The following is a 72,089-nucleotide window of genomic DNA, read 5'->3' as shown; positions in this document are numbered from 1 at the left end:
GTTTGTATATGTGTGTATATTTGTGCTATGTATTTGTGAGTATGTTTGTATGTATGTGGGTGTTTGTGTATGTTTTCTTTGTGTATGTATGTATGTGAGTGTGTTTGTATGTGTGTATGTATTCATACACCTTCAGCTGTCTAGGACCTAAGCTCTGGAATTCCCTCTCTACACCTCTCTGCCCCTCTACATCTCATTCCTCATTTATGAAGCTCCTTAAAACCTTTCTCTTTGACCAAGCTTTTGGACATTTGCCCTAATTTCTCCTTATGTGGCTCAGTGTCAAATTGTGTCTGATTACACTCCTGTGAAGCACCTTGAGACGTTTTATTCAGTTAAAGGCGCTATATAAATACAAGTTTATGTTGTAGTGTGTGTGTAAATGTGTGTGGGTGTTTGTTTGTGTGTATATGTTCGTGTTTGGTTTGGAATAAACTTAAAACGGGGTTCAGGCTTATTGCTACCTTGGGTGCACTGTGAGCTCAGATGGTTATTCAAATGTCCATTCCCTTCTATCCACTTTTTCAGATTTCCTTCTCCATCTCTGACCTTGTCTTGCACACACACCCCTTGAGATATAGGTGTGCAGCTGTGTCAAGGAAGTGGCTTTTTTATGCAGATGCTGGTGTGACCTGTCTCTCGGTGACCATCGAGATCAGAGAGAGCTCTGGAATAAAATAACAACAGATAACGAAACGCCGCAAGGCACTGTGTTTACAGGTCCGGAGATCGGGCGAGTTTGTACAGAGATTTTGTTTGTGGATTGCCAAGCTTTTGGTCACCTGTTCTAATATCTGCTTCTATGCCTTGGCTCGGTGTCAAGTTGTGTCTGATTTGTCCCTGTGAAACATCTTGGGACATTTTACTACGTTAAACCAGGTGTATAAATGTACATTGCTGTTAACTGTCACTGGGGAATTACCAGAATTACAGAAAGTGGGCTGACAGTGTTGCATCCAATTGATATATTTGGATCTCAAAAACAGGACTCGTGCTTTTTAAACAGTGATAAATATTTGTATAAGTTTGCAGAAAAAAGGTTCATTGCTGAAGTGTCGAGGAAATTTCTAAGTTAAATTAACTCAGGCGGAGGCTTTCAGAGCCGTGCTTCGAGAGAATTTTATTTTAAAAAGCGAGATATCTCGGAGAGCCTGCTTGGACCGTACCAAGGCAGAAAACTCTGACCTTTACAGGAAAACTCGCTCTATCTTTATACAGTTGAAACAGGAATCTAAAACACACCACACAAGTACATTAATCATACATTCTTGTAAATGCAATCAAAGCAAGAACTTTATCTAAAACACCTCATATGAGCATTAATCATACATCCTGTAAATACAAAGGTAATTTCAGGAGGCAGACTTTTATCTTGTCCTTCCATAGTTTCTCCCTGTCCGTTTTCTGATAAGCAGGGTATCTGGAAACTCATGTAAACACTAGACAGTCATGTATTTACAACATTCTTTGTTCCAAGATCTGAGAGGTTTGGGTGTTTTCTTTTCTAGCTCCACTAATTTAATTAACTCAGCAAGAAGTGAACTTAACCCATTCTTTAAAAATAGGGCTTAGATCATTTTTTTCCACAATTCCCTCCTTGTTGATCTTTTACTAGATCAACACAGTTTCTTATATATTCTTTTCTTGTTCAAAAGGGGGTTCATACCCCTCAGGGTAGGGTCGCATTTTAAGACATTCCTCTTCATTGTAATCATCTACTTTTCCCTCTATGCGATTTAACCTTCCTTTTATGGACGCACTTTTCCTTTCTACTTTGGATACCAGGCTCATTACTTGACTAATTAATTTTTCAACTTTATCCATATTCCACAAATGATTATTAATAATGTAAGCATCACTACACCCATGATTATTATGTGGTGTATAGCTAGCTTCAGTACTGCGGAAGCTTTTGGGGACCATTCGAAAAACACATCCCACCAGTGGTGTACCGTCAAAAGGTAACTTCATCTGCGATTCTTACCAGCTGCCCCTTCTTGTAACTCATTTTGACTCTAAATTGGTGGAAGTCTCTGCCTCTTTTTGACAGAGCTTCCTCAATTTGCTTGACATTACGTATCAAATTGTGCAGTCTGGTCAAATTAATTACAGGGGGTAAGGGTTCAATCTTGTGCACAGACAGATATTTTTCTACATTTTGCCATTGCCCAAAGGTATAAGTTCTTTTTTCTTCAGGGTCATACAATGTTCCATTGGTCTCCCGACTCTCACCCTGGTCCGTGCTGGTCAGGCAAGTCATGTCCACCTTCCAGTTCAGGGATATATTAAATCCTTCCTCACTGGTCACTTTCACTTCTCCTGATCGCTGATCTATTCCTACTCCGCAAGCTTTACACATCACTGTGAAATTCCCTATCTTACAATTTTTTCCCTCTGGGCATGTAAAGTTACCTTGCTGCGTTGCCTTATCAGTTTTCTCCCACTTTACATCACTCTTCCATACTTTTCCTTCTTCAAGTAATTCTTCCACCTGTCTGACTCTCCTTACTGCTAAAATGATCAGAACGCCCAATGTCCATTTATAGTTTTTCCAAAAGTCCCACCTCATCTTCTCTTTTCTGTTTTCTTCTATAACACTCTTGAACTAATTCGTTACAATAACAATACGCAAGCACGATGGTAACCGTAACCAAAATAATAAATGCCCAGGCTGGCGCACAAATGAGTTCTGACATTCGTCCCTGGATTTTTGAGTAACTATAGATACTTTTAAGTCCACAATACACAATTGGGAGTGAACACAAAATAAGGGCAGGTACAGTTCTTTAGCGAGAAGATGGCTGGTTTTCTTAGTCGGGCGACCATAGTACGTCCTGGTTCAATGCCTTTTCTTTCGGCTGTGATTCGTCGGGGAAATAATATTTACAGCGGGTTGCATGCACCCAGTTCGGGTGTTTTTCCAACTTCAAAGTGGTTCGTGTTGTGAGAATTATCTGATACAGTCCTTTCCACCTAGGAGAAAAGGATTCTTTATTTAATGTTTTTACTAACACTTGATCTCCAGGCCTGAAAGGGTGCATATTTCCTTCTGACGGGGGCACCTGTGTCTGCTTTATTTGTTCGTGCAGACTCCTCGCTATTTCACACATGGCTTGAGCATACTTTAGTGATTTTTCATCATTCCAAATTAATGCTATTTCTTCAGCCACCAATGGTGGTTTTACGCCGTTAGGCATTGGTCTTCCCAACAAAGCTTCATGTGGTGTCAAACCAGTGTTTCGTTTTTTTTTGGTTTCTCATTGTATACAATATCAATGGTAAGGCATCTGGCCATTTTAGTCTTGTCTCCTGACATACCTTGGTGAGGGTAGATTTTATTATCCCATTTACTCTCTCTACAATTCCAGAGGACTGTGGTTGATATGGTACATGTAACTTCCACTGGAATCCTAATGCTTCTGCAAGATTTTGCACTATTTTTCCTGTGAAGTGCGTTCCCCTGTCACTGTTGATTCCCATAGGTATCCCATATCTTGGTACTATTTCTTTAAATAGAATTTTTACTACTGTTCGGGCATCGTCTCTCCTAGTGGCGTACGCTTCTACCCATCTTGTGAACATATCTACTATAACTAATAGATACTTGAGACCTGATACTGGAGGCATGTGGACAAAATCAATTTGCAAATTTTCAAAGGGCATACTTGGCTGGGGTAGATAATCATATTCAGCAGGTGTTTTACCTCTGTTATTTTGTTGACAAATTTGGCATGTTCTAGCAATTTTTTCAATTACTACTGTTATTCCTGGTGCATACCACTGTGCATTAATAGCATGTATCATCCCTCCTTTGCCCATGTGAGCCTGACCGTGTGCTAGGCGAGACAGGGGCAAAAATAGAGATCTAGGGCAAACAGTTCGCCCATCAGGGTGATACCAAATGTCGTTTTTGAGAAAACAACCCTGGTTTTCCCAAGTCCTTCTTTCTTGTATAGTAACTTGTTGTTGGGCTGTTTTAAGTTGTTGGATGTCAAGCATCTGTGGAGGGGAGACTGAGACTGCTTGAAGGCAGTCTGCCTGTGCCGAAGCGGCCTGTTTGGCTGCCTCGTCAGCCCTCCTATTTCCTACTGATACTTCATCCTCACCGGTTGTGTGAGCTGCACATTTGATAACGGCTACCTTACTTGGCAACTGAATGGCGTCTAATAGATTAAGCACCAGTTGAGAGTGCTTAATATGCTTTCCACCAGAGGTGATAAAGCCTCTGTTTTTCCACAGTTGTCCAAAATCATGGACCACACTGAATGCATATCTGGAATCAGTATAGATATTAGCAGTTTGATCTTTAGCTATTATACAAGCTCTAGTGAGGGCAAACAATTCAACAGCCTGAGCCGAGGTTCCGGGAGGCAGGGCAAATGCTTCAACAGTTTCGTGGGGGTTTACAATAGCATAGCCTGCCAAAAGCAAATCATCCGACGGCCCATGTGATAATCAATCCGTATAGAGAATAAGATCAGGATTGTCCATGGGCTCTGTGAGCAAATCTGGTCTTGGTAAGGTGTCTATTTCCACCGTTAACAGACAATCATGCTGGTCTGGATCCTCTACTTCTTTAGTAGGGAGAAAGGTGGCTGGGTTCACTACCAGTGCACATCGAAAGGTATAGTTAGGGTGTGACAGCAGTAATACTTCATAACCTGTTCTTCTAGACGCTGTAAAGTGTTGTGTGGCAGCTGAATTCAAAAGTAACACAGCATGGGCTGTAATGACAGTACATGGATAGTCCAAAACAATAGATACCAACTTCTTCACCATGACTGCAGTAGCAGCTACAGCACATAGACATGCTGGCATTCCCCTTACTACTGGAGGCAGCAAAACCGAATAATGAGCAACTGGTCTATTTCCCCCACCATATTCTTGGGTTAGCACTGCGGTTGCAAATCTTTCTTTCTCATTCACAAACATCTGAAAAGGTTTACCATAATTCGGAAGTTCCAATGCCGGAGCATTAGTAATGGCTTTCTTTAACTGTTTAAATGCCTCCTCTCTCTCTGGGGTCCACTCCACCTTGGGTGGGGCATCATTCAGGGCAGCTGATCTTAGGACCGCATCCCATTCTCGATAATCAGGGATCCATTGTCTACAGTACCCAACCATCCCCAAAAATGACAAGATATCCTTCGTTGTCTTTGGTATGGTGGCACTTTGAATTGTCTGAATTCTTTCTGGTCCTAGCTGCCTCTGCCCTTGAGATATGTGAAAACCCAGGTACTGGACTTGAGTCTGACAAAATTGTAACTTTGATAACGACACTCGGTGCCCTCTTTCACATAGGTGCTGTAACAGTTTCAGGGAATCTTGCATGCACCTGTATCCGTGGCTAGAAGCCACAAGCAAATCGTCCGCATACTGCAACAGCACAGACTGGTCTGATAATGAACAGTCTTCAAGTCTCTTTTTACTGCTGCTGCATATACTGCGGGGCTTTCGGTGTATCCTTGGGGCAATCTGGTCCATGTGTACTGCTGCTTCTTGTGGGTGAAAGCAAACAGATACTGACTTTCTTGATTACTGCCCAAGGTTGATAGCCTTGTTGCTGTTTTTCTTTTTCTATTCCTACAATCATCGGACCCATATCTTTAGGTTTCGCTGGCGGTTTTGTAGCCAATGTCAGATGGGGTGTCGAGTTCGTTTCTCTATACCGCTGCTGCTGTAAGGGTGTCAAATCAATGGCTACCCCCAACCTTCTGGTCCAAAATAAATGCGGGGCGTAGCTTCTACTATTTCTTCTTTTTTTTAAAAAAAGGATTGTACCAGACACTGGTAAGTTTCAGCTTTTTGTCGAGTGTACCAGGCTGTACAATGAAGCTGAACTGCCTCAAAGCTTGTCAAAATTATATACATCAATTCTTCAGTATTAGGGTAAATAAAAGGTAATTTCAGGAGGCAGACTTTTATCTTGTCCTTCCATAGTTTCTCCCTGTCCGTTTTCTGATAAGCAGGGTATCTGGAAACTCATGTAAATACTAGACAGTCATGTATTTACAACATTCTTTGTTCCAAGATCTGAGAAGTTTGGGTGTTTTCTTTTCTAGCTCCACTAATTTAATTAACTCAGCAAGAAGTGAACTTAACCCTTTCCTTAAAAATAGGGCTTAGATCATTTTCTTCCACATAATGACTCATAACCACATCCGTCTGCAGATAGCAAAATAGAGAAAGACAATTACTGGCAACACAGCAAAAGATTTGTCAGTATCATAATCTCCTTAAAACACAAAGTGAAAATATTGACAATTTCACTGAAACATTTAACAACAACTATCAATTACCGACAGGTACATTACCAGTTACCTCTGATGTTTTATAATTATTATTTCTACTAATTGGTAATCTGGTGATTTAAGGGCTCCCAACTCAACTAGCAATTTTTGTAGCCTCAACAAAAACAAATAAGAGTATGTAAGAACATGCATAAGAACATAAGAAATAGGAGCAGGAGCAAGCCACTTGGGCCCTCGAGCCTGCTGCGTCATCCAATAAGATCATAGCTGATCTGATCTTGGCCTCAACTCCACTTCTCCGTCCACTCCCCACAACCCTTGACTCCCCCCTTATCATTCAAAAATCTGTCTATCTCCACCTTAAATATATTCAATGTCCCAGCCTCCACAGCTCTCTGGGGTAGAGAATTCCAAAGATTCACGACACTCTGAGAGAAGAAATTCCTCTTTATTTCCATTTTAAATGGGCGACCCCTTATTCTGAATCTATGCCCCCTAGTTCTAGATTCCTCCATTAGGAGTACAGCAGTGTTATAATTATTTTCATCAGCTTAGCGTCAATGCCTCTGCAACAGTATTGTATTCATGCAACATGGCTCAAATGATATGACATCGCATCTGGTCATTATCACGTTGCTGTTTGTGGGAGCTTGCTGTGCACAAATAGGCTGCCACATTCCCTACATTCAGTCAGGCGTAGGCAGTCCCTCGAAATTGAGGAAGACTTGCTTCCACTCTAAAAGTGTGTTCTCAGGTGATTGTACAATACAATACGGGAATTAAAGTCTCTGTCACAGGTGGGACAGGCAGTCGTTGGAGGAAAGGGTGGGTGGGACAGATTTGCCACACGCTCCTTCTGCTGTCTGCGTTTGTTTCCTGCATGCTCTCGGCGATGAGACTCGAGATGCTCAGCGCCCTCCCGGATGTACTTCCTCCACTTAGGGCGATCTTTGGGCAGGGACTCCCAGGTGTTGGTGGGGATGTTGCACTTTATCAAGGAAGCTTTGAGGGTGTCCTTGAAATGTTTTCTCTGCCCACCTGGGGCTCACTTGCCATGTAGGAGTTCTGAGTAGAGTGCTTGCTTTGGGAGTCTTGTGGCCTGCCCAATGGAGCTGGTCAGGTGTGGTCAGTGCTTCGATGTTGGGGACATTGGCCTGATCAACAACACTGATGTTGGTGCATCTGTCCTCCCAGGGGATTTGCAAGTTCTTGCGGAGACATCATTGGTGGTATTTCCCCAGCGATTTGTAATGTCTATTAGAGTACTAGAGTGGGTATCCCCAAAGCCCTGTAGACCATAAGCTTGGTGCCAGATTTGAGGTCCTGGTCTTCAAACACTCTCTTCCTCAGGCGACCGAAGGCTGCGCTGACACACTGGAGGCGGCATTGAACCTTGTCGTCGATGTCTGGCTTTACAGATAATAGGCTCCCGAGGTATGGAAAGTGGTCCATTTTGTCCAGGGCCACGCCATGGATCTTGATGGCTGGGGGGAGTGCTATGTGTGGCGGGGTCAGGTTGGTGGAGGGCCTTTTTCTTACGGATGTTTAGTGAAGGACCATGCTTTTGTATGCATCAGTGAGGATGTTGATGATGACTTGAAGTTCAGCCTCTGAATTTGCACAGACGCAAACATTGTCCGCGTACTGTAGTTCAACGACAGAGGATGGGACGGTCTTGGATCTGGCCTGGAGGCGACGAAGGTTGAACAGGTTCCCACTGGTTCTATAGTTTAGTTCCACTTCTTTGACCCCCTAAATTATCTTTCCTACCCTAAAACCCATGCTGCAAGGGCCCACTGCCCATCCCCATTCCCCAAACTCGACTTACCTTCCAGGTCGACCTCCTTGCTACTCGTTGGAGTTCAGAAGGATGAGGGGTGATCTTATAGAAACATTTAAAATCATGAAAGGGATAGACAAGATAGAGGCAGAGAGGTTGTTTTCACTGGTAGGGGAGACTAGAACTAGGGGGCACAGCCTCAAAATACGGGGGAGCCAATTTAAAACCGAGTTGAGAAGGAATTTCTTCTCCCAGAGGGTTGTGAATCTGTGGAATTCTCTGCCCAAGGAAGCAGTTGAGGCTAGCTCATTGAATGTATTCAAGTCACAGATAGATAGATTTTTAACCAATAAGGGAATTAAGGGTTGCGGGGAGAGGGCTGGTAAGTGGAGCTGAGTCCACGGCCAGATCAGCCATGATCTTATTGAATGGCGGAGCAGGCTCGAAGGGCTAGATGGCCTACTCCTGTTCCTAATTCTTATGTTCTTATGTTATGTAAGTCCCTCCAACTGGACCCACACTTCTCGCTCCCTACTGACCAACTCAGTTGCTCCAACCCATCCCCTGCGATCTCAACGGTGGTGAACCTCTGACCAGCTCCAACTATAGGTTTGTGCCCTACCTTCACTCCTGCATTCCTCGCCCTCACACATGAGCCTTTTCTCCGGCAACGTTCGGGCCTCCCTCCCTCTGGCGATGTTCGGGCCTTCATCCCTCCAGTGACACTCGGGCCTTCATCCCTCCGGCAACGTTTGGGCCTCCCTCCTTCCAGCAACGCTCACCCCTCCATCCATCACTCCGGCGATGTTTGGGCCTCGATCCATCACTCCGGTGTCGTTTGGGCCTCCCTCACTCCGGCGACCTTCGGGCCTCCATCCATCACTCCGGTGACGTTCGAGGCTCCATCCATCACTCCAGCGACGTTCGGGCCTCCCTCCCTCCGCCGACGTTCGAGGCTCCCTCCCTCCGCCGACGTTCGGGCCTTTCTCCCTCCACCGACGTTCGAGGCTCCCTCCCTCTTCCGACGTTCGAGGCTCCATCCATCACTCCAGCGACGTTCGGGCCTCCCTCCCTCCGCCGACGTTCGAGGCTCCCTCCCTCCGCCGACGTTCGAGGCTCCATCCATCACCCGGCGATGTTTGGACATTCATCCCTCCAGTGACACTCGGGCCTTCATCCCTCCAGCGACACTCGGGCCTCCATCCATCACTCCGGTGACGTTCGAGGCTCCATCCATCACTCCAGCGACGTTCGGGCCTCCCTCCCTCCACCGACGTTCGAGGCTCCCTCCCTCCGCCGACGTTCGGGCCTCTCTCCCTCCACCGACGTTCGAGGCTCCCTCCCTCTTCCGACGTTCGGGCCTCCCTCCCTCCGCCGACGTTCGAGGCTCCCTCCCTCCGCCGACGTTCGAGGCTCCATCCATCACCCGCCGATGTTTGGACATTCATCCCTCCAGTGACACTCGGGCCTCCCTCCCTCTGGCGACGTTCGGGGATCCATCCCTCCGGAAGCGTTCGAGCTTTCATCCATCACTCCGGCGACGTTCAGGCCTTCACTCCACCAATGACATTCTGGCCTCCCTACATTACAACAGTGACTACACTTTAAAAACTGCTTCATCGACTGTAAAGCGCTTTTGGACGTTCGGTGGTTGTGAAAGGCGCTATAAATGCAAGCCTGCCTTTTCTCTTTTATCTGTGTCACATCATCATAGGCAGTCCCTCGGAATCAAGGAAGACTTGCTTCCCCTCCTGAAGTGAGTTCTTTGGTGTCTGAACGGTCCAATACAAAAGCCACAGACTCTGTCACAGATGGAACAGATAGTCATTGAGGGAAAGGATGGGTGGGACTGGTTTGCTGCATGTTCTTTCCGCTGTCTGCGCTTGATTTCTGCATGCTTTCGGCGTTGAGACTCGAGGTGCTCAGTGCCCTCTCGGATGCATTGCCTCCATTTAGGTTGGTCTTGGGCCAGGGACTCCCAGGTGTCAGTGGGGATGTTGCACTTTATCAGCTATTCGGAACTCCTACACAGCAAGCGAGTCCCAGGTGGGCAGAGGAAACGCTTCAAGGACACCCTCAACGCCTCCTTGATAAAGCGCAACATCCCCACCGACACCTGGGAATGCCTGGCACAAGACCGCACAAAATGGAGGAAGAACATCCAGGAGGGTGCTGAGCACCTTGAGTCTCGTCACCAAGAGCATGCAGAAAACAAGCGCAGGCAGCGGAAGGAGCGTGCGGCAAACCAGACTCCCCACCCACCCTTTCCTTCAACCACTGTCCCAGCTGTGACAGAGACTGTAATTCCCGTATTGGACTATACAGTCACCTGAGAATTCACTTTATAGAGTGGAAGCAAGTCTTCCTCGATTCCGAGGGACTGCCTGTGATATGATGAAACGATGAGCAGAATCGGACAGCAGGGAGTGTAGAAAGCGGGCTCACACCGAGGGTGCAGATTTGCGGTCACAATGATCAGAGTGCTGTTTGTGGGAGCTTGCTGTATGTAAGTTGGCTACCACTTTTCCTGGATTACAACAGTGACTACACTTCAAATAATACTTCATCGGCTGCAAAGCGCTTTGAGACGGTCTGAGGTTATAAAAGGCGCGATATAAATGCAAGTTATTGAGCTTAATCATCAGAATCACAGTGATACAGCCAAAACCACAACATATACTGACTTAGGACAAGTATCCTCTCACTGAAACTCTGATATTTTCGCAGAAACACTTTCCGGTCACATGCAAGCCACTCGAAGCGTGACAATCACCGTGCATACCGTTCACATGTACATCACACCACGACACTGCAGACGAGGGTTTGGAATATTTTTTATCTGTGGTTAGTTTTGGGGGAGGAGCTGAGTGTTAAAACTCCATGTACGTTACAGTGTCAGGGGTCACTCGTCTATTCATCCCGCAGCTCAGCGCTGGTCGGATCCCGCTTCACTCCGACTGTTGGGTGAGTTACTTTACTTTCACAAACTTTGAATATTAGCGCCGGATCTGTGAGCGGGAGGTCCTGTCAAAGACTAGCCCAACCTTTAGCTCCGTGCAGCTGGTTGGAGCTGCGCTGAGCGGCGGGACTGATGGGCTTTAATGACTATTAAGGTTCAAATACTTGAATGTAATGTGTAACCGAACGATGGGCCAGTGCTTCATTACAGTCAGAGGCTGATCCGATCACACAGACCTGCAGGACTCGCTTCACTTAGTTTAAGATCATTGAACCAATGTGGCACATCACTCTATTTCCTGTATCATTTCCCTATTAGAGACAAATTGTACGATCATAAAACATGGTTAAATGGAATACTTTATGTGTAAAGGATTCTCTGTCCGCTCTGTAGGAGAGGAGGCGGGGAGGGTTACCGGGATACTGGATCTGGGCAGGTTCTGGGAGTGTGGATCTTCTGATCAGAGATGTGTCTTCCGGATGAGATGCTGGACCCAAAAGATCCCAGGGCACTATTTCGAAGCAGAGCAGGAGAGTTATCCCTGGTGTCCTGGCCAAGATTTATCCCTCAATCAACATAACAAAAACAGATTATCTGGTCATTATCATATTGCTGTTTGAGGGAGCTTGCTGAGCGCAACTTGATTGTCACGTTTCCTACAACAGTACAAACAACTGTACTTCATTGACTGTAAAGCGCTTTGGAACGTGGTCCAGGGGTCGTGAAAGGCGCTATATAAATGCAACTCTTTTTTTAAAGCCTTATTAAAGATTAACAAGGATGACAAAGGAACTAGAGGTTAAAATAGACGGAATGGTCTGCCATTTCTTTGATCCCCATTATGACTTCCCCTGATTCTGACTGCAGGGGACCTACGTTTGTCTTTACTAACCTTTTTCTCTTTACATATCTGTAGAAACTTTTGCAATCCGTCTTAATGTTCCCTGCAAGCTTCTTCTCGTACGCCATTTTCCCTGCCCTAATCAAACACTTTGTCCTCCTCTGCTGAGTTCTAAATTTCTCCCAGTCCCCAGGTTCGCTGCTATTTCTGGCCAATTTGTATGCCACTTCCTTGGCTTTAATACTATCACTGATTTCCCTTGATAGCCACGGTTGAGCCACCTTCCCTTTTTTATTTTTACGCCAGACAGGAATGTACAATTGTTGTAGTTCATCCATGCGGTCTCTAAATGTCTGCCATTGCCCATCCACAGTCGAACCCTTAAGTATCATTCGCCAATCTATCCTAGCCAATTCACGCCGCATACCTTCAAAGTTACCCTTCTTTAAGTTCTCGACCATGGTCTCTGAATTAACTGTTTCATTCTCCATCCTAATGCAGAATTCCACCATATTATGGTCACTCTTCCCCAAGGGGCCTCGCACAACGAGATTGCTAATTAATCCTCTCTCATTACACAACACCCAGTCTAAGATGACCTCCCCCCTAGTTGGTTCCTCGACGTATTGGTCTAGAAAACCATCCCTTATGCACTCCAGGAAATCCTCCTCCACCGTATTGCTTTCAGTTTGGTTAGCCCAATCTATGTGCATATTAAAGTCACCCATTATAACTGCTGCACCTTTATTGCATGCACACCTAATTTCCTGTTTGATGCCCTCCCCAACATCACTACTACTGTATGGATGTCTGTACACAACTCCCACTAATGTTTTTTGCCCTTTGGTGTTCTGCAGCTCTATCCATGTAGATTCCACATCATCCAAGCTTATGTCCTTCCTAACTATTGCATTAATCTCCTCTTTAACCAGCAATGCTACCCCACCTCCTTTTCCTTTTATTCTATCCTTCCTGAATGTTGAATACCCCTGGATGTTGAGTTCCCAGCCCTGATCATCCTGGAGCCACGTCTCTGTAATCCCAATCACTTCATATTTGTTAACATCTATTTGCACAGTTAATTCATCCACCTTATTACAGATACTCCTTGCATTAAGACACAAAGCCTTCAGGCTTGTTTTTTTTAACACCCTTTGTCCTTTTAGAATTTTGCTGTACAGTGGCCCTTTTTGTTCTTTGCCTTGGGTTTCTCTGCCCTCCACTTTTCCTCATCTCCTTTCTGTCTTTTGCTTTTGTCTCCTTTTTGTTTCCCTCTGTCTCCCTGCATTGGTTCCCATCCCCCTGCCATATTAGTTTAACTCCTCCCCAACAGCACTAGCAAACACTCCCCCTTGGACATTGGTTCCGGTTCTGCCCAGGTGCAGACCGTCCGGTTTGTACTGGTCCCACCTCCCCCAGATCCGGTTCCAATGCCCCAGGAATTTGAATCCCTCCCTGCTGCACCACTGCTCAAGCCACGTATTCATCTGTGCTATCCTGCGATTCCTACTCTGACTAGCATGTGGCATTGGTAGCAATCCCGAGATTACTACTTTTGAGGTCTTACTTTTTAATTTAGCTCCTAGCTCCTTAAATTCGTTTCGCAGGACCTCATCCCTTTTTTTTTACCTATGTCATTGGTACCAATGTGCCCCACAACAACTGGCGGTTCTCCCTCCCTTTTTAGAATGTCCTGCACCCGCTCCGAGACATCCTTGACCCTTGCACCAGGGAGGCAACATACCATCCTGGAGTCTCGGTTGCGGCCGCAGAAACGCCTATCTATTCCCCTCACAATTGAATCCCCTATCACTATCGCTCTCTCACTCTTTTTCCTGCCCTCCTGTGCAATAGAGCCAGCCATGGTGCCATGAACTTGGCTGCTGCTGCTGCCCTCCCCTGATGAGTCATCCCCCTCAACAGTACTCAAAGCAGTGTATCTGTTTTGCAGGGGGATGACCACAGGGGACCCCTGCACTACCTTCCTTGCACTACTCTTCCTGCTGGTCTTCCATTCCCTAGCTGGCTGTGGACCCTTCTCCTGCGGTAAGACCAACTCGCTACACATGCTACTCACGTCATTCTCAGCATCGTGGATGCTCCAGAGTGAATCCACCCTCAGCTCCAATTGCGCAATGCAGTCCGTCAGGAGCTGGAGGCGGATACACTTCCTGCAGATGTAGTCGTCAGGGACACCGGAAGTGTCCCTGAGTTCCCACATCGTACAGGAGGATCATATCACGTGACCGAGCTCTCCTGCCATGACTTAACCCTTAGATACACTTAAATTGGTGACAACACTGTTAACAGGTTACTTACTGATATAAAAAAGAAAAAGAAAAACTATTTACCAATCACCAGCCAATCACTTACCCCTTTGGCTGTGACGTCACCTTTTGATTTCTTCCTACTTCTTTTCTGCTTTTTCTCCCGGCTGGAGCTGCACAAGTACGCCTTTTATAGGCCTCACCACGCACCTTGAGCTCCCGTCTCCGATCTGCCGTCACCTCTCGCAGCCGCTGGGCCTTTTATAGGCCTCACCACGCACCTCGAGCTCGCGCCTCCGGTTGCACGTGCAGCAATGTCCGTTAATATGTCCTTACTATACAGTATAAATGCACACGAGGCCCATACTTGAGAGAAGGTCACTCTGTGACCAGTAACCTTTATTAGCTAGCACTCAAGTGATGAAGGTGGGTGGAGCTTCCCCTGTTATACCTGAAAGTCCAGGTTAGGAGTGTCTCCCACAAGTTCACCACCTAGTGGTCAATGTTCTCACAGAGTACAACTTAGGTCAGTTTATACATGGGTTACAATGATGGTTGAATACATAACATCACCTCCCCCACACAAAAGTCTTATTGGGATCACAGGTTGAGTCTCTCTGGTGGTTTACGCTCTCTTGTAGAGCGCCTGAGTTGGGGCTCCGGTTGTTGGGTGCTGGCCTGAGTGTCTGCTGTCTGCGGTGCCTCAGGCCTTTCTGGACTGCCCACAGTGACTGGGCTCTCCTCCACTTGGTTCCTGTGTTCGGTCACCTGTGGTGGAGTGAACTCTACATCATGTTCTTCCTCTGCTTCTTCTATGGGGTTGCTGAACCTCCTTTTTGTTTGATCCACGTGTTTGCGGCAGAATTGTCCATTGGTAAGTTTAATTACCAGAATCCTATTTCCCTCTTTGGCAATCACAGTGCCTGCGAGCCATTTGGGCCCTGCAGCACAGTTGAGGACAAAGACAGGGTCATTGACATCAATACATCGCGCCCTCGCATTCCTGTCATGGTAGTCACATTGTGACTGGCGCCTGCTCTCAACAATTTCTTTCATGGTGGGGTGTATAAGGTATTTTGAGCATCCTTTTCATTAGCAGCTCTGCGGGTGGAACCCCCGTGAGCGAGTGTGGTCGGGATCTATTGGACAACAGGAGGTGTGATAAGCAGTGTTGTAGTGAACCCCCTTAGATTCTGAGCATCCCCTGTTTGATTATCTGCATTGCTCGTTCCGCCTGGCCTTTGGAGGCCGACTTGCATGATACCGTTCTGACATGGTTGATTCCATTGCCTGCCATGAAGTCCTGGAATTCAGTGCTTGTAAAGCACGGGCCATTGTCGCTGACCAAGACGTCTGGTAGACCATGGGCGGCGAACATTGTCCATAGACTTTCTACCATGGCAGAGGATGTGCTTGAATTTAGAATGTCACTATCGATCCATTTGGAGTAGGCGTCTTCTACTACCAAAAACAATTTTCCCATGAAAGGATCTGCGTAGTCCACATGGATGTGTGATCATGGCTTGGCGGGTCTGGACCAGGGGCTAAGGGGGCTTCCCTGGGTGCATTGCCCAGCTGGGCACACATGTTACACCTGCGAACACAAAGTTCCAGGTCTGCATCTATCCCTGGCCACCAAACGTGTGACCTGGCAATTGCTTTCATCATGATAATGCCCGGGTACTCATTGTGGACTTCTCTGATGAACACCTCGCTGCCCATCTAGGGCATGACTACTTGGTTTCTCCATAGTAGGCAATCGGCCTGAATCGAGAGTTCAAACAGTGGGCTGAATGCAAACTACTGGCCCTGAAATTCTGGTTGGGGGCTTTGCAGATGACACAAAGATTAGTGGGAAAGCGGGTTGTGTAGAGGACACAGAGAGGCTGCAAAGAGATTTGGATAGGTTAAGCGAATGGGCTAAGATTTGGCAGATGGAATACAATGTCGGAAAGTGTGAGGTCATCCACCTTGGGGAAAAAAAACAGTAAAAGGGAATATTATTTGAATGGGGAGAAATTACAACATGCTGAGGTGCAGAGGGACCTGGGGGTCCTTGTGCATGAAACTCTTTTTGGAGTTTATCTGAAAACATAAAACATTAATGCGTGCCACCCGACCTGGATGACACACCAGACATTTAAAAGGCCCTTTTTTTCCTTTTTTGTGGTTTTTTTTTTGTTTTTGTTTTTTGTTTTTTTTTGGGCACGAAAAACCCAATTTTTTTTCCAGTGCCCCCTATAAAAGGGGAGGGGGACACTAAAAGCACTGGCAATTAAAACAAATGAAACTTTAAAACGTAAAATCAAATTAAAATTTGGTTGCCGGGCGTGATGATGCACTCCAGTCCCTCCGGTGCCCACCTCTCACGGAAGGCCGCGAGCGTACCAGTGGACACTCGACCGCCCACTGCCTGGACCGGCTGATGGCACCTTTGGCCCTGCCCAGGAGCAGTCCTACGAGGAGGCCCTCGGACCTACCCGCTCCCCTCCGCACAGGGTGCCCAAAGATCAGGAGAGTGGGACTGAAGTGCAGCCAGAATTTCAGGAGCAGCCCCTTTAAATAATAAAACAGGGGCTGCAACCTTGTGCACTCAATAAAAACATGGAACATGGACTCCTCCAGACCGCAGAAATTGCAGGCGGCCTGGGAGTCCGTGAACCGGCTTAAAAATTTGTTGCATGGCACTGCTCCGTGCACCACCCTTCAGGCCAAGTCCCCGATGAATAGTGGGAGGACTCCCACATAGAGTGCCCTCCATCGGGGACCCCCGCCTCCTCCGAATGGCAAGATGGTACGCCATGGCGTGTCCGGACGGCCGGCGAGGATGGCAAAGTTGAGAGTGTGCAGGAGCAGCCCGTACAGGAAACCCCTCCGCGCAGAACTGAATGGCACGGAGGGGATTTCCCCGAGGCGGCTCAAGTTGTGAGGCGCCGGCCCCCGAGGGAGGTTCCGGGGTTTGGAGCCGATGAGGAATTCCGTCCGGACGGGGGTCAGTTCGGACGGGATCTCCCCACGAGCTTGAGCCTCCTCGATGTACCTAACAGAGTCAGGGCCCAAAGCTGTTTTTAGCGACTCGATGGCTTCGGCCGCGCGGCGGGCGTTAGCAGAATTTAGGCGCCGCGCCAGCGTGCCTGGCGCCATCCAGCCCGCTCCTCCGCCATCGAGCAGGTCCCTGACCCTGGTCACCTCACCAGCCACAGCCCTCTCTTCCGACCGCCACATAAAACCTCGGTCGTGGAGGTACGGATTCCCGAGCAGCGGCTCCTGCAGGACAGCTGGCGGAGAGCTGCGCTTGGTGGAGACTTTGTTCCAGACCCTGATGAGTTCTTTGTAAAAGACAGGCAGCTCCTGGAGGGCAGTCCTGACACCCCCCAAGTTCACAAACAGGAGCTGCGTGTCGTAATTGAGGTCGCGCTGCTGGTGGAAGAAATACGTCGCCAGAGCACACCACCTAGGAGGGGGCTCGACGTAAAGGTATCTCTGCAGGGTCTGAAGACGGAAAGTCGCGAGCTGGGCGCTGATGCACACCAACGACTGACCACCCTCCTCAAGCGGGAGACTCAAGACCGCGGCAGAGACCCAGTGCTTCCTGTTGTTCCAGAAGAAGTCCACCAGCTTCTTCTGTATCTTGGCGACAAACGCAGGGGGAGGGGTCAAAGTGACCAGCCGGTACCACAACATTGCGGCCACCAGCTGGTTTATGACTAGCACTTGACCCCTGTAAGACAGCACTCGGAGCAGTCCTGTCCAGCGCCCTAGGCGAGCGGCGACCTTGGCCTCCAGCTCCTGCCAGTTCGCCGGCCAGGCTTCCTCGTCGGGGCTAAGGTAGACTCCCAGATAGAGGAGATGGGTCGTGCTCCAGGCAAAAGGCCTGAGCTCCTCCGGCAGGGAGTCCACCCGCCACTGACCCACCAGGAGTCCGGAACATTTCTCCCAGTTGATCCTGGCGGAGGACGCGGCCGAGTAAATCTCCTGGCACTCACGCATCCTCCGCAGGTCAGCAGGATCCTCTATCGCAAGGAGCACGTCATCGGCGTAAGCCGAGAGGACGACCTCCACGCCCGGCCTTTGCAGAGCCAGTCCCGTCAACCTCGTCCGCAGGAGGCGCAGGAAAGGCTCCACGCAGATGGCATATAACTGGCCGGACATGGGGCATCCCTGGCGCAGCCCTCTCCTAAAGCGAAGGGGTGCCGTCAAGGACCCGTTAACCTTAATCAGACACTCCGCGGCGGCGTACAAAAGTCGGATCCGGGCGACGAAATGCATCCCGAACCCGAAAGCGCGCAGAGTTCCGAGCAGATAGTCGTGATCCACCCTGTCGAACGCCTTCTCTTGGTCGAGAGATAGGAAGGCGACCGACAGACCAGCCTCCTGGGAATGATGGATGAGGTCCCGGACCAGATGGACATTGTCGTGGATTGTCCGGCCCGGGACCGTGTAGGACTGGTCGGGGTGGATCATGTGGTCCAGCACGGCACCAAGGCGAGCAGACATCGCCCTGGCGAAGATTTTGTAGTCCATGCTGAGGAGGGAGACCGGGCGCCAGTTCTTAAGGAGGCGGAGATCGCCCTTCTTAGGCAGCAGGACGATGACTGCCCTGCGCCAAGAGAGGGGCATCTCCCCGGTCGCCAGACTTTCCCCCAGGACCCGCGCATAGTCGCTCTCCAGGACGTCCCAGAATGCCCTGTGGAACTCCACGGTCAGCCCGTCCAGCCCCGGGATTTTACCCCTCGAGAGCCAGTCGAGGGCACCGGTCAGCTCCGCCAGGCTTAGCGGAGCTTCCAAGTTTTCACCGCCCTCCGGGCTGACTTTCGGCAGGTCCTCCCACCAAACTCTATGCGCTTCCTCGCTGGACGGATCCGGAGAGAACAGAGCCCCGTAATATTCACAGGCCCTGTTGTTGACGCCCTCCGGATCCGAGACGAGAGAGCCGTCGTCGGCCAGCAGCGTCAAGAGCTGCTTACGGACACTCTGCCTTTTTTCCAGCGAGTAGAAGAAGGGGAAGCCGCGGTCCAGAGCCTGCAGGAACCGGATCCGCGACCTCACGAACGCGCCTCGGGACCCGACGAGCTGCAGGTCCTTCAGCGCGGCCTTCTTCGCTTCGTACACCGTCCGCAGGGCCGGGTCCTGGACGACTTGACCGAAACGGGACTCTAGGTCGAGCACCTCTTTTTCTAGGCGCCCGACCCTGGCCTCCCGCCTCTTGGTCGACCCCCTCGCGTACTCTTGACAGAAGACACGGATGTGAGCCTTGCCCACGTCTCACCATAGCCTCAAGGAGGGGAAGCCCCCCTGCTTCCTTCTCCAGTCGGTCCAGAATCGACGGAACGAGTCCTGGAACCGCACGTCCTCCAGCAGCCGGTTGTTAAAGTGCCAGTACGCGGACCCCGTCCTCGCGCGGAGCGAAGCGAGCTCCGCCCACACCAGGTGGTGGTCCGAACACGGCACCGGCCACATGGAGGCCGCCGGGACGCAGGAAACGTACGCCCGAGACACGTAAAGGCGGTCGACTCTGGACCATCCTACTCCAGGCCTCACCCAAGTAAAGGCGCTGGAGTCGGGGTGGAGATTTCGCCAGACGTCCACCAAGTCGAAGGACCCGACCAGGTCCCTCAACTTCTCGATCGCCGTCATGCTCTGCGGGGCACCGGAGCGGTCCCTCGCCTCGAGGGTGCAGTTAAAATCCCCCCCGAGGACAATGCAGTCGCCGACGTCGACGGAGCCAAGAAGAGCGGACACTTCTTCCAAGAAGCGCGCTTGCTGCGGGCCGGGCTGAGGGGCGTACACGTTCACGAGATGGAGCGGCACGTCCCCCAGGCGAACCGTTACGTGCAGCAAGCAGCCTGGCACGGGCTCCTCGACCCCCAAGATCTCCGGCTGAAAATGTGGGCCCAGCAAGATGGCCACCCCACTAGAAATGGCGGTGAGGTGGCTCATGCGAACCTCTCCTTGACATTCCAGGAGCCATGTGGCTTCGTCTCCCGGAACGGTGTGGGTTTCTTACAGGAAGCACATCGCATATTTCCCCTCCCGCAGGAGCGAAAAATTGTCAAATCTACGGCGTGCCCCTCTGCCACCGTTGATGTTGAGGCTGGCTATGGTTATCTTCATGGCAAAAGCATAGTGCAACCTCTATCTTAACCTATTGTGGGGGAGGGAGCGGAGTCTTTTGTTGACCTCCACTCCCTCCGCAGCCCAGCAAGGAGTCCCTCGAGCTCGCGCTGCTCAAGGCATTGCGCCTTTGTCAAGGGCCCGCCCGCGGCCAAGGTTTTCGCGGCGGCGCGGACGGACCCCTTGATCAGCTCTGGCTCGGACCATTTTCCCAGGGCCAGTTGGGCTTGGTTGCAGCGACCCCGGCTCTGGGCCAAAAAGTCCCGGAGTTCCTTTGCAGGAATGAGGAGGGTCTCAGCGGCGGTCGCGAGCAGATCCACTGCCTCACTGGTGGTGGTCTATAGATCTTCTCCCGCATCCCCCACCGAGTCTCCGTCCTCCTCCAGGAGGTGGCTGCCAGCAGCCGGCCCATCGACCGACCCAGGAACCGGGGAACAAGGAGAGACCCGGCAATAGGAAATCCCCAGGCCCTCCATGTGCTCCAGCTCCAAAGTAGGGGGCGAGGGTGGGTGTTCCTCCCCCTCCCCGCTGCCACTCTCCGGCCCAGCATGTACAGTGTCATTAAAATTATTCTTAATTTCAGTTTCTGCCGGGTCGAGCGACTCCCGGGGGAAGTTGATTAATAGCTGGGCGGACTCAGGTTCGGCCTTTTCGGCCCCGCCCGCCTCAGTCCCCGGGACGCCTGGCCCGGCGGCAATGTATTCCTCCGCTGGTCCCACACCTCCCAAGACAGGCAGATCTTCCACGCCATCCCCGGGAGGCAGAGGCTGGGCAGCCTCGACTGTCTCACCCTCCCCGGGGACAGACTCCTCTCGCCTACAGCGCAGCTTGGGGGCGCTGGTGGGGGACGCGGGACACGCGGCGGGCACCAACTCCTCCGCGGAGGGATGTTGTTCCCCCTCCGCCTCATTGGAGTGGCGCCTCCTTTTGTTCCTGGGTGTGCGCGGAGGCAGGTAGACCTCCATGTCTGCCGAGGCCTCCCGCTCCACCCCCCCCTTTTTCTTTTCTTGCCCGCACCCGAGCCCCTCTGCGGTATTGGTCAAGGGCTCGGGCACGGGCTCAGGGCACCCCGTGCTCACCGATGACTGGGTTGGGCTGAGCACGGTGTTCAAGCTGTCTGGCGCACGGATAGGACCCGCCTCGAGATGTTTCGCCTTCCTCCGCGCCTTCTTTCCGATCGGACGCTCTCCCTCCCCCCCGCCGGAGGCCGTGAAAACAAAGGCCCCCGGCAATGCCCGCGCACCTACGGCTCCCGGCACGCGGACGCTACTAGCGGGAGGGGTGGCGGTGGCGCCAGCTTTGGCCGCCTTCGGTGGTTTGGCGGCCTTGGAGGCATGGCACCGCACGCCGTCCGACGTCCAGAAGACGTGGTAGGCAGTACCCTCGTGCATCACATTAAAATTGCCCTCTGTCATCTCTTCCCGCGCCAGCCGGACAAAGAGCTGGCGGCGGAAGGAGAACACGTGGCGCAGGCTGCTCTCCCTGAGGCCGAGCGGTATGGGGTTAATCCCCGACCTTACCTCCCCCAGTTGGTGTAGGTGAGGGAGGAGGAGCTCAGCGGGAACAAAGAGCGGGACGTTTGAAATGATGACCCTCTGCGCAGTGGCCTCGAGAGGGTCCACCGGCAGGAACGTCCCGCCCACCGTGAGCCCCTTTTCAAGGGCCAGGGACACCGCCCGCTCCGACCCCAGGAAGAACACAGCCTTCCCAGACATCTTGGAGGCTGCGACAATGGCCGAGGGGCCGACTACCCCAGCCATCGCCCGCACGCACTCCTCAATGCTCATTGTGGGGTGAGTGTAGCTCTTGACCCCGTGTTTCTTGGTGATAAGTCTGAAAGGTGGCAGGGCAGCAGGTGGCGCAGGAGGTATCGTGGATATGGACGCCACCTGCGCATATGTCCTTGCTGGCCCTGCCACCGGCGTGGATGGGGTCACCATCACGGGGTTCCTTTAAGGGCTACACCCACCCCAAAGTCACAGGCCTTAATGATCTTAATTGACCTTGTTTAAATATTTGAGCAGAGGGAGCTCTGAAAGAGGCACACCTCTCCCCTAGTTAACGATTGGGGTGGGGCCTTGTTCCCTCTGCTCAGTGTCTTAATTGTTTTTTTTTAATTAGGAGGAAAGGGCTCTCAGAGAGAGAGGGGAGAGACAGAGAGAGAGAGATAGAGTGAGGGGGTGTGGGAAAGAGGGAGGCTGCGAGGGCAGGTCTCCCCTCACAGCAATGGGTGGGTGCACTCCCCAGATGGCAAAAACAAAACACAGTCTTTGGGGTGGTCTTCGGGTGGGAAGAGAAGATATCTTCACCTGGGGCAGCTGGAGCCACCCAGTCACACTCCCAACGATGTTCAATAGGGTGATTAATGCTTCTTCAGCCAGGTAGCTCCAGCTATCCCAGGCTAGGCAATGGGGGAGGGGTGCTTCAAAGGTGTGTGGGGCCTAGTTGTAAGCAAGGCCCCCACACACACTTCCACACACACACACCCCCCGCGATGTTCCGGCCCTCGAAAAGTCTTCTTTCCTCCCCCCACCGATACAACAATGTCTTTCGGGGAAATGCACCCACACCCACCTGTAGAATGTTGTAGAATCTCCCTCCTTCCACACAGGTTGTTGTTTTTTTTTCCACTCTCTCCAACTCTCTGTAGAAGTAATAAAGTTGGTAAATGTTTCTGCGCTCCACCTCTCACTCCGGATGTTGAATGGGTAGCAAGCCAGCCCTTCCCTCCTATTCCTGGGCTGTTCTCAGGGCTCACTCCTGGCCTTCCGAGGCAGGAGCAAAGCAGGTAGCTCCTTCCCTCACTGCAGCTCAGCTCCAATTCAATAGGCCACGCCTCCACTGCTCCACAATTGGTCCTTGTGCATGAAACTCTTTTATGAGTTAACAGAAAAACATTAAACCGTGCCCCCCGATCTGGGGGAAACAGCAACATTTACAATGCCATTTTTTATGTGTTTTTTTTTTGCTGTTTTTTTTTGGCACAGAATTGAATTTTTCTCCAAGTACCCCCTATAAAAGGGGAGGGGGACACTAAAAGCACCGGCAATTAAAACAAATTAAACTTTAAACATAAAATCAAATTGAAATTTGGTTGCCAGGCGTGACGATGCACTCCAGTCCCTCCGCTGCCCACCTCTCGCGGAAGGCCGCGAGCGTACCGGTGGACACCGCGTGCTCCATCACCAAGGACACCCTGGACCGGATGTAAGAGCGGAAGAGAGGCAGGCAATCAGGTTGAACGACCCTCTCGACCGCCCGCTGCCTGGACCGGCTGATGGCACCCTTGGCCGTGCCCAGGAGCAGTCCTTCGAGGAGGCCCTCGGACCTACCCGCTCCCCTCCGCACAGGGTGTCCAAAGATCAGGAGTGTGGGACTGAAGTGCAGCCAGAATTTCAGGAGCAGCCCCTTTAAATAATAAAACAGGGGCTGCAACCTCATGCATTCCATAAAAACATGGAACACGGACTCTTCCAGACCGCAGAAATTGCAGGCGGCCTGGGAGCCCATGAACCGGCTTAAAAATTTATTGCACGGGACTGCTCCGTGCACCACCCTCCAGGCCAAGTCCCCGATAAATACTGGGAGGATTCCCGCGTAGAGTGCCCTCCATCGGGGACCCCCGCCTCCTCCGGACGGCAAGATGGTACGCCATGGCATGTCCGGACGGCAGGCGAGGATGGCAAAGTTGAGAGTGTGCAGGAGCAGCCCGTACAGGAAGCCCCTCCGCGCGGAACTGAAAGGCACGGAGGGGATTTCCTCAAGGCGGCTCAAGTTTGATGCGCCGGCCCCCGAGGGAGGTTCCAGGGTTTGGCACCAATGAGGAATTCCATCCGGACGGGGGTCAGTTCGGACGGGATCTCCCCACGTTCTTGAGCCTCCTCGATACACCTAACAGAGTCGGGGCCCAGAGCTGTTTTTAGCAACTCGATGGCATCAGCCGCGCGGCGGACATTGGCAGAATTTAGGCGCCGCGCCAGCGTGTCTGGCGCCATCCAGCCCGCTCCTCCGCCATCGAGCAGGTCCCTGACCCTGGTCACCTCACCAGCCACAGCCCTCTCGTCCGACTGCCACCTAAAGCCTCGGTTGTGGAGGTACGGATTCCCGAGCAGCGGCTCCTGCAGGACGGCCGCCACTCCAGCCGGTGGAGAGCTGCGCTTGGTGGAGACTTTGTTCCAGACCCTGATGAGTTCCCTGTAAAAGACAGGCAGCTCCCGGAGGGCGGTCCTGACACCCCCCACACTCACAAACAGGAGCTGCGTGTCGTAGTTGAGGCCGTGCTGATGGCGGAAGAAATACGTCGCCAGAGCACGCCACCTAGGAGGGGGCTCGACGTAAAGGTATCGCTGCAGGGTTTGAAGATGGGAAGTCGCGAGCTGGGTGCTCAAGACCGCCGCAGAGACCCAGTGCTTCCTGTGTTTCCAGAAGAAGTCCACCAGCTTCTTCTTTATCTTGGCGACAAACGCAGGGGGAGGGGTCAAAGTGACCAGCCGGTACCACAACATGGCGGCCACCAGCTGGTTTATGACTAGCACTTGACCCCTGTAAGACAGCACTCGGAGCAGTCCTGTCCAGCGCCCTAGGCGAGCGGCGACCTTGGCCTCCAGCTCCTGCCAGTTCGCCGGCCAGGCTTCCTCGTCGGGGCTAAGGTAGACTCCCAGATAGAGGAGATGGGTCGTGCTCCAGGCAAAAGGCCTGAGCTCCTCCGGCAGGGAGTCCACCCGCCACTGACCCACCAGGAATCCGGAACATTTCTCCCAGTTGATTCTGGTGGAGGATGCGGCCGAGTAAATCTCCTGGCACTCACGCATCCTCCGCAGGTCAGCGGGATCCTCTACCGCGAGGAGCACGTCATCAGCGTAAGCCGAGAGGACGACCTCCACGCCCGGCCCTTGCAGAGCCAGTCCCGTCAACCTCGTCCGCAAGAGGCGCAGGAAAGGCTCCACGCAAACGGCGTATAACTGGCCGGACATGGGGAATCCCTGGCGCACCTCTCTCCCAAAGCGAAGGGGCGCCGTCAAGGACCCGTTAACCTTAATCAGACACTCCGCGGCGGTGTACAAAAGTCGGATCCGGGCGACGAAATGCGTCCCGAACCCGAGAGCGAGCAGATACTCGTGATCCACCCTGTCGAACGCCTTCTCTTGGTCGAGGGATAGGAAGGCAACCGACAGACCAGCCTCCTGGGAATAATGGATGAGGTCCCAGACCAGATGGATGTTGTCGTGGATTGTCCGGCCCGGGACCGTGTAGGACTGGTCGGGGTGGATCATGTGGTCCAGCATGGCACCAAGGTGAGCAGACATCACCCTGGCGAAGATTTTGTAGTCCGTGCTGAGGAGGGAGACCGGGCGCCAGTTCTTAAGGAGGCGGAGATCGCCCTTCTTAGGCAGCAGGACGATGACTGCCCTGCGCCAAGGGAGGGGCATCTCCCCGGTCGCCAGACTTTCCCCCAGGACCCGCGCGTAGTCACCCCCCAGGACGTCCCAGAACGCCCTGTGGAACTCCACGGTCAGCCCGTCCAGCCCCGGGGATTTTCCCCTCGAGAGCCGGGCGAGGGCACCGGTCAGCTCCGCTAGACTTAGTGGAGCTTCTAGATTTTCGGCGCCGTCCGGGCTGACCTTCGGCAGGTCCTCCCACAAAACTCTACGCGCTTCCTCACTGGACGGCTCCGTAGAGAACAGGGCCCCATAATATTCACGGGCCCTGTTGTTGACGCCCTCCGGATCCGAGACGAGAGAGCCGTCGTCGGCCAGCAGCATCAAGAGCTGCTTACGGACACTCTGTCTTTTTTCGAGCGAGTAGAAGAAGGGGGAGCCGCGGTCCAGATCCCGCAGGAACCGGATCCGCTACCTCACGAATGCGCCTCGGGACCCGACGAGCTGCAGGTCCTTCAGCGCGGCCTTCTTCGCTTCGTACACCGTCCGCAGGGCCGGGTCCCCAACGACTTGACCGAGACGGGACTCCAGGTCGAGCACCTCTTTTTCTAGACGCCCGACCCTGGCCGCCCGCCTCTTGGTCGACCCCCTCGCATACTCTTGACAGAAGACGCGGACGTGAGCCTTGCCCACGTCCCACCATAGCCTCAAGGAGGGGAAGCCCCCCTGCTTCCTTCTCCAGTCGGCCCAGAATCGACGGAACGAGTCCTGGAACCGCACGTCCTCCAGCAGCCGGTTGTTAAAATGCCAGTACGCGGAACCCGTCCTCGCGCGGAGCGAAGCGAGCTCCGCCCACACCAGGTGGTGGTCCGAACACGGCACCGGCTGCATGGAGGCCGCCGGGACGCAGGAAACGTACGCCCGAGACACGTAAAGGCGGTCGACTCTGGACCATCCTACTCCAGGCCTCACCCAAGTAAAGGCGCTGGAGTCGGGATGGAGATTTCGCCAGACGTCCACCAAGTCGAAGGACCCGACCAGGTCCCTCAACTTCTCCATTGCCGTCATGCTCTGCGGGGCACCAGAGCGGTCCCTCGCCTCGAGGGTGCAGTTAAAATCCCCCCCGAGGACAATGCAGTCGCCGACGTCGACGGAGCCAAGAAGAGTGGACACTTCTTCGAAGAAGTGCGCTTGCTGCGGGCTGGGCTGAGGGGCGTACACGTTCACGAGATGGAGCGGCACGTCCCCCAGGCGAACCATTACGTGCAGCAAGCGGCCTGGCACCGGCTCCTCGACCTCCAAGATCTCCGGCTGAAAATGCGGGCCCAGCAAGATGGCCACCCCACTAGAAGTGGCGGTGAGGTGGCTCATGCGGACCTCTCCTTGCCATTCCAGGAGCCACGTGGCTTCGTCTCCCGGAACGGTGTGGGTTTCTTGCAGGAAGCACATCGCATATTTCCCCTCCCGCAGGAGCGAAAAATTGTCAAATCTACGGCGTGCCTCTCTGCCGCCGTTGATGTTGAGGCTGGCTATGGTTATCTTCATGACTAGAGCATAGTGCAACCTCTACCTAACCTATTGTCGGAGGGGGAATGGTGTCGTTTGTTGACCTCCACTCCTTCAGCAGCCCAGCGAGGAACTTTTTGAGCCGGCGCAGCTCAAGGCCTTGCGCCCTTGATAAGGGCCCGCCCGCGGCCATGGTTTTAGCGGCGGCGCGGACGGAAGCGACGAGCAACCCCGGCTCAGACCATCTTTCCAGGGCCAGACGGGCTTGGTCGCGGCGACCCCGGCACTGGACCAAAAAGTCCCGGAGTTCCTTTGCAGGAATGAGGAGGGTCTCAGCGGTGGACGCAAGCAGATCCACTGCCTCACTGGCGATGGACTCGAGATCTTCACCCGCGTCCTCCACCGAGTCCCCGTCCCCCTCCGGGAGGTCGCCGCCAGCAGCCGGCCCGTCGACCGCACGAGGTACGGCAAACGGCCCGGCCGCTCCATCTGGCCCTGGCTCTGCCCCGATCCCACCCCCAGGATCGTCGGCAGAGGAGTCCCCACTGGGCTCTTTTAAAATTGGTGCTGGGTCGGGAAGCGACAGCGGAAGGGGTTCCTCCTCCGCCCCAGGAACCGGAGAACAAGGAGAGACCCGGTTTAGGAAATTCTCCAGGTCCACCAAGTCCCTCAGCTCCAAAGGAGAGGGCGAGGGTTGTTGTTCTTCCCCCTCCCCGCCGCCACCCCCCGGCCCAGCGTGTGGATGTATATTACAGTTGTCTGCAGTGTCAGTTTCTGCCGAGTCGAGCAAATCCCGGGGGAAGTTGGGTATTAGCTGGGCGGCCTCAGGTTCGGCCTTTTCGGCCCCGCCCGCCTCAGTCCCGGGACGCTCGACCCGGCGGCTACGCATTCTTCCGCTGGCCCCACGCCCCCCACGACAGGCAGATCTTCCACGCCATCCCCGGGAGGCAGCGGCTGGGCAGCCTCGACTGCCTCACCCTCCACGGGGACAGATTCCTCTCGCCTACAGCACAGCTTGGGGGCGCTGGTGGGGGACGCGGGACACACAGCGGGCACCGACTCCTCCGCGGAGGGATGTTGTTCCCCCTCCGCCTCATTGGAGCAGCGCCTCCTTTTGTTCCTGGGGGTGCGCGGAGGCAGGGAGACCCCCATGTTTGCCGAGGCCTCCCGCTCCGCCCTCCCCTTTTTCTTATCTCGCCTGAGCCCCTCTGCGGTATTGGTCAAGGGCTCGGGCACGGGCTCAGGGCACCCCGCGCTCGCCGGTGACTGGGTTGGGCTGAGCGCAGTGGTCAAACTTTCTGGCGCACTGAGGGGACCCGCCTCTAGATATCTCGTCTTCTTCCGCGCCAACTCTCTGTAGCAGTAATGAAGTTGGTAATTTTTCTGTGCTCCACCTCTCCCTCCAGATGTTGAATGGGTAGCAATCCAGCCCTTCCCTCCTATTCTTGGGCTGTTCTCAGGGCTCACTCCAGGCCTTCTAGACAGGAGCAAAGCAGCTAGCTCCTTCTCTCTCAACAGCAGAGCTCCTACTGAATAGGCCACGCCTCCACTGCTCCACAATTGGTTCTTGTGCATGAATCCCAAAAAGTTAGTTTGTAGGTGCAGCAGGTAATCAGGAAGGCGAATGGAATGTTGGCCTTCATTGCGAGAGGGATGGAGTACAAAAGCAGGGAGGTCCTGCTGCAACTGTATAGGGTATTGGTGAGGCCGCACCTGGAGTACTGCGTGCAGTTTTGGTCACCTTACTTAAGGAAGGATATACTGGCTTTGGAGGGGTACAGAGACGATTCACTAGGCTGATTCCGGAGATGAGGGGGTTACCTTATGATGATAGATTGAGTAGACTGGGTCTTTACTCATTGGAGTTCAGAAGGATGAGGGGTGATCTTATAGAAACATTTAAAATAATGAAAGGGATAGACAAGATAGAGGCAGAGAGGTTGTTTCCACTGGTCGGGGAGACTAGAACTAGGGGGCACAGCCTCAAAATACGGGGGAGCCAATTTAAAACCGAGTTGAGAAGGAATTTCTTCTCCCAGAGGGTTGTGAATCTGTGGAATTATCTGCCCAAGGAAGCAGTTGAGGCTAGCTCATTGAATGTATTCAAGTCACAGATAGATAGATTTTTAACCAATAAGGGAATTAAGGGTTATGGGGAGTGGGCGGGTAAGTGGAGCTGAGTCCACGGCCAGATCAGCCATGATCTTGTTGAATGGCGGAGCAGGCTCGAGGGGCTAGATGGCTTTCTCCTGTTCCTAATTCTTAGGTTCTTTTGTTCTTATGTTCCTTCGGACAAACACCTCTGACTCGAAATTTTTTTGCGAAAGTACCTGGTGGTCCCAGACGTGTCTTCGATCCCGGTCGGAGGCCTTCTTTTCCTGCGCATCGCAGCACGACCCCGTCCTTGAGGTACGGACTGAGAAGCTGGAGTCACGTAGGCCTGGACAACCAGTTTCATTGAGATAATGGGAATTCCGATTTTACGAGTTCCCATTACTATCAATGAGAATGACCCGCTAAAACACCCAAACACAACATGTAGTAAATAAAGAAAAACACCTCACATATTTAAAATTAATTGAAATTAAAGTTGATTAAATATTTTAGAAAAATATATATATATATTGGATTTTTTGAATGTGTTTTAATAAGGTTTAAAATAAACTTATCTTAATGGACAGGGTTTTTAACTCTAAAAACGTGTGTTTAAATGTAATTTTTATGTGTTTTAAAACTCTTACACTGGTAAAAGTAAGCTATGCGCCTGCTTTTACCAGGGGAGTTTGAAGGACATTCACTGGGCAAGAGTTGGGCAAATAGTCCAATCTCTCCCGGGAGTGTTCTTCTCCTGGGATGTCGAGGATCTGTAACGCCCCGAAAACTTTGCGAGGCCTCGCCAGCTCCCTGCGTACTTGGTACGGACCAGAGAGGCCATTTCACGCGGGTAATTAGAGTTGAGGTACAGATCCGCCAGAATCGAATTGAATCGCGGAATAAGCTCGAGGGGCTGCATGGACTCTGTCTGTTCGCGATGTTTAGCCACAGCCGGGAAGGCGGAAACCTGCATTGCTGAAAGTTGTCTGACTCGCCCCACCTCTGCATAGTGGGAGCAGCTGAGTGTTTAAATAAATCGTGTATTCATCCAGCATCTACACCACAGGAGCTCAACTCAGCGCTGGTCGGATCCCGCTTCACAAACTCCGGCTTTACTCCGACTGTTGGGCGAGTCACTTTACTTTCACAAGCACTGAATATTAGCGCCAGATCTGTGAGCGGGAGGTTCTGTCAAAGACTGGTCCAACCTTTAGCTCCGTGCAGCCGGTTGGAGCCGCGCTGAGCGGCGGGACTGATGGGCTTTAATGATATTAAGGTTCAAATACTTCATTGTAATGTGTAACCGAGCAATGGGCAAGTGCTTCATTACAGTCAGGGGCTGATCCGATCACACGGACCTGCGGGACTCGCTTCACTTAGTTTAAGATCATTGAATCAATGTGGCACATGACTGAATGTATTTACTGTATTACTTACAGAGAATTCGGAGACAAATCCTTGGGCATCAGTTGTACGACCATCAAAAAGGTAAATGGAATAGTTTATGTGCAAAGGATTCTCTGTCCGTCTGTAGGAGAAGGGGCGGTTTGCGGGGCTCCTGGATCTGGGCAGGTTCTGGGAGTGTGGATCGTCTGATTGGAAATGACCAAACTCGGAAGAGGATTGGTCAAGTTGGTCCGAACAAGCTCCTCCCTCTGTGAAAGGTTCCAGAGAAACTATTTATAAATCAGCAATAAGTAAAGAATGTGGACACAGCTCCTGGAATCTGGGCAGGTTCTGGGAGTGTGGATCGTCTGATCAGAGATGTGTCTTCCGGATGAGGCGCTGAAACTGATCAGCGGCTGGTTGTAAACACCGCCTGACGTCACTCTCCACTGACTTTAAACAGAGCAAAATCGGACAGTGGTAAACCGGGCGACTGATGGATACTGTCAATTCCCCGCTGGATGCGGGTTAGTTTAAAATGACCCCCTATATTTCAGGGCAGTATTAAGTGAGGGTCGGTGCCAGAGGACTGCCGAGTGCCGAGTGACCCGATGTGGGACCCATTTTTAAACAGGGGAACTTAGCCCGTTAGAACAGAATCAGTCACTGTGATAATGTTGGAAAAGTGATAGCCAATTTGTGCACAGCAAGCTCCCACAAACAGCAATGTGATGAACAGTTAATCGTTTTTTTTTGTCATGTTTGTTGAGGGATAATATTGGCCAGGAAATGAAGGAAAACTCTCTAATTCTTCTTCGAAATAGTGCCGCGGGATATTTTACATCCACCTGAGAGGGAAGACGAGGCCTCGGTTTAATGTCTCATCCGAAAGACGGCACCTCAGACAGTACAGCGCTCCCTCAGTGCTGCACTGGGAATGTCAGCCTAGATTATGTGTTCGGATCTCTGGAGTGGGACTTGAGCCCACGATCTTCTGGCTCAGAGACACCAGTACTACATGGGAGAGTCTTCCAGCTCGGGGTTTAGCTGCAAATCTGCTCGGTTTCCAAGCTGGTCTACCGACCAGGGTTTCAGCATTCCCTGTTCCCTTCCTGGAGTGGGTCGCACTCTCGCCTGAGTCAGAAGGTTATGGGTTCAAGTCCCACTCCAGAGACCTAAGCACAAAAATCTAGGCTGACACTCCAGTTCAGTGCTGAGGGAGTGCCGCAATGTCGGAGGTGCCGTTAAACCGAGGCCCTGTCTGCTCCCTACGGTGGACATAAAAGATCCCATGGCACTATTTCGAAGAAGAGCAGGGGAGTTATCCCCAGTGTCCTGGCCATTATTTATCCCTCAATCAAGATAACAAAGAGTTTATCTGGTCATTATCACATTGCTGTTTGTGGGAGCTTGCTTTTGTACAAATTGGCAGTCACATTTCCTATATTACAACAATGACTACACTCCAACAGTTCTTCATTTGCTGTAAAGCACTTTGAGACGTCCGGTGGTTTAAAAGGCACTATATAAATCCAAGTCTTTCTTTCTTTCAAGTTGGAGCTCCCCTGTAGTCCTATGGTCCTGGCTCTGCCAATGCTCTCTGCCAAAATTATAATTTAGACTGTCACTACACTATAAGAATGACAGTAAAACCATATTGGACCTCTATGTGGAAACGTCTTAGTTTTGGAACTTTGATTAATGCTCAGACACCAAGTGACCTTCTTGAGTTTCCTCAGCAGCAGAGTGATTGTATTGCAGCTCCTGTGTGTGTTTGTTCATCGACATATACACAGGTCTATCTGTGGCTGCTCACTCAGGGTCCATACTGACTGACTGAAGGTTTGAGCACAAAGCCGAGCCTGACACACCAGTGCAGCACTGCCAGAGATGCTGTCTTTCAGAGAAGACTGAGAATTCATCTGCCTCCTCAAGTGGCTGTAAAAGGTCCCAGGGCACTATTTTGAAGAAAAACAGGGGTGTCCTGGCCAATATTTATTCCTCAACTTAAAAAAACTTAAATCAATTAAAAAAAAATGATCTGGTCACTATCATATTCCTTTATGTGGGAGCTTGCTGTGCACAAATTGGCTGTGGCATTTCCCAACATTATAAGACTACACTTCAAAATTACTGCATTGGCTGTAAAGCACTTTGGGACATCCTGAGAATGTTAAATGCATTAAATGCAAGTTTTCTTTTTACATCTCCCCACAGTCTCTAACTTCCTCTAACTTTTAATTTTGCACTCAATGAACAGAATCCGTCTGCTGTTGATTCACGAGGATTGTTCCATCTCGACCGACACTCCTTCCGGACACAATGCACTGTTTACTTCTACAGTCCCTTGTACTGAGTAACTTCATACAATTTATCACAGGTAAGTAGTGGCTCCTAGTATAAAAAGGTATGTGTTTCTCTTTGTACTGAGGTGGTGCTTTGGGAAATGCAGAATTAAATTACAAAAATGAATACTCGGGATGTGGGCATAGCTGGCAATGCCAGCATTTATTGCCCATCCCTAGTTGACCTTGAGAAGGTGGTCATGAGCAACGTTCCCTGTAAGCTGCACTTTATTCTGTGAGGCCTGTTTCTTTCAATGCGCAGTCCCTTTAAATTTCAGTGCAGCGTGATATTCCCAATGTAAAAGCTTGTGAGCGGCGTGCGCGGGACCTTGCTGATTATTGTGTGGTACCACACGTGCATAGCTTAGAGGGAACATTGTTCGTGAGCCACCTTCTTGAACCGCTGCAGTCCGTGTGGTGAAGATTCTCCCACAGTGCTGTTAGGGAGGGAGTTTCAGGATTTTGACCAAGCAACCACAAGTCAGGATGGTGTATGACTTGGAGGGGAACAGGGAGGTGATGGTAGTGTTCCCATGTGCCTGCTGCCCTTGTCCTTCTAGGTGGTAGAGGTCACGGGTTTGGGAGGTGCTGCCGAAGAAACCTTGGCGAGTTGCTGCAGTGCATCTTGTAGATGGTACACACTGCAGCCACGGTGCACAGGTGATGGAGGGAGTGAATGTTTAAGGTGGTGGGTGGGCTGCCAATCAAGTGGGCTGCTTTGTCCTGGTGTCGAGCATCTTGAGTGTTGTTGTTGAGTGCTGCACCCAGAGCGCTTTGCAGCGGGTAAGTAACCCGGCCACCTCCAGAGGTGATGGCAACTTTCAGACAATGAGTGCCGAGGGAGGGGAGCGTGATCCTCAGTGGAGGAACACACCATTGGAAGGCAATGAGTTAATCTCTGAATTAGTCAACAATGTCCGCAACCTTCGACCGGACAGGCAGACGCAGTACTGAAAAGTCATTGATAGAGCAAAATCTCTGACTGTGGTCGGCCAATCATGATGATGTTAGTTGTGTTGAGTTTAAAAAATCTTCAACCCATAACAGAAACTGACCAATAAAAAGAGAGAGAGAGAAAGGGAGGGAGAAATCCACATCCGATTAGGGACTGAAACCCTCCCAGGTATGGTGTCATAAAGAAAGAACTTGCATTGATACAAAGCCTTTCAAGGCCTCATCCTTCAGATGAGACATAAAACCTGTCTGCTCTCTCAGGTGGGCATTAAAGATTCCACAGCCACTATTTCGAAGAAGAGCAGGGGAGTTCTCCCCGGGGTCCCGGCCAATATTTATCCCTCAATCAACATCACTAAAAAACATTATCTGGTCATTATCATGTTGCGGTTTGTGGGAGCTTGCTGCCGCTTTCCCCATAGTACAGCAGTACAACACCTCACAAACTACTCTATTGGCTGCAAAGTGCTTTGGGACATCCTGAGGTCATGGGGTGCCCCATAAATGCAAGTCTTTTTGTTTTCTTTAAAGCTGGGATCACTCGGCACCAACGCTAACCTTGCAGCGTCAATGAACTCTGAGAAAGGTTCAGTCTTGAACATGGAATAACATTTTGCGGGTTGAATTTTTACAGGCCCTGCTCTGTTACCTGGGCCTCACCTGCTGCGGGCGGCTTATCAGAAAGCCAGGGATGGACTGCCTGTGATTTTCTGTTCACTGGCAGTAACTGACGGGAATTCACCAGCTCTGCCCCGTGGGAATTTCCAATCGGCTGCTCGGTAAATCAATATCTGGGAACGTGCATCCTGGACAACTCACGGAATTTCACAGTGGCAAGGTGCACTGGTGGGTGGTACACTAATGTCATTGCAAACCCCCTTAGTCTCTGTATATTCATCAGCTGCAGTATTGGCAGCAAAGTGATTCATATGAGCAAGACCTGCTCTCAGCACATGGAACAACACTAAGCACTCACTGTACACTGCACAGAGGCTGGGATAATCATTGTCTCTATTATTTTTCATAGGTGAAGTATACTCTACTCCCGGGAGCTCTGTGTCATTCCCTGGAGTGACAGAGAATCAAAGGGTCCTGGTGAAGGTTTTCCTATGGGAAGTGTCCAGTGGAAATGTAAAGAATGGAAGCAGAATGGGAGTACTGCAGTTTCACGCAGGGGCTGAAAAACCCTCCTTAATGAACAAGTACAAAGGACGTCTCGACTTCTTCCCATTCAATGGATCGTTTGCCCTTCATAATTTAACTTATGGAGACGAGGGTCGTTATACACTTTCCATCAATTTACCAAAAACCATTGCTCGAACTGTTCAGCTTAGGGTAATAGGTATGTTTGCGCGTGGGTGTATGCAATGCTTTGTATTATGGCAAAATACAAAACCCCTTTGTTAAATTAGTAGGTGAAATAATTTGATGCGAGCAGATGAATCCGCAGACCCGAACACTGAATGTACTGACACTGTAGCACAATACTGAGGGAGTGCTGTATTGTCGAAGGTGCCATGTTTCAGGTGGTTCTTCTAATTCCCTGCTCCAGTGGGTCACACGGAAATTAAAGACCCTGTCAGACTTTTCAGAGCTGAGCCGAACATTCTCCCCTTGTCCTGGTCAACATTCTTCCAACTCCCTTAAAACCACATTAACTGGTCATTCATCACATTCCAGTTTGTGACATGGTTGTGGACAAATTCACTGCCACATTGGTCACATAACATGCACTTTAGACATGAACATTGGGCGGGAAACACTTTGGGATGCCATGTGGATGTAATAAGGTGCTGTATAAATGCAAGTCCCTTGTTTTGTACAGATTTGCTACTATGCCACACAGTGAGATTTCATTGCAGATGAAGATTGCAATATCACAGATTATTAATCAGTCTTTATTTCCCTTTAGATGCGCTGTCAAAACCTTCGATATTGAGCAACTCCAGCTCCCTCGGTTCCACCATCCAGATCATCTGTGATGTCTTTGGAAATCCTCATGAGTATCAATGGCAGAAAGATGGAGGAGAAATCTCCCAGCATCACTGGCTAATAAATGGCAATAGAAGCCTCATTATCCCGAGCGCTACCAAAGGCGACTGTGGAACATATACCTGCGTGGCAATCAATCCTGTCAGCTCCAGCCAGGCAGATTACACGTTAACTATTTATGGTAAGATTACACCTTGAGGGTAAATTTTGAGATATCTTTCAGCCATTGGTGGACTTTCGAATGCAGCCTGTGCGAATCGGCACTGCAGCAGAGATGGTTACGAGCAGAATTAATAGTTTTAAAAATAAATTATGAAGGGTTTTGAAGGAGTGAAGAAGGAAAGACCCTTTAGTCTGGCTGTGGAGTCAGTGAGAAGGGATCATCAATTATACATTGTCGCTCAGAGTGAGGAGGGAGGTTGGGAGAAATTCCTTTACTCAGAGGGGTTGCTGTGGATGAGATCCGCGAACTGAGCGCAAACTGTGAACCGCTGGTCAAATAGCCTGCCAGCATTTACTGCCCACGGTCGCACACGATAAAAGGCAACAGTCCCTACAGGGGAGAGAATAAGCAGGGAGAATAGATATCAGTGTTTAGGGGAAACGGTGACCTCTTATACGATGTTCTCCGCCCCTGGAGTAATTCTCAACACGAGCCACATTAAAACATGAAAGAAAGAGACGTCAGGGGAGATTTACCGCTTTGGTGCATCCTGGGAGTACATACCGGATTAGAAACAATCAGCGGCCCTGCTTCTGCTGCCTAGAACTTAAGCTCTGGAATTCCTTCTCTAGAAACATAGAAACATAGAAAATAGGTGCAGGAGTAAGCCATTCGGCCCTTCAAGCCTGCACCACCATTCAATATGCTCATGGCTGATCATTCACCTCAGTATCCCATTCCTGCTTTCTCTCCATACCCCTTGATCCCTTTAGCCGTAAGGGCCACATCTAACTCCCTTTTGAATATATCTAACGAACTGGCCCCAACAACTTTCTGCAGTAGAGAATTCCACAGGTTCACAATTCTCTGAGTGAAGAAGTTTCTCCTCATCTCGGTCCTAAATGGCTTACCCCTTATCCTTAGACTGTGACCCCTGGTTCTGGACTTCCCCAACATTCTTGCTATTGAGGGAGTGCAGCGAAGGTTCACCAGATTCTGGAACATTCGGGAACATTCTTCCTGCATCTAACCTGTCCAATCCCGTCAGAATTTTATATGTTTCTATGAGATCCCCTCTCATTCTTCTAAATTCCAGTGAATATAAGCCTATTCGATTCAGTCTTTCTTATGTCAGTCCTGCCATCCCGGGAATCAGTCTGGTGAACCTTCGCTGCATTCCCTCAATAGCAAGAATGTCCTTCCTCAGATTAGGAGACCAAAACTGCACACAATACTCAAGGTGTGGTCTCACCAAGGCCCTGTACAACTGCAGTAAGACTTCCCCGCTCCTATATTCAAATCATCTCGCTATGAAGGCCAACATGCCATTTGCCACCTTCACCGTCTGCTGTACCTGCATGCCAAATTTTAATGACTGATGTACCATGACACCCAGTTCTTGTTGCACCTCCCCTTTTCCTAATCTGTCACCATTAAGATAATATTCTGCCTTCCTGTTTTTGCCACCAAAGTAGATAACATTTATCCACATTATACTGCAGCTGCTATGCATATACCCACTCACCTAACCTGTCCAAGTCACCCTGCAGCCTCTTAGCATCCTCCTCACAGCTCACACTGCCACCCAGCTTATTGTCATCTGAAAACTTGTAGATATTACATTCAATTCCTTTGTCCAAATCATTAATGTATATTGTAAATAGCTGGGGTCCCAGCACTGAACCTTGCAGTACCCCACTAGTCACTACTTGCCATTCTGAAAAGGACCCGTTTATTCCTACTCTTTGCTTCCAGTTCTCTATCCACGTCAATACAATACCACCAATACCATGTGCTTTAATTTTGTACACTAATCTCTGGTGTGGGACCTTGTCAAAAGCCTTTTGAAAGTCCAAATACACAACATCCACTGGTTCTCCCTTGTCCACTCTACTAGGTACATCCTCAAAAAATACGAGATTTGTCAAGCATGATTTCCCTTTCATAAATCCATGCTGACTTGGACCTATCCTGTCACTGCTTTCCAATCGCTGCTATTACATCTTTAATAATTGATTCCAACATTTTCCCCACTACCGATGTCTGGCTAACTGGTCTATAATTCCCTGTTTTCTCTCTCCCTCCTTTTTTAAAAGGTGGTGTTACATTAGCTACCCTCCAATCCATAGGAACTGATCCAGAGTCTATAGAATGTTGGAAAATGACCACCAATGCATCCACTATTTCTAGGGCCAAGTCCTTAAGTACGCTGGGATGCAGACTATCAGGCCCTGGGGATTTATCAGCCTTCAATCACATCAATTTCCCTAACACAATTCCCTGACTAATAAGGATTTCCTTCAGTTCCCCCTTCTCGCTAGACCCTCAGTCCCTGAGTATTTCTGGAAGGTTATTTGTGTCTTCCTTAGTGACGTTCCTTAATAAAATTACTGGTAAAATTGGACCTGGGCTGCAGCGCAAATCGAGCGATAGCGAACTGGCTGCCCATTTTACAAATGCCAGATTGTCTTTTCCATCACGTTAAATGGAATCATGTCTGCAAAAACGCTGGGCTTTATGTCCTTCCTTTGGGGTCAGCCATGGCTCAGTTGGCAGCATCCTCACCTCGGAGTCAGACGATTGTGGGTTCAAGTCTCACTCCAGAGACTGGAGCACATAAATCTAGGCTGACACGCCAGTGCAGTACAGAGGGAAGTGCCGTCTTTCAGATGAGACGTTAAACCGAGGCCCCATCTCCTCTCTCAGCTGGACTTAAAAGATGCCATGGTGATATTTCAAAGAAGAGCAGGGGAGTTCTCTCCGGTGTCCTTGGCTAATATTTAGCACTTGACCAACATCACTAGAAACAGGCTTTCTGATTTTTGTCTCATTGCTGTTTGTGGGAGCTTGCTGTGCGCAAATTGGCTGCAGCATTTCCGACACTGCAACAATGACTACACTCCAAAGGTTGACTGAGAAGCACTTTGGGATATCTTGAGTTGTGAAAGGCGCTATAGATAAATTAACTGAGGCTCGTTCTTAGTAGCAATACCAACTCTGTGGCTTGTTGCACCAATTCAGAAGGCATGAATCACATAGTGTGGGCTTGAAACCACATGTAGGGTGACAGATTCCCTTCCTGGGAGAACGCCAGGGAGACAGCTGAGTTGTTGCGAAAGTCCGCAGCTTTTGTGGTCATTTTCTCTGGTGCCTTGTTCTATATTCTGTTGTTTGAATGTTACTTTTAATTGCAGGCATTCCAGGAGAGCAGATTGTAATTGTTGTTACAGCGATCATAGGACTGATACTTTCTGCAGTATCGTTGTTTGGTTTAATCGTTCTGTGCTACTTGAAGGGGGAATCGAGCCAAGGTATCCGTCAATAAGTATAATTTACACTTAAATATTAACTCGTTAAGTTAATCTTCACTAATTTTGAACATTTAACAAAACCGCCTGCTTTATGTAAAGTGATTGGGAAAGACGGAGACGAAATGTCCCACTGTCCCGCAGGCTGACATTAAACTACATTTCTGCATCGTTGTGAAGTGGTTTCCACTTGGCAATGACCCAGAAGAGTTGGTTTGATTCTGAAGTCACCCCTGACCTGACTCCAAAGGGGTCTTGTGGGAGAAACCCCCTTGGGAGGGGGCAGTCTCAATTCGCTTGTGATTGACACAGCATCCAGTCTAACTCTAGTGCACTGCCAAAAGAGGCCGGGGATTGTGGAGAGGCCTCCCTTGGGTCCGGTGGGGGAGGGGCCTCCCTTTGTACCGGTGGGGGAGGGGCCCCCCTTGGTCCTGGTGGGGGAGGGGCCCCCCTTGGTCCTGGTGGGAGAGGGCCCTCCCTTGGTGGTGGGGGAGGGGCCCACCTCGGTCCCGATGGGAGAGGGGCCTCCCTTTGTACCGGTGGGAGAGGGGTCCACCTTGGTCCCGGTGGGAGAGGGGTCCACCTTGGTCCCGGTGGGGGAGGGGTCCACCTTGGTCCCGGTGGGAGAGGGGTCCACCTTGGTCCCGATGGGGGAGGGGTCCATCTTGGTCACGGTGGGAGAGGGGTCCACCTTGGTCCCGGTGGGAGAGGGGTCCACCTTGGTCCCGGTGGGGGAGGGGTCCACCTTGGTCGCGGTGGGAGAGGAGTCCACCTTGGTCCCGGTGGGGGAGGGGTCCACCTTGGTCCCGGTGGGAGAGGGGTCCACCTTGGTCCCGGTGGGGGAGGGGTCCACCTTGGTCCCGGTGGGAGAGGGGTCCACCTTGGTCCCGGTGGGGGAGGGGTCCACCTTGGTCCCGGTGGGAGAGGGGTCCACCTTGGTCCCGGTGGGGGAGGGGTTCACCTTGGTCCCGGTGGGAGAGGGGTCCACCTTGGTCCCGGTGGGAGAGGGGTCCACCTTGGTCCCGGTGGGAGAGGGGTCCACCTTGGTCCCGGTGGGAGAGGGGTCCACCTTGGTCCCGGTGGGAGAGGGGCCTCCCTTGGTCCCGGTGCGGGAGGGGCCTCCCTTGATCCCGGTGGGGGAGGGGCCTCCCTTGGTGGTGATGGAGGGGCCTCCCTTGGTCCTTGTGGGGGAGGGGCCTCCCTTGGTCCCGGTGGGGGAGGGCCTCCCTTGATGGTGGGGGAGGGGCTTCCCTTGATGGTGGGGGAGGGGCCTCCCTTGGTCCTGGTGGGGGAGGGGCCTCCCTTGGTCCTGGTGGGGGAGGGGGTTCCCTTGGTCCTGGTGGGGGAGGGGCCTCCCTTGGTCCTTGTGGGAGAGGGGCCTCCCTTGGTCCTGGTGGGGGAGGGCCTCCCTTGATGGTGGGGGAGGGGCCTCCCTTGGTCCTGGTGGGGAAGGGGCCTCCCTTGGTCCTGGTGGGGGAGGGGCCTCCCTTGTTCCCGGTGGGGGAGGGCCTCCCTTGATGGTGGGGTAGGGGCCTCCCTTGGTCCTGGTGGGGAAGGGGCCACTGAATGGAGGTTTCACTGCCAAACAGTATAACTTGGAGGCAGCAGTACTGTAGCCACTGGCCTCAGATTGTTCAGGACAATAATATTTTAGTCCTCGGTCATTAGAGTGATACAGCAGGGCCGACTTTACAGTGGACACTCCCAGAGGGGAGCATCACCCACTGGTCACCTACATGGGGAAACGTTGGCAGTTTACCCGCCATTTCCTGATATACAGGGCCTGAGGACAAGTGGTCCCATTGGAGCCCCCGTTATAAAATCGGCCTTGGTATGTAAAATGTTTCCAGATGTTCCTACCCACAAGGTTGATTTATTTTGGGCTCTCTCTGGGGTCTCCACTTGCTCCTGGTGTAAGTGAGCTCATGGACATTCTTCACTCTTGCTGTAACGTGTGCTCCATTGCTCAGCGGTTGGGTTGTCCCATCACTGCGATGCCCAATATCGCCTGAAGCCCGTCCGACCCAGTGACCATCAGTGCTACCTGGAACACTCTGTCCGTTGCTGTGTGTGTAATTCACCTTCTCGAATGTAGATCTGTTTTAAATGGTTAAAGGATGATATGTTTGCAACCGTCTTCAGCCAAACCAGAAGTGATGTGTGGATGATCCATCTCGGCCTCCTCTTGAGGCCCTCATCATGGCAGAAGCCAGTCTTTAGCCAATTCGATTCACTCTGTGTGTTAAAAAGAAATGGCTGAATGCATTGGATACAGCAAAGGCTATGGGCCTTGAAAACATCCCGGCTGTCGTGATGAAGACCTGTACTCCAGAACTAGGCACACCTCTAGCCAAGCTGTTCCAGTACAGCTACAACACTGGCATCTACCCGTCAATATGGAAAACTGCCCAGGTATGTCTTGTCCACAAAAAGCAGGACAAATCCAATCTAGCCAATTAATGCCCCATCAGTCTACTCTCAATCAGCAGCAACGTGATGGATGGAGTCATTAACAATAACCTGCTCACCAATGTTCAGTATGGGTTCCACCAGGACCACTCAGATCCAGACCTCATCGCAGCCTTGGTCCAAACATGGACAAAAAAGATGAATTGGTGAGGTGAGTGTGACTGCCCTTGACATCAAGGCAGCATTTGACCAAGTGTGGCATCAAGGAACCCTAATAAAACTGAAGTCAATGGGAATCAGGGGGAAAAGTCTCCACTGGCTGGAGTCATACCTCGCACAAAGGAAGATGATTGTGGTAGTTGGGGGTCAATCATCACAGCCCCAAGACATCATTTCAGAATTCCCCCAGGGCAGTGTCCTGGGTCCAACGATCTTCAGCTGTTTCATCAATTACCTTCCCTCTGTCCTAAGGTCAGAAGTGGGGATGTTCGCTGATGATTGCACAGTGTTCTGTTCCATTCGCAACTCCTCCGATAATGGAGCAGTCCATGCCCGCATACAGTAAGTTCTGGTCAACATTCAGGCTTGGGCTGGTAAGTGACAAGTAACATCATGCCGCAGATGTCAGACAATGACTACCTCCAACAAAAGAGAGTCTAACCACCTCCCCTTGACATTAAACAGCATTACCATCACCGAATCCTCCACCATACACATCCTGGGAGTCACCACTGACGAGAAACTTAACTGGACCAGCCAAATAAATACTGTGGCTACAAAAGCAGGTCAGAGGCTGGGTATTCTGCATTGTGTAACTCACCTCCTGATTCCCTTACGTCTTTCTACAAGGCAGGTGTGTGATGGCATACTTTCTATTTGCCTGGATGAGTGCAACAACACTCAAGAAGCTCAACACCATCTAGGACAAAGCAGCCCGCTTGATTGGCACCCATCCACCACCTTAAACATTCACTCCCTCCACCACCAGCGCAGTATGTACCATCTACAAGATGCATCAACTCGCTAGGGATTCTTCGACAGCACTTTCCAAACCCACGACCTCTGCCACCTAGAAGGACAAGGGCAGCAGGCACATGGGAACACCACCCTCTCCAAAGTGACACACCATCCTGACTTGGAAGTATCTCGTCATTCCTTCAGCGTCACTGGGTCAAAATCGTGGAACTCCATCCCTCAGAACACTGTGGGAACACCTTCACCACAACGACTGCAGCAGTTCAAAAAGGAGGCTCACCACCATCTTTTTGAGGGCAATTATGGATGGGCAATAAAGGCTGGCCTTGCCCAGATCCCATGAATGAATAAATAAAAAAGTTGGTTATGGTGGATTTCAAACAGATTTAATGTTCTTGTTCATTTCTTTATAGTATCTCTGAGGCAACCAAAACGTTTGTTTCTGAGCCTGTTTATCAGTAACACTCTCTCTCTTGTTGCCAACTTCATTGCCCTCACTTCCTGGATTGCAATTAAAGGTATGTGCAAAAATAATAATATTTATTGATGTGAAAATGATCAGTTCAGACGAGGAGTGCTAGTACTCTGGAAAGTAATCGGGAAAGAATGAGAAACTCAGTCAATGTATATTAAGCTGCTTTATATAGAGCACCAGCCCCTGTAGTCTCGGACCCCACAACCCACAACCAGGTGCAGGTAAACCTGTTGGATTTTGTTCGACAGCTTGGTCTTGGTTCCTGCCACTGGTCTACTCACAGCCAGAAAAAGTGCAGCATCACCATCAGAGCGATCTCTGTGGCTCTTAACTCCCATCATTAGATTACATCACAATATCAGCATGCACACACCTAGGCACCGATGACATCACAATGTCAGCACATACATGCCTGGGTAATGATGATACCACAATGCCCACACGCACATGCCTAGGTAGTGCTGACATCACAGGGTTAACACGTACATGCCTAGGTAGCGATGACATCACAATGTCAGCATATACACGCCTAGGTAGTGATGACATCACACAAAGTCAGCACGTACATGCCTAGATAATGATGACATCACAATGAGAGCACCATCAGAACAAGGACAGCAGTGGTTCAAGTAGAAGGCCCACCACCACCTTCTTGGGCCAAATAGGAATGGGGAATAAATGCATCCTAACCAGTGTCACCCACATCTCAAGAACAAATATATAAATATCTAAGCTGGTGTTGTGCAATGATATTAGTGTACCAAATTAGTTTAATCTCCCACAAAATATTGTGTAGATTTACAATCACTATTGTTGGGTATATTCAAGGCTGAGATAGTAGGAGTTTTAGACTTTAGTGAAATCAAGGGCAATGGAGACTGGGAAGGAAAGTGGAGTTGAGATCGAAGATCAGCCATGATCTTATTGAATGGCGGAGCAGACTCTCGGGGATGAATGGCCCACTCCTGCTTCTAATTCTTATTTTCTCTTATATTCTTATGATCATTGGTACAGGTAATAGTCCTGCCTCTGTGGTGGCTTTATGCTTTGTGTCTGTCCTGCTGGTCTTGGCTGGATCTGTAACCATCGTTATTTGGAACATGGGCTGTCTATGTATTTGGAAATTCCTAGCAAACATAGGTAAAGAGCAGTTCCTTTATCTATAAAATTTCCAATCTTAAATTGAAACGACAACTTCTAAATCATTGCATTATCTGCACTTGACAGGTTTTCGAGCTTTAATTGACTTCTGTGGCATCATGTGTTCCATCATTGTGATGACCGTCTCAATCATCATTCTAGCAGAAGAGATTCAGCTAAACAGTGAGTTTACTGACTGCCCTTCATTACTTTCACAACATTTCAGCCAACTGCATTCACTTCTGAGTAATCAGCATGTTTTCGGTATGTTTCTCCTGTCAACAGCTGAACCATATAGAATAAGAAGACCGCAGACTTCAGGCCTGGTCTGTGTTGAGTGAGCAAATCTCAAAGGGGGCAGTGGCAGGTGGCTACCATTGAGTTCAATCATCCTGCCCTCCCCCCAACCCAGGTTAGGGAGGGTGAGATTGGGTGGATTCTCACTCCTGATGGCCATCCAATGCTGCTCTGACGGGACAATTTTAATCTAACCCGCACTGAAATCAGTGGAGAGTAATATTGAGCAGGTTGTAAAACTGACATTCCACCCGATCCCGTGGGTTTACCACTGAACGAGTTAGGCTGAGATCGCTCCCCTGTGTGAGGACATTAAGTTAGAACAGGTTAATCTGGGGCAGTACTTCAACCTATGCCAGGATAAAGGATGAAGGGGCTTGGTTAAAACTGCTGAGAGGAAAGTTTTGGATAGATATCAGGCAGCATTCTTCACTCAGTGTGATTGGATCCTGGAATTGTCTTTAAGGTAGGAGAGTGTGAACAGACATCTCTCACTCACCCAGGAGACAGTTAGATGTAGTGATGTGGGAATATAGGTCTATTGTCTGGAAGAATGAGCAGAAATGGACCAAATATCCTCGTTTGTCAGTATTGACCTTGTGATCGGAGAATGGTCCAGCGCAGAAACAGCTCATTTGGTCCATCAAGTCTGCATTGGTAGTTTCTTTCCGTGTGGCCCACCTAGGTTAATCCCACTGCTCACTCCTTATATTCTTTAATATTCCTTTTTTGTGATCTTTACATTCATCTGAGAGGGCAGACAGATCCTTGGTTTTATGCCTCATCCTAAAGACTCCGCACTCCCTCAGCGCTGCACTGCAGCATCAGCCTAGATGTTGTGCTCACGTCTCTGGAGTGGGACTTGAACCAACTACCTTCTGACTTAGAGGTGAGAGTGCTACCCACTGAGCCACGACTGACAATTACTGAGCTAGGAAGGATTTACATCAGGAGGAAAGTCATTAAAAGATCTGTTTCTGGTCATAGCGAAAGAGGCAGATTTTCCTCTTCAGCGCTGGGAGTGAATTATTGTGAATGGAAGCACCAGTGGCTCACGGTTTTGTTCTGCTAAAACGAATGGGCCGTAGATCATGGGCAGCTGATGCCTGAATCTGTGGTGAATGTGTCTACCACACCCTGTGCTCAAGAGGAGAATCTCCCTTGAGGTGTTTGTATATACGCGGTATATTTTGTCCAATTCTGGCCTCTTGCCCCTCCCTGATTTTAATCGCTCCACCATTGGTGGCCGTGCCTTCAGCTGCCTGGAACCTAAGCTCTGGAATTCTCTCCCTAAACCTCTCCATCTCTCTATCTCTCTGTCCTCCTGTAAGCCGCTCCCTAAAACCTACCTCTTTGCCCAAGATTTTGGTCACCTGTCTTAATATTTCTATATGTGGCTCACTGTCAAATTTAGTTCTGGAAGAAGGGACAGAGTGTAGTGTTACAAAATTTGCAGATGACACAAAGATTAGTGGGAAAGCGGGTTGTGTAGAGGACACAGAGAGGCTGCAAAGAGATTTGGATAGGTTAAGCGAATGGACTAAGGTTTGGCAGATGGAATACAATGTCAGAAAGTGTGAGGTCATCCACCTTGGGGAAAAAAAAAATTAAAGGGAATATTATTTGAATGGGGAGAAATTACAACATGCTGAGGTGCAGAGGGACCTGGGGGTCCTTGTGCATGAATCCCAAAAAGTTAGTTTGCAGGTGCAGCAGGTAATCAGGAAGGCGAATGGAATGTTGGCCTTCATTGCGAGAGGGATGGAGTACAAAAGCAGGGAGGTCCTGCTGCAACTGTACAGGGTATTGGTAAGGCCGCACCTGGAGTACTGCGTGCAGTTTTGGTCACCTTACTTATGGAAGGATATACTGGCTTTGGAGGGGCTACAGAGACGATTCACTAGGCTGATTCCGGAGATGAAGGGGTTACCTTATGATGATAGATTGAGTAGACTGGGTCTTTACTCATTGGAGTTCAGAAGGATGAGGGGTGATCTTATAGAAGCATTTAAAATAATGAAAGGGATAGACAAGATAGAGGCGGAGAGGTTGTTTCCACTGGTAGGGGAGACTAGAACTAAGGGGCACAGCCTCAAAATACGGGGGAGCCAATTTAAAACCGAGTTGAGAAGGAATTTCTTCTCCCAGAGGGTTGTGAATCTGTGGAATTCTCTGCCCAAGGAAGCAGTTGAGGCTAGCTCATTAAATGTATTCAAGTCACATAGATAGATTTTTAACCAATAAGGGAATTAAGGGTTACGGGGAGCGGGCGGGTAAGTGGAGCTGAGTCCACGGCCGGATCAGCCATGATCTTATTGAATGGCGGAGCAGGCTCGAGGGGCTAGATGGCCTACTCCTGTTCCTAATTCTTATGTTATATTCTTATTGGTGACTAAGGCCAATTTTGCAGTAGTCAAGCTGAGATTCCCACTTCCCCCTTTGTATATACATAGTCTCTGAACCCAGGACAGTGCTGGGCCTACCACGGGCCCTTCAGGGCATTAATAATAAATGTTTTTGCAGAACTTCAGTCTTCAGTCTTCGAAAGTTATAACCCAATCTGAAACAGTAACACATTTCCGAATGTGGTTTAATATACCTAATGCTGTTTCTGTAATTTATGTTTCAAATGCACAATTATCTTTTACAAAGGGGCCTGGATAGAGTGGATAGGAAGGACCTGTTTCCCTTGGCGGAGGGGTCAACAACCAGGGGACATAGATTTAAAGTAATTGGGGGGAGGTTTTGAGGAGATACGAAGGGAAATGTCTTCACCCAGAGGGTGGTGGGGGTCTGGAACTCGCTGCCTGAAAGGGTTGTAGAGGCAGAAACCCGCACCACATTTAAAAAAAAATACTTGGATGTGCACCTGAAGTGCCGTAACCTACAGGGCCACGGACCAAGAGCTGGAAAGTGGGATTAGGCTGGATAGCTGTTTGTCGGCCGGCGCGGACACGGTGGGCAGAAATGGCCCCCTTCTGTGCTGTAAATTTCTATGATTCTATGATTCTATAATCATTCCCGTGAAGTGCCTTGGGACATTTTACTGCGTAAAAGGTGCTATATAAATACAAGTTGTTATTTTCTGAATGTGGAAATACTCAATGTGAATTTACTCAGTGTGTTCACTGTTTATGTTTTCAGATCAAGGTTGTCAGTTCACCATTTTAACCTGGAGCATACTGATCCCATTGTTGGCCGTCTGTGCTGTCATTTTTGCCGTGTCCTTTGCAATTTGGCGCTGTAAGTATCAAATGCATCCCAACATTCAGCAGCTTGATCACTAAGGAGTTCAGTTATAGTGAGTCTTGCCATCGGTTTTCATTTTGCAATGGAACAGTTACAAAGAAATTTCCTGAGTCTGTTACCCATTCTGTCCCTTCATATACACACAATATCATTGCGTGTACAATAAGGGTTGAAAGTGTAGGCGGTATAGAAACATAGAAAATTTGTGCAGGAGTAGGTCATTCGGCCCTTCGAGCCTGCACCGCCATTCAATAAGATCATGGCTGATCATTCCCTCAGTACCCCTTTCCTGCTTTCTCTCCATACCCCTTGATCCCCTTAGCCGTAAGGGCCATATCTAACTCCCTCTTGAATATATCCAATAAATTAGCATCAACAACTCTCTGCGGCAGGGAATTCCATAGGTTAACAACTCTCTGACTGAAGAAGTTCCTTCTCATCTCAGTCCTAAATGGCCTACCTCTTATCCTAAGACTATGTCCCCGGTTCTGGACTTCCCCAACATCAGGAACATTCTTCCCTCATTTAACCTGTCCAGTCCCGTCAGAATCTTATATGTTTCCATGAGATCCCCTCTCATCCTTCTAAACTCCAGTGTATAAAGGCCCAGTTGATCCAGTCTCTCCTCATATGACAGTCCAGCCATCCCTGGAATCAGTCTGGTGAACCTTCGCTGCACTCCCTCAATAGCAAGTACTGACTTGGGGACGTTGTTGAGAGCAGCTACGTGTGTGAGCAAAACCACAAGAAGAAATGTCACAGAGAGGATCTTATAGAAGTGAAACAAATAAGAACATAAGCAAATAAGAATCAGGAGCAGGAGTAGGCCATTCAACCCTTCGGGCCTGCTCCGCCATTCAATAAGATCATGGCTGATCTTCTATTTCAACTCCACTTTCCCGCACTGTGCCCATCTCCATTGACTTCCATAATATCTAAAAGACTATCGATCTCTGTCCTGAATATACTCAATGGCCCTCTGGGGCAGAGAATTCCAAAGATTCACCACCCTCTGAGTGAAGAGATTTCTCCTCATCTCAGTACTAAATGGCCAATCCCTTATTCTGAGACTGTGACACCCAGCCAGGGGAAACATCCTCCCTGCAGCTACCTTGTCGAGCCTGATGTGTCTGTAATGCACTTATGATTGCCTCGTGGAGTCAATATGTTGATGATGATGTTGTAATCATGATGATGATGATGTTGTACTCAAACTGTAGTGACCTTGGTCCTTTATTCGTAACTCCAGAGTGAGGCACAAGCATGGTGGGCAGCCTTTTATACTGCGCCCTGCACACGTATGCACGTGACCCTCAGGTCGCCCACCGCAGTGCCCTCTGGTGGATAGCCCTTCCTACAGGGGCAGTAAACCCTGGTCTCCACCAGTTACACCCTCTAGTGGTGCAAGCATAGTATATATACAGTGTAAACCTTATTGATAGTATATCAGGTAACAAGTCTCTATCTTATGCAACTATACAGTGACTACTCAGAGAATATATCTATAGTCTGCATATATAATAGAGCCTTGCAAGAATTTTGCATGTTTCAATACGTTCACCTCTCATTCTTCTAAACGCTAGAGAATATAGGCCTCGTCTACTTAATCTCTCCTCATAGGACAATCCCCCATCGAGGAATCAGTTTGGTGAATCTTCGTTGCACTCCCTCTATGGCATGTATATCCTTCCTGAGGTAAGGAGAGCAAAACTGTGCACAATAGTCCAGGTGCGGTCTCACCAAGGTCTCTATATAATTGCAGTAAGACATCTTTACTGTTATACTCAAATCCTTTTGTAACAAGGGCCAACATACCATTTGCATCTTCCTCACAACTTACATTCCCACCAAGCTTTTTATCTTCAGGAAACTTGGATATATTACATTAGGTCCCCTCATCTAAATGATTGATATAGAGATACTTCACTGGTTCCCAAAGCTCCCCACCCATGGGGTTTTCCTCACCTTATGTCTGGGTCTGTTGATGGAGATTGATTGCTGTCATTAGTCAACACTCCATGATCGTTGTCATGGGACGACCAGAATGGTAGAAGGTGAACTAGATGGACCGTGGTCTTTGTTTGTCTATGTCGTGTATGAAATGATACAATGAACTCCGTACTGTGAGCCAGTGACTAGGTGTAACCTGGTCAGTTTTTAATGGCTTCCAGAAGTGAAGATACAAAAGTGAAGTTCAGGTTATATACCAGGCCCAGCATGAGTGTACCTATGACCCTAGGACCTCCGACAGTAGTGCCCCCTGTTGGTGGACAGACCTTATATACATACATTACACCATTCCCCCCGCCTCTCCCCCCCCCCCCACACCCCCCTCAGTTCTTGGCACAAGTCCGTATTACAAGTTCAGACGGTCCGGAGCCCTTCGCTCCCTGGTTGACCATCTCAGTACAATCCCAGTGCTTTCCGAGTCTCTCACGACTTGGGGCTGGGCGTTGACCACAGTGGGTTGGTTGGTTGTCTAAGCTCGAGGTGTCTTCTTCCAACTGTTCCAGTTCATCAGTGTGTCTTAGCTTGATTTTATCAATGTGTTTCCTGCACATCTGCCCATTCTTGAGCTTAACCATATACACCCGGTTACCCTCTTATCCGTAACATTGCCCGGCAGCTACTTGGGCCCTTGACCATGGTTAAGTATATACATTGGGTCATTTACAGATATGTCGCGTGACACTGCGGCGTGGTCGTGATACCACTGCTGGCGTTGACGTCGGATTTCGACATGATCGTTAAGGTCAGGATGGACTAGAGAGATTCTGGTTTTGAGGCCTCTCTTCATCAATAGTTGCACAGGCGGGACCCCGGTGAGCATGTGTGGCCTTGTCCTGTAACTGAGCAGTATGCGTGACAGGCGTGTCTGCAAGGAACCATGAGTTACGCATTTCAGGCTCTGCTTGATGGTTTGAACTTCCCGCTCCACTTGACCAATGGACATGGGTTTGAACGTGGCTGACCTCACGTGTTTTATGCCATCGCGTTTCATGAACTATTGAAACTCCAGGCTCGTGAAACACGGTCCATTGTCGCTGACAACGATGTCTGGCATACCATGTGTGACAAACATGGCTCTCAGGTTCTCAATGGTGGCAGTGGAATTGCTGGATGACATGATCACACATTCTATCCATTTGGAGTATGCATCCACCACCACAAAAAACATTTTACCGAGGAAGGGGCCCGCAAAGTCGATGTGGATTCTAGACCACGGTTTGGATGGCCATGATCACAGTCTGAGCGGAGCTTCCTTTGGGGCATTGCTCAGCTGCATGCATGACTTTAAGTCCGAATCAATGCCAGGCCACCAAACATGGGACCTGGCGATGGCCTTCATCATGACAATACCGGGATGCGTACTATGTAACTCCTGTACAAATCTCGCCCTGCCTTTCTTGGACATTACAACACGATTACCCCACAGTAAACAGTTGGACTGGCTGGAAAGCTCATTTTTGCGATGGCTGTATGATTTGGTTTCATAACCCATTTCCTTGGATGGTCGACTAGTCCCCATTAAGAACAGAATGTTTTACAACTGATAGGGTCAGATCCTGGCTTGTCCAGGTCTTGACTTGTTGAGCAGTGACAGGCAACCCTTCACTCTCAAAGGCATCTATGACCATGAGTAGGTCTTCGGGCATTGGCGTTTCCACCTCCGGTGTGGGCAACGGTAACCGGCTCAATGCATCAGCGCAGTTGTCGGTGCCTGGTCTATAGCGAATGACATAATCATAGGCAGATAATGTCAGTGCCCAACTCTGGATGCGGGACGACGCGTTGGTATTGATACCTTTATGTTCCGAGAACAACGATATAAGCGGCTTGTGATTGGTTTCCAGCTCAAAGCGAAGCCCAAACAGGTACTGGTGCATTTTATTTACTCCATAAACACATGCTAAAGCCTCTTTCTCTACCATGCCACAGGCTCTTTCTGCCTTGGACAGGCTTCGAGACGCGTATGCAACTGGTTGTAGTTTGCCTGACTCATTAGCTTGCTGGAGTACGCAGCCGACCCCATAGGACCATGCATCACAGGTCAAAACTAGACGCTTGCATGGGTCATAGAGTACCAGTAGCTTGTGGGAACACAACAGATTTCTAGCCTTCTCAAAGGCTCTGTCTTGAAGTTCACCCCACACCCAGTTGTCTCCTTTCATGAGCAGCTTTGCAAAAGTTCTAATACTGTGCTCAATTTGGGTAAGAAGTTACCGAGTATTTGAGAAGACCCAGGAACGAACGCAGCTCCATCACATTCTGGGGCCTGGGCGCATTTTTGATGGCCTCTGTTTTCACATCTGTAGGCCTGATTCCATCTGCAGCAAACTTGTGTCCAAGGAATTCGACCTCTGCTGCCATGAAAACGCACTTCGAATGTTTCAGCCTGAGTCCCACTTTGTCCAGACGAAGCAGAAACTCTTCCAGTTCCTCCTCGGCGGTGTCATGACCTGTGACTAGGATGTCGTCTTGGAATACCATGGTCCTGGGGACGGATTTCAATAGGCTCTCCATGTTTCTCTGTAATATGGCTGCCGCCGAACGAATGCCAAAAGGGCACCTGTTGTAAAAAAAAAAAGTCCTTTGTGTGTGTTGATGCACGTAAGTTTTTTGATGATTCAACCAGTTCTTGTGTCGTGTGTCATGTGTCACGTTAGATCTAATTTGGTGAACGATTTTCCCCCGGTTAGCGTTGCAAACAGGTCATAAGCTTTTGGTAGCGGATACTGATCTTGTTTCGAAACTCGGTTGATCGTGACCTTGTAGTCTCCACAAATCCTGACAGTGACATCATTTTTTAACACCGGAACAATGGGGCTGGCCCATTCATTAAATTCAACTGGTGAGATGACCTCCTTGTGTTGTAGCCTGTCCATTTTGAGCTCGACCTTTTCTCTCATCATGTGCAGGACCGCCCTGTCTTTGTGATGGATGGGCCTTGCATCTGGGCCGAGGTGAATCTGCACCTTGGCTCCCTTGAAGCTGCCAATTCTTGGTTTAAACAGTGAGGGAAATTTGCTCAACAGTTGAAAACAAAGCTTTGATATCATACCATTTCTGTTTTATTTTCTCGAGCCAACTCCTGCCGAATAACGATGGGCTGTTGCCCAGGATAATCCATAACGGTAGATCATGACCCACTCCCTCGTACGACATTCTTACTGCTGCACTACCAATCACTGGTATGAGCTCTTTGGTGTAGGTACGCAACTTGCCATTTATCGGACTCAGCTTGGGTCTCTCTGCCTTGGTCTCCCACAGCTTTTCGAAAGTCCTCCTGGCTCATTATCGATTGACTCGCACCCGTGTCTAATTCCATGGAACCGGCACGCCGTTTAATTTTACCTCCATCATTGTCGGTTGGCTCTTTGTTAGGAATGCACGAACGCTGTACACTTCCTCCTCAGAGCTCTCAAATGCGTCGGGCTGTATCGCCAGATCCACGCTGAATTGATCATCAGCCACGTGGTGTGTCGCAGCTCGCTTGCTCTGCTGTGGACACGTCCACTAAAGATGCCCCATCTTCGCACACCCTCTGCATACATACTGCCTGAAGTGGCACTGATGGGGTCGGTGATTGCCCCCACAACGGCAACACGTTGAGCTCGGATTTGCGCCCGATGGCAGGCTTTGAGCAGCTCCCGTTCTCGCATACACAGTCGAGTAGGCCCTCGATGGCGAACTTTGAGTGGCTCGTGGGCTTGCAGACAAGTCGAATAGGTCCTGCCATGTGCAGCTCTGCCGGCCGTCGATACAATTTCTTACACAGTACTTGCCGTGGAGTTCCAGTTTTGTCACGATATCTGCTTCGTGCTTTTCTGCATGGACATGTAAGCCTGGGCGATGGTGATGATCTTGCTGAGGTCTGGCGTCTCCGCAGCCAGCAGCTTACTTAAGATCACCTCATGGTTGACCCCGATCACGAAAAAGTCACGCAGCATGTCTTCCAATGCAGGCCCAAATTTGCAAGGCCCTGCAAGACATCTCGGGTCGGCAATAAATGCCACGACATCCTGGCCTTCTGGACGAACGTGCGTATAGAAGCGATATCGGATATGAGGATTCCTTCCGTGGGTTTAAGGTGTTCCGAACTAGAGCACACATTTCTTTGTAATCCTTTTCTGTAGGAAGAGTGGGTGAGAGCAGATTCTTGATGAGTGCATAGATCGTGGGGCCACAGATGGTGAGAAGAACTGCCCTCCGCTTCTCTGCATCCTCGTCTTTGTTTAGGTCGTTTGCTACGAAATACTGGTCAAGACGATCTGTGAAATCTCCCCAATCCTCTCCCTCATTGAATCTCTCGAGAATTGTCGTGCCATGCTCGCCATACTTTTGCGTGGGTTCGTATTTGCCTCGTCGCCAGTTGTAGTGTATGAAATGATACAATGAACTCCGTACTGTGAGCCAATGACTAGGTGTAACCTGGTCAGTCTTAATGGCTCCCTGAAGTGAAGATACAAAGGTGAAGTTCAGGTTATATACCGGGCCCAGCACGAGTATACCTATGATCCTAGGACCTCCGACGGTAGTGCCAATTGTTGGTGGGCAGACCTTATGTACATACATTACAGTCTAGAAATTCCTGCGTTCCCACCGACAGTGTACCGGGACCAATCCTGAGATGTAGGTTCTGTGTTTTGAAGGGAAAATTTGGGAGAGATGTCAGGAAGTATTTCCTTCCACAGAGGTTGATCCACAGCTGGAACCATTCCCAGGAAGGGATGGATGGGCGAGGCCAGGACACTGGATTCATGTTACAAACAGCGGGATGCTGCAATGGGAAAGTGGTCGGGATGTAAAATTCTGGGCAGATGAGTTCAAATGGAATGATGGACATTTTCCATCTGTAGCCCCTCTTGTGACCCCACCCCCTCCACACACACACTGAACAATTCCACGGTCACACTCCCGGGGGAAGGGGAAAAGAGGGAGAGCTTCATCCACTGGGAGCAGATATCAGAAATTTGGAAAGGAGCTCCCAAACGATTGTCCACCCATTCATTGTAAATATTTCAAAAATGGTGTACAGCGTGTGTCGGAATGTTCGATGTGAGCCTCCACTGGGACCACGGATTCAGTAAATAATTCCCGTGAATCGGAATGAGAGGGAAGATTTTCCCACAGGGGGAGAGTGTCACACTCTGGGAGAAGATATGGAATGATGGGACAGGTTTCCTGACCTGGCTCCCAATGCGCATTGGGAATCTGTATTCAGACTCCCTGCCCTCCAAGCCCAGCTAAAATCACAGCCCAGGAAAAACACACAGAAATGGACTAAAATATAGCAGAGCAAATCAGAGGCCATTGCAGCTTCTAAAGGAACTGATGGTGAGACTGAGTCACTCACTTAATATTCTGTATCAAGAATCCAGAACTTATAAAAGATAATTTATTTTATTATAGGCAAAACTGAAGATAATAACGGTGACGCAGCAAATCAACATCAGGTATTTATTAATATTACTATACATTTGTAAAGGTTTTTCAAAGGTTGGTGTAATATGAGTTTCTAATGTCACTCACACACACTCCCGCTGTGGTTATAATGTCACTGACGCACACGCAGACCAGTGATAATCTGGGGTAATTTCTGTGAGTGTGCATAGTATGTTTGTTGAATTTCATTAATGTACGATGTCTGTTATTGTTTCATCGTTCCTCTGTCTAGGAACGTTAACCATTTAATTTGTGGACATTTGCTATTTTTGGGACATTTGTCTCCCAGTTTGCATCTGGTTTGCATCTGTTGTCGGCTTTAGTCTTCCCTATTTGCATCATTTGCTCTGCCCATTTTGCTATCTCTGTCTGTGTTCTCTCTCTGTTCTATCTGTATGTCTCTGTCTGCCGTTGCCTCCAGTGCTTGTGTGTGAATGCTTCATCCTTGCGCCTAATAAATATCTTTGATTTATTTTAGGATGGCAGAGAATTGCAAGCATTGAATGGAATTAAACCAGAACAGGAACTCTGAAGCTGAATCTCTTCTGCCCTCTTAGAATGAGCACAACAGTGGTCAATTTCTGCCTTGTCACTACCAGCGAAATACGTTGCCCACCAAAAGAGCAAATTGGAATCATCTCTATTTTACTATTGTGCATAAATAACTGTGAGCACTATTACCCTCATCAGTATTTTTGCAACAGAATCTGGGCCTAAGTTGTTTACAGCTTTGCTGGAAGTGCTGCATGGCATCTGACAAATTCTAGACTGAAATGTTTGACTGCTGGATGTGTTATTCATGGTATTGGTTGGGGGAGGAATGTTGGGATACCGAGCGAATTCCCTGCTCATCTTTGAATTATACCACATGATCTCGGTGTCCCTTGGTTGAATGTCTCATTGAATAACCTGATACGTCCTTACTATACAGTATAAATGCACACGGGGCCTATGCTTGAGAGAAGGTCAATCTGCCGACCTGTCCTTTATTTCATAGCACTCAAGTGCAGGAAGTGGGTGGAGCTTCCCCTTTTATATCTGAAGGTCCAGTTTAGGAGTGTCTCCCACAAGTTCACCACCGAGTGATCATTGTTCTCACAGTGTACAACTTAGGTCAGATTATACATGGGTTACAATGCTGGTTGCATACATGACATCACCTCCCCCCCAAAGTCGTCTTGGGATCACAGGTTAAGTCTCTCTGGTGGTTTACGCTCCCTTGTAGAGCGCCTGAGTTGGGGCTCCGGTTGTTGGGTGCTGGCCTGAGTCTCTGCTGTTTGCGGTGCCTCAGGCCTGTCCGGACTGCCCACAGTGACTGGGCTCTCCTCCCTTTTGGTTCCTGTGTTCGGTCACCTGTGGTGGAGTGAACTCTACATCGTGTTCTTCCTCTGTTTCTTCTATGGGGTTGCTGAACCTCCTTTTTGTTTGATCCACATGTTTGCAGCAGGTTTGTCCATGGTAAGTTTAACTACCAGAATCATATTTCCCTCTTTGGCAACCACAGTGCCTGCGAGCCATTTGGGCCCTGCAGCGTAGTTGAGGACAAAATCAGGGTCATTTACATCAATACATCGCGCCCTCGCATTCCTGTCATGGTAGTCATATTGTGACTGGCTCCTGCTCTCGACAATTTCTTTCATGGTGGGGTGTATAAGGGATAACCGGGTTTTGAGCGTCCTTTTCATTAGCAGCTCTGCGGATGGAACCCCTGTGAGCGAGTGTGGTCTGGATCTGTAGGCCAACAGGAGGTGTGATAAGCGGCATTGTAGGGAACCCCCTTGGATTCTGAGCATCCCCTGTTTGATTATCTGCACTGCTCGTTCCGCCTGGCAGTTTGAGGCCAGCTTGAACGGTGCCGTTCTAACATGATTAATTCCATTGCCTGCCATAAAGACCTGGAATTCAGTGCTTGTGAAGCACGGGCCATTGTCACTGACCAAGATGTCCGGTAGACCGTGGGCGGTGAACATTGTCCGTAGACTTTCTATCATGGCAGAGGATGTGCTTGAATTTAAAATGTCACACTCGATCCATTTGGAGTAGGTGTCTACTACAACCAAAAACATTTTCCCCATGAAAGGACCTGCGTAGTCCACATGGATGCGTGACCAAGGCTTGGCGGGCCATGGCCAAGGGCTAAGGGGGGCTTCCCTGGTCGCATTGCTCAGCTGGGCACACGTGTTGGGGAAATTGATGGGATTGAAGGTCGATAAATCCCCAGGGCCTGATGGACTGCATCCCAGAGTACTTAAGGAGGTAGCCTTGGAAATAGCGGATGCATTGACAGTCATTTTCCAACATTCCATTGACTCTGGATCAGTTCCTATCGAGTGGAGGGTAGCCAATGTAACCCCACTTTTTAAAAAAGGAGGGAGAGAGAAAACAGGGAATTATAGACCGGTCAGCCTGACCTCAGTAGTGGGTAAAATGATGGAATCAACTATTAAGGATGTCATAGCAGCGCATTTGGAAAGAGGTGACATGATAGGTCCAAGTCAGCATGGATTTGTGAAAGGGAAATCATGCTTGACAAATCTTCTGGAATTTTTTGAGGATGTTTCCAGTAGAGTGGACAAGGGAGAACCAGTTGATGTGGTATATTTGGACTTTCAGAAGGCTTTCGACAAGGTCCCACACAAGAAATTAATGTGCAAAGTTAAAGCACATGGGATGAGGAGAAACTTCTTCACCCAGAGAGTGGTGAACCTGTGGAATTCTCTACCACAGAAAGTTGTTGAGGCCAATTCACTAAATATATTCAAAAAGGAGTTAGATGAAGTCCTTACTACTAGGGGGATCAAGGGGTATGGCAAGAAAGCAGGAATGGGGTACTGAACTTGCATGTTCAGCCATGAACTCATTGAATGGCGGTGCAGGCTAGAAGGGCTGAATGGCCTATTCCTGCACCTATTTTCTATGTTTCTATGTTTCTATGTTGCACCTGTGAACACAAAGTTCCAGATCTGCGTCTATCCCTGGCCACCAAACGTGTGACCTGGCAATTGCCTTCATCATGACAATGCCCGGGTGCCCATTGTGGAGTTCTTTGATGAACACCTCTCTGCCCATCTGGGGCATGACTATGCGGTTTCCCACAGTAGACAATCGGCCTGAATCGAGAGTTCATCCTTGTGCTTGTGAAATGGTTTAAATTTCTCAGGGCATGCCCTGTACGTGACTGCCCAGTCCCCATTCACGACACATTTCTTGAATGAGACTTATCCAGACTTTAATCTGAAGGGCTGTCACAGGTGAGCCTTCGCTTCCAAAAGCTTCAACAGCCATGACCATCTCAGCAGCATGCTTGGTAGCCCCCTCAGTGGTGGCTAGTTGGAGCCTGCTGAGTGCATCGGCGCAGTTTTCGGTGCCCGGTCTGTGCCGACTTGCGTAGTCATAGGCGGCTAACGTGAGTGGCCACCTCTGTATGCAGGCCGATGCGTTTGCATTTATGGCCTTGTTGTCGGCTAAAAGGGACATTAGGGGTTTGTGATCTGTCTCCAGCTCAAATTTCCTGCCAAGCAGGTACTGGTGCATTTTCTTTACCGCATATACACATGCGAGCGCCTCCTGTTCTACCATCCCGTAGCCCCTTTCTGCCTGGGACAGACTTCTGGAGGCATAAGCTACCGGCTGTAACTGACCCTTGGCATTAACACGCTGCAACACACACCCGACACCATTGGACGACGCATCGCACGTTAACACAAGTTTCTTACATGGGCCATATAGCGTTAACAGCTTGTTGGAACATAACAAATTGCGTGCTCTATTAAAAGCCCTTTCCTGGCTGTCCCCCCAGACCCATTTGTGACCTTTGCATAGGAGCACATGTAGCGGCTCCAGCAGCGTGCTCAATTTGGGAAGAAAGTTACCAAAATAGTTCAGGAGCCCCAGGAATGAACGCAGCTCTGTCGTGTTACGGGGTCTGGGTGCTCTCTGGATCGCTTCCATCTTGGACGCAGTGGGGCTGATCCCGTCTGCTGCTACCCTCATCCCCAGGAATTCTACCTCTGGAGCTAGGAAGATGCACTTCACCTTTTTCAGTCGCAGACCTACCCGGTCCAGTCTGCGTAGCACCTCCTCCAGGTTGTGGAGGTGTTCTTCAGTGTCGTAACCCGTAATGAGGATGTCGTCCTGAAAAACCACCGTCCCTGGAATCGACTTGAGGAGGCTTTCCATATTTCGTTGGAAGATCGCGGCGGCCGAGCGAATCCTGAATGGACATCTGTTGTACTCAAACAACCCCTTGTGTGTCGTGATGGTGGTTAGCTTCTTCGACTCACTCGCCAGCTCCTGGGTCATGTAAGCTGAGGTCAGGTCCAATTTTGAAAAAAGTTTGCCACCGGATAGCGTCGCAAAGAGGTCCTCCACTCTCGGTAGCGGGTACTGGTCTTGGAGTGACACCCGATTGATGGTGGCCTTGTAATCGCCATATATCCTGACCGACCCATCCACCTTGAGCACCGGCACAATCGGACTCGCCCAGTCACTGAATTCAACTGGCAAGATGATGCCTTCCCTCAGCAGGCGGTCCAATTCGCCTTCTATCTTTTCCCGCATCACGTACGGCACCGCTCTGGCCTTGTGGTGTACTGGCCTGGTGTCCGGGTTTACGTGAATCACTACCTTGGCCCCCATGAAAGTGCCAATGCCGGGTTGAAATAATGAGTCAAATTTGTCCAGGATCTGTGAGCATGATACTTGCTCCACAGAGGAAATTGCATTGACATCGCTCCATTTCTAGTTCATGACAGCAAGCCAACTCCTCCCCAGTAGTGCGGGACCGTCCCCTAGGACAATCCAGAGTGGCAGTCTGTTCTCCAAATCTTTGTGGGTCACAACTACCGTGGCGCTGCCTAGCACCGGAATGATCTGCTTTGTGTAAGTCCGTAGCTGTGCGTCAATCGGTGATAATTTTGGCCTTCTGGCCTTGGACGCCCACAACTTTTCGAACTGTTTGATACCCATCAGGGACTGGCTGGCCCCCGTGTCTAGCTCCATTGATACTGGGATGCCATTGAGGAGCACTTTCATCATTATCGGTGGCGTCCTGGTGTATGAGCTGTATACGTGCTCCACATGAACTCGCTGAACTTCAGCTTCCAGCGATTTCCCCCAGTGTTCATTTCTGCAATTTCTGCAGATATTTTGCTCACCTCTGCAAACTCCGGCTGTGTGTGTTCCTCCACGCCTCCAGCATGAGCTGCTGTTTGAAACAAAAGGTCCCTTGCCAGTCGATTGTCCCTGACTGCCCCTGTTATTGCTAGTGGCCATGCTCGCATGGTTTAAATCCCAGTTTCTTGTCGCCATTGATACGTCCTTACTATACAGTATAAATGCACACGAGGCCTATGCTTGAGAGAATGTCAGTCTGTGACCTCTCCTTTATTTCATAGCACTCAAGTGCAGGAAGTGGGTGGAGCTTCCCCTTTCATATCTGAAAGTCCAGGTTAGGAGTGTCTCCCACAAGTTCACCACTGAGTGGTCATTGTTCTCACAGTGTACAACTTAGGTCAGATTATACATGGGTTACAATGCTGGTTGAATACATGACATAACCAATTGGCAGTCGTTAGCTGAGGTGCTCTTGCAGAGAGCTGGCATGGTCTCTACGGACTGAATGGCCTCTGTTATGTATGCAACACCTTGTAACCAGCATTCTACCGCCACCAGAGGGCGCATCTTTTGGAGTTCAAAGGGATCCCAGCATCCCTTAGGAGCACTGCACATAAGCAGGCCTCCCATGCTGTACCAGCACTCTGGAGTCAGAATAAAGAGACTAAGGTCACACTTACGGTAAACTTGAGTATCAGTCACATTGCTTTATTTGAGACATAACAGCCTCCTTCTGTGCTGTAACCATTCTATGATTCTATAAAGGATTGGGAAAGAAACAGAGGAATTACGGAAAAAGAAACAAGGTGAATTAGAATCAAATTAGGTACGGTAGGGGTACGGTAGCATAGTGGTTCTGTTACTGGACTAGTAATCCAGGGGTCTGGACTAATGATCCAGAGATATAAGTTCAAATCCCACCACGGCAGCTAGGGAAGTTAAATTCAGTTAATTAAATAAATCTGGAACTTAAAAAGCTAGTATCAGTAATTGTGACCATGAATTGTTGGGGAAAAACCCATCTGGTTCATTAATGTCCTTCAGGGAAGGAAATCTGCCATCCTACATGTGACTCCAGACCCACGGCAATGTGGTTGACTCTTAACTTCACTTTGAAATGGCCCAGCAAGACACTCAGTTGTACAAAACCACTCCAATAAAGTGGGACTACTGGCTCACCAATCCATTGATTAACTGCATTGTGTAGTTCGTCATGTGATCCAAGTGTTGGAACAGTGTGACTGTCGCAAAAAACCCAAGTTACAGTAACTTGTGTACTATAAATGTATGCTGCAATCTCTGTATTGTTGAATATCTCAGGCAGCTGAGGGTTCACTCCCTTGCATTTGCCACATAAAGTCTGGACTTAGCAGACTGGAGAGTGGTTATTTTATCACAAGAGCGCCATTAAATTCATCCAATTAATTAATTACCTCAACAGCATTTTTTATATAGTACCTTTAATGTAGTTAAGCGTCCCAAGGCGCTTCACACCACGGTATCAAACAAAATTTGACACCGAGTCACACAACGAGAGCAAAAGCTTGGTAAAAGAGGAAGATTTTAAGGAGCATTTTAAAAGAGGAGAGCGAGTTAGAGAAGTTTAGGGAGAGAATTTCAGACCTTCGGACCAGGGTAGCTGAATTCGGATGTGCAACAAAGAGCCTGGTTTGAAATGCACTATAGTTATAACTTGCCCTCCCAAACACAACTCACATTTCGGAAGGACATATTCATGTGTACAGTGGTGAGATTCATTACCTGGCAGTGTTGGGCTCAGCATTGTACGTCCTTGCGAAAAATCCTGGTATTCCCTACCCCTCACAATCGCGGGAGCAGCATCAGTACCAGGACTGCACTAGTTCACGGAGAAGGCCCACCACCAACTATCTCCGGTCAGCTAAGGATCTTTAAACCATTGGGAGATGTGGCTGCATGGCAGGTGCAGAGGTCATCGAATACTCGATTGCTGGAATTGTCCCGGAGGCTGTAGAAAGGATACACTTGCCATAGAGAGAGTGCAGTGAAGGTTCACCAGAGTGATTCCTGGGATGGCAGGACTGTTGTATGAGGAGAGATTGGATCGAATAAGCCTGTATTCACTAGAGTTTAGAAGAATGAGAGGGGATCTCATTGAAACGTATAAAATTCTGACGGGGTTGGACAGACTGGATGCAGAGAGGATGTTTCCCCTGGCTGGGAAGTCTAGCACAAGGGGTTACAGTCTCAGGATACGGGGTAGGAAATTTAGGACCGAGATGAGGAGAAATTTTTTCACTCAGAAGGTGGTGAACCTGTGGAATTCTCTACCACAGAAGGCTGTGGAGGCCAAGTCACTGAATATATTTAAGAGGGAGATAGATAGATTTCTAGAAACAAAAGACATCCAAGAGGGAATATGGTGTTGAGATAGAGGATCAGCCATGATCATATTGAATGCCGGTACAGACTCAAATGTCCTACTACTGCTCCTATTTTCTATGTTTTTCTATGGTCAATAAATGCGGCCTTGCTGTCATCCCAAGAACAAAGTACAAAAATAAAATTGGAACCTCGTTGAACCGCTTGTTGTTATTGGTGATTATGTGCTCCATGTATGTTTGTAACACGGAGGTGTTATTCTGAACTAGCCATCTTGGTCAACCGGTGATTGGAGAACTGTTGGCTACAGCGCACTTGGGGCAGGATGAGGGATAAATTGACCAGGGCCTTTGGCCAGCAGTCCCTGTTGGAAGGAGGAATGTGTACAAGCAGGATGGGTGCAGAATAAGGATATACAATGATTTTTTTTTGAAGTCTCTTTGTGATCAACGAACTGTATCACCATTCCATTTGACTAATTCTCCCCCTTTTAGTTCCTTGTTCCCGTACCAATTATTTTGCACTGATCCATTTTGAACTGTATCCAGTTCCAGTTATTCTATGTCATTGCTTTTTGTGTCATCCATCAGCCTGAAGATTTAGCTGAAGAGACCTGAAACTACCTCCTAAATTAAATATGCAATAGGAAGGGTCCCATGGATGATACCCGTAATGCTCACAGGTTTGTAGAGCTGTTGAGTTGGGAGTGGCTTAGCCAGTCACGTGATGTTCATAAGACTCAATAAAACCTCAGCCAGTTGAGTTCAGGAGATCCACGATGAGACAGGTGGTTGTGAGCCTGGTGGATGAACTGGTAATGTGTAGTGTAATTATTGAACCTTTGCTAATAAACCAACTAGTTCTTAATACCAATGTGTTGTTATGAATTCTTAACCAAGGGACCCATGAAGCAAATACATTACAATACCCTACTTGGAAACAAAGATTCTGTTGATAGCTTCCTTTATGTCCTGTTTCCCAGCCAAGTTTCAATATAACGTTATACTTTGCCCTCTATTATGTAGTTCCATCGTCCTTAATCACCAATGTCATCATCATCATAGGCAGTCCCTCGGAGTCGAAGAAGACTTGCTTCCACTCTTAACATGAGTTCTTGGGTGGCTGTTCAGTCCAATACGAGTCTCTGTCATAGGTGGGGCAGACAGTCGTTGAGGGAAGGGGTGAGTGGGACTGGTTTGCCGCACGCTCTTTCCGCTGCCTGCGCTTGATTTCTGCATGCTCTCGGCGACGAGACTCGAAGTGCTCAGCGCCCTCCCAGATGCGCTTTCTCCGCTTAGGGTTGTCTTTGGCCAGGGACTCCCAGGTATCAGTGGGGATGTTGCACTTTATCAGGGAGGCTTTGAGGGTGTCCTTGTCACATTTCCACCTGTTATGCAATGTATTATGTGGTTCCTTAGTCTTTAATCACCAATGTAAGATCTTGTCAAAAGCCTTCTGGAAGTCCAAATCCATAATAGGAACTGCATTCCCTGCACACAGCATAAGTAGTATCTTTGAAACCCCCAGTGAGTCCATTAAACATGACCCCCACTTCCTTGATTTTCCGTTGACTCACGCTTAATGGTTTTCCTTAAGTCTTCACCCACTGGATCTGTCCACATTGTTTCAATGACTTTCCATAGAGGTCGTGTTTAACCTATTCACCTGAACTCTCCAGATTTGTTCACTGAACTTAAAAAAATAATAATTGTGTCACTTTCTAGTTCTGAGGACTATTCCCACATTTAGTGAACTTAGAAAGAAAATGACAGAAGGCTTCACTAACTTCAGCCCCCATCTCATTTAAGATACTTGGATTCAGGTTGTCTGGGTATTTTATCTATTTAAGGCTGTCAATCTTCTCCTTTCCACTTTTTGCAAATCTGATATTGTGTTCTTGATGTCTTCCTGCCTGACTTGCCTTGCTGGGTACAGTTATAAGTGTTATGTATGTAAACCTGTAATTACCATGTCTAACCACCAGAGGGCTTATCCCTGGAGTCCCAAAGGATCCCACAATCCCTTGGGAGCACCTGTATATAAGGAGGCCTCACAGGCTGGAGAGGCACTCTGGGATCTATAATAAAGGACTACGGTCACACTTACTTTGAGTTGACAGTATCTAGTCTGACTCTATATCCAAGACATAACAACTGCCGACAAGATACAGATGACAAACCCCAACACAACAATGCAGAGAACTATGGGCATCCTGGAGAAATTTTCAGAGGGAGATGATTGGCAAACCTTCGTAGAGCGACTCGACGAATACTTCGTAACCAACGAGTTGGAAAGAGAAGGGAATGCTGCCAAAGGAAGGGCGATCCTCCTCACCGTTTGCGGGTCATCAACATATGGCCTCATGAAAAACCTGCTCGCTCCAGCAAACCCCACAGATAAGTCATACGATGAGTTGTGCACACTGGCCTGGGAGCATCTAAACCTGAAGCAAAGCGTTCTGAAGGTGAGGTATCGGTTCTACACATACAAGAAGTCTGAAGGCCAGGAAGTGGCGAGCTACGACACCGAGCTAAGGCGTCTTGCAGGACATTGCGAATTTGATGGATACTTGGAGCATATGCTCAGAGGCTTCTTTGTACTTGGCATTGGCCATGAATTTTTGACTGTAGAGACCCCAACCTTGAGTAAAGCCACAGTGATAGCCCAGGCGTTTATCTCCACCAGTGACAATACCAAACAAATTTACCAGCGCAATAGTGCTGTTGCAAGTACTGTGAACAAAGTAACATTGTTTTCGAATCGAAATGTACATGGCAGGACTTACACACCTGTAGCTGCACGTCTGCAGATGACTCAGAATCTGCCATCAAGGGTGGTGAATACAAAGCAATTAACATCTTGTTGACGCTGCAGGGGTGATCATCGATTCCATTCATGCCGCTTCAAAGGATACGTTTGCAAGGGCTGTGGAACAATGGGACACCTCCAATGTATGTGCAGGTGAGCTGCAAACCCTGCTAATCCTGCAAACTACCATGTTGCAGAGGAGGACAGATCCACGGTGGATCATAATGAATCAGAGCCTCAGACTGAGGAGGCAGAGGTATATGGGGTGCACACATTTACCTCAAAATGTCTCCCGATAATGCTGAAGGTTGAATAAAATGGACTCCCGGTGTCCATGGAGCTGGACACGGGCACAAGCCAGTCCATAATGAGTAAAAATACTTTTTATAAGTTGTGGTGCATCAAGGCTTCAAGGCCAGTCCTGACTCCCATTCGTACCAAATTTAGAACATACACAAAGGAACTGATTCCTGTAATTGGCAGTGCTACCGTAAAGGTCTTCTACGATGGAGCGGTGCAAGATTTACCACTCTGGGTAATTTGAATTGGAAACCGACCATAAGCCGCTTATATCCCTCTTTTCTGAAAATAAGGGGATAAATACGAATGCATCGGCCTGCATCCAGAGATAGGCGCTCACATTGTCCGCAGACAACTACACCATCCACCACAGGCCAGGCACAGAAAACTGTGCGATGCACTCAGTAGGCTACCATTACCCACCACAGGGGTGGAGATGGCACAGCCTGCAGATTTAGTTATGTTAATGGAAGCATTCGAGAGTGAGCAATCGTCTGTTACCGCCCAACAGATCAGACCCTGGAGGAGTCAGCACCCCTTACTGTCCTTAGTAAAAAACTGTGTGCTCCACGGGAGTTGGTCTAGTGTCCCGTTAGAGATGCAGGAAGAAATAAAGCTGTACCAGCGGCGCAAAGATGAAATGTCTATACAGGCAGACTGCCTCCTATGTGGTAATCGGGTAGTGGTGCCAAAAAAGGGTAGGGACACTTTCATTCGTGACCTCCACAGTACCCAGCCAGGCATTGTAATGATGAAAGCGATAGCCAGATCCCACGTGTGGTGGCCCGGTATCGATGCAGACTTAGAGTCCTGTGTGCACAAATGTAATACATGTTCCCAGTTAAGCAATGCATCCAGGGTGGCGCCACTAAGTTTATGGTCTTGTCCCTCCAAACCGTGGTCTAGGTTCATGTTGACTACGCAGGCCTGTTCTTGGGAAGAAGTTTTTAATGGTTGTTGATGCGTACTCCAAATGGATTGAATGTGTGATAATGTCGGCAAGCACGTCCGCTGCCACCATTGAAAGCCGACGGGCCATGTTTGCCATGCACGGCCTGCCTGATGTCCTTGTAAGTGACAATGGGCCGTGCTTTACCAGTACCGAATTCAATAATTCATGACCCGCAATGGGGTCAAACATGTCACATCTGCTCTCTTTAAACCAGCGTCCAACGGTCAGGCAGAACGAGCAGTTCAAACAATCAAGCAGAGCTTGAAAAGGGTAACTGAAGGCTCACTGCAGACTCACTTATCCCGAGTCCTGCTTAGTTACCGCACAAGACCCCACTCGCTCACCGGGGCCCCTCCCGCTGAACTGCTCTTGAAAAGGGCACTCAAGACAAGGCTCTCGTTAGTCCACCCTGAACTACACAAACAGGTAGAGAGCAGGCGGCTTCAACAGAATACATATCATGATCGTGCAAATGTGTCACGCGAAATTGAAATAAATGATCCTGTATTTGTGTTGAACTATGGACAAGGACCCAAGTGCATTGCTGGCATTGTTTTGGCCAAAGAGGGGAGTAGGGTGTTTGTGATCAAACTCGCAAATGGACTCACCTGCAGGAAACACTTGGACCAAACCAAACTCAGATTTACGGACTATCCAAAACCACCCACAATAGACTCTAAATTTTTCGACCCTCTAACACACACACAAGTGGTAACTGACCTCACGAAGCACCCACAGCAGCCCAGCAAGGCTCACCACCCCCAGCAGTCCAGCAAAGCCAGCTGCGCAGCAGCCCAGCGAAGGCCCAATAAATGACTCATCAACACCAGCAGTTGCACCGAGACGATCAACCAGGGAAAGGAAGGCCCCAGATCGACTCACATTGTAAATAGTTACACTATTGACTTTTGTTGGGGGGGGGGGGGGGGGGGAGGGGTGCGGTGGAGTGTTGTTATGTATGTAAACCTGTAATTACCATTTCTAACCACCAGAGGGCTTATCCCTTGGGAGCACCTGTATATAAAGAGGCCTCACAGGCTGGAGAGGCACTCTGAGATCTGTACAATTGTTGAAGTTCATCCATGTGATCTTTAAATGTTTGCCATTGCCTATCCACCGTCAATCTTTTAAGTATCTTTCAGCAGACTATTCTAGCCAATTCACGTCTCATACCATCGAAGTTCCTTTCCTTAAGTTCAGGACCCTAGTCTCTGATTTAACTGTGTCATTCTTCATCTTAATAAAGAATTCTACCATATTATGGTCACTCTTCCCCAAGGGGCCTCACACAACAAGATTGCTAACTAGTCTTTTCTCGTTACACATCACCCAGTCTAGGATGGCCAGCCCTCTAGTTGGTTCCTCGACATATTGGTCTAGAAAACCATCCATAATACACTTCAGGAAATCCTCCTCCACCTTACTGCTACCAGTTTGGTTAGCCCAATCTATATGTAGATTAACGTCACCCATGATAACTGCTGTAACTTTATTGCACGCATCCTTAATTTCTTGTTTTATGCCATCCCCAACCTCACTACTACTGTTTGGTGGTCTGTACACACTAGCGTTTTCTGCCCTTTGGTATTCAACAGCTCTACCCATACAGATTCCACATCATCCAAGCTAATGTCCTTCGTTACTATTGTGTTAATTTCTTCTTTAAGCAGCAACGCTACGCCACCTCCTTTTCCTTTCTGTCTATTCATCCTGAATGTTGAGTTCCCAGCCTTGGTCCCCCTGGAGTCATGTCTCCGTAATCCCAATTATATCATATTCGTTAATAGCTGCCTGCACAGTTAATTCGTCCACCTTATTACGAATACTCTTTGCATTGAGGCACAGAGCCTTCAGGCTTGTCTTTTTAACACACTTGGTCCCTTTAGACTTTTGCTGTAATGTGGCCCTTTTTTATTTTTGTCTTGGGTTTCTCTGCTCTCCACTTTTACTTTTCTTCTTTCTATCTTTTGCTTCTGCCCCCATTTTACTTCCCTCTGTCTCCCTGCATAGGTTCCCATCCCCCTGCCATATTAGTTTAACCCCTCCCCAACAGCACTAGCAAACACTCCCCCTTGGACATTGGTTCCAGTCCTGTGTAGGTGCAGACCGTCCGGTTTGTACTGGTCCCACCTCCCCCAGAACCGGTTCCAATGTCCCAGGAATTTGAATCCCTCCCTGCTGCACCACTCCTCAAGCCATGTATTCATCTTAGCTCTCCTGCAATTCCTACTCTGACTAGCATGTGGCACTGGTAGCAATCCTGAGATTACTAACCTTGAGGTCCTGCTTTTAATTTAACTCCTAGCTCCCTAAATTCATCTTGTAGGACTTCATCCCATTTTTTACCTATATCGTTGGTACCTATGTGCACAACGACAACTGGCTGTCAACCCTCCCCCTCTAAAATGTCCTGCAGCCGTTCCGAGACATCTTTGACTCTTGCACCAGGGAGGCAACATACCATCCTGGAGTCTCAATTGCGGCCGCAGAAACGCCTATCTATTCCCCTTACAATAGAATCTCCTACCACTATAGCTTTCCCACTCTTCTTCCTGCCCTCCTGTGCAGCAGAGCCACCCATGGTGTCATGAACTTGGCTGCTGCTGACTTCCTCTGATGAGTCAGCCTCCCCAACAGTACCCAAATGGTGTATCCGTTTTGGAGGGGGATGATCGCAGGGGACCCCTGCACTACCTTCCTTCCACTGTTCTGCCTGATGGTCACCCATTCCTTATTTGCCTGAGTAACTTTTGCCTGCGGTGAGACCAACTCACTAAATGTGCTATTCACAACATCCTCTTCACAACATCCTCAGCATCGCGGATGCTCCAGAGTGAATCCATGTGCACCTCCATTGCCGCAATGCGGTCTGTCAGGTGCTGCAGCAGGATACACTTCCTGCACATGTAGTCGTCAGGGATACTGGAAGCGTCCTTGAGTTCCCACATAGCACAGGAGGAGCATGACACTTGTCTGGACTCTCCTGCCATGACTTAACCCTTAGATTAACTTAATTTGGCAACAATGTCAAATGTACTGATAAGGAAATACAAAGAAGAAAAAAAGATTAAATATTCACCCATCCACCAGCCAATCACTTACCCCCTTGGCGTGACGTCACCCTTCAATTTCTTTCTACTTCTTTGTTTACCTTCTGCCCCTGCACCAGCTGGCCTCCTCGCTCACGGGCCTTTATAGGCCGCTCGACTCCCCGAACTTCCGCTCCTGTGGCTGCCTCCTTGACTCTCAGGCCTTTATAGCCGCTCGACTCCCCGAACTTCTGCTCCTGTGGCCGCCTCCTCAACTCTCAGGCCTTTATAGGCCGCTCGACTCCCCGAACTCCTGCTCCTGTGGCTGCCTCCTCGACTCTCGGGCCTTTATAGGCCGCTCGACGCCCCGAACTCCTGCTCCTGTAGCCGCCTCCTCGACCCTCAGGCCTCTTATTCTTCTAAACACCAATGAGTAAAGGCCCAACGTGCTCAACCTTTCTTTATAAGACAACCGCTTCACCCCGGGAATCAACCTCGTAAACCCTATCTGAACTGCCTCCAATTCAAGTATATCTCACCTTAAATTAGGAGACCAAAACTGTACACAGTACTCCAGGTGTGGTCTCACCAACACCCTGTACAGTGGTAGCAGGACTTCCCTACTTTCATAATCCATCCCCCTTGCTGTACCTGCATGCTAACTTTTTGAGCTTCATGTACAAAGACCCCCAGATCTCTTTGTACCACAGCATTTTGTAATGTCTCCCCATTTAAATAATAATTTGATTTTTCATTTTTTCTACCTAAGTGGATAACCTCACATTTTCCCAAATTATACTCCATCTGCCAAATTTTTGCCCACTCACTTAGCCTGTCTATATCCCATTGCAGGTTTTTTGCATCCTCCTCACAATTTGCTTTTCCACCTATCTTTATATCATCAGCAAACTTTGTTACATTACACTCGGTCCTTTCATCCAAGTCATTAATATAGATTGTAAATAGTTGAGGACCCAGCACTGACTCCTGCGCTAGTCACTGTTTGCTAACCGGAAAATTACCCATTTATGCTGACTCTCTGTTTTCTGTTAGTTAGCCAATCCTCTATCCATGCTAATATATTACTCACTACCCCGTGAGCTCTTATCTTGTGAAGTAGCCTTTTATGTGGCACCTTATCGAATGCCTTCTGGAATTCCAAATACATGACATCTACTGGTTCCCCTTTATCCACCCTGCTCATTACATCCTCAAAGAACGCCAGCAAATTTGTCAAACATGATTTCCCTTTCATAAAACCATGCTGATTGAATCATGCTTTTCCAAATGTCCTGTGACTGCTTCCTTAATAATGGACTCCAGCATTTTCCCAGCGACAGATGCTAGGCAAACTGGTCTATAGTTTCCTGTTTTCTATCTTCCTCCTTTCTTAAATAGGGGCATTACATTTGCAGTTTTACAATCTGCTGGGACCTCTCCAGAATCCAGGGAATTTTGGCAGATTGTAACCAATGCATCCACTATCTCTGCAGTCACTTCTTTTAAGACCCTAGGATGAGGCCATCAGGTCCAGAGGACTTGTCCACCTTTAATCCCATTAGTTTGCCTAGTATTTTTTCTCCAATTATAGTGATTGTTTTAAGTTTCCCCCCCCCCCCCCACCCTCAATAGCACCTTGATTATCAATTATTAGGATGCTTTTAGTGTATTTTACTGTGAAGATCGATACAAAATATTTGTTCAAAGTCTCTGCCATTTCCCTGTTTCCCATTATTAATTCCCTAGTCTCATCCTGTAAGGGACCAAAGTTACTTTAGCTACGCTCTTCCTTTTTATATATCTGTAGAACCTCTTACTATCTGTTTTATATTTCTTGCTAGTTTACTCTCATAATTTATATTCTGCTTCTATTAGGTTTTTAGTTGTCCTTTGCTGGTTTCTGAACATTTGCCAATTCTCTGGCCTTCCACTAATCTTCGCAACATTGGATGCCTTTGTTTCAATTTGATACCATGCATTACTTCTTTATTTAGCCACAGATGGTTCATCCTACATTTAGATTCTTTCTTTCTCACTGGACTATTTTCTGAGTGTTACGAAATATCTCCTTAACTGTCTGCCACAGCTTATTTACCGTCTCACCCTTTCATTTATTTTTCCAGTCCACTTTAGCCAACTCTGCCTTCATATCATTGTAATTGCCTTTATTTAAGTTCAGGACACTCGTTTGAGAT

General features: G+C 49.1%; 1 protein-coding gene across 2 annotated transcripts; it reads left to right on the top strand.

Moving 5' to 3' along the window:
• Positions 1-30,629: 30,629 nt before the first annotated feature.
• LOC139230397 (uncharacterized) lies at positions 30,630-56,634 on the top strand. Of its 2 annotated transcripts, none has more exons than XM_070862239.1 (11): positions 30,630-30,678; positions 32,837-32,956; positions 34,903-35,217; positions 35,788-36,048; positions 39,225-39,341; positions 43,136-43,240; positions 44,212-44,337; positions 44,425-44,520; positions 47,779-47,877; positions 55,297-55,340; positions 55,808-56,634. In XM_070862239.1, the coding sequence occupies exons 2-11, from the start codon at positions 32,899-32,901 to the stop codon at positions 55,859-55,861; spliced, it is 1,275 nt and encodes a 424-aa protein (XP_070718340.1). In that variant the 5' UTR covers positions 30,630-30,678; positions 32,837-32,898; the 3' UTR covers positions 55,862-56,634. The 2 variants fall into 2 exon arrangements, with proteins under 2 accessions (XP_070718340.1, XP_070718341.1); XM_070862240.1 differs by lacking the exon at positions 30,630-30,678 and adding an exon at positions 31,030-31,103.
• Positions 56,635-72,089: the final 15,455 nt, after the last annotated feature.

The sequence above is a fragment of the Pristiophorus japonicus genome, chromosome 19 (genome assembly GCF_044704955.1).
Source record: "Pristiophorus japonicus isolate sPriJap1 chromosome 19, sPriJap1.hap1, whole genome shotgun sequence".
NCBI lineage: Eukaryota > Metazoa > Chordata > Chondrichthyes > Pristiophoridae > Pristiophorus > Pristiophorus japonicus.
This window is presented reverse-complemented; position numbering and strand designations above follow the sequence as displayed.

Excerpts from the sequence above, each read along its gene's own strand:
- LOC139230397 (XM_070862239.1), top strand. The coding sequence starts at position 32,899 with ATGCACTGTTTACTTCTACAGTCCCTTGTACTGAGTAACTTCATACAA. Across the intron at positions 36,049-39,224 it reads TTACACGTTAACTATTTATG|GCATTCCAGGAGAGCAGATT; the intron begins GTAAGATTACAC and ends TTTTAATTGCAG. Across the intron at positions 55,341-55,807 it reads ACGCAGCAAATCAACATCAG|GATGGCAGAGAATTGCAAGC; the intron begins GTATTTATTAAT and ends GATTTATTTTAG.